The sequence below is a fragment of the Agelaius phoeniceus genome, chromosome 9 (genome assembly GCF_051311805.1).
Source record: "Agelaius phoeniceus isolate bAgePho1 chromosome 9, bAgePho1.hap1, whole genome shotgun sequence".
Taxonomy (NCBI): Eukaryota; Metazoa; Chordata; class Aves; order Passeriformes; family Icteridae; genus Agelaius; species Agelaius phoeniceus.
Genome location: NC_135273.1, coordinates 5,563,667 through 5,634,637, shown reverse-complemented (window position 1 = coordinate 5,634,637; position 70,971 = coordinate 5,563,667). Strand labels below are relative to the sequence as shown.

Sequence of the window (70,971 nt, the reverse complement as noted above, 5' to 3'; positions counted from 1 at the left end):
CATGACCACGATAAACATTAAAATACAATAAACAATTTGAAGTTCAGATTACATTAGGAATTCCCTATATGGTTCTTGTATTTACAGAAGGAAAGAGGGAAGGAGCCTTCTTTCATACTTAATTCCATCATTCTAACTTAAATCCAGCATTTTTTCCTCTTTGCCCCTGTGGTGGTTTTTGAGTCAAGGGGTTTTGAGTCTGCAAATGAAACCATAATGGCTGATCATATTTAAATGTAGATCTTATGTCTGTGTTTGCTTCTTCATGCATCAGACTCTTGCAGTGATCCACCTCGTAATTACATGGCAATGACTGAAAATCAGTAATTTCTCATCAACTATTTGCATCTGTGTCAGAAATAAGTCACAGTAAGAACATAAATCAGTTGGGCCACAGTGTCACGATAAAAGCAAGGGGCTTAAAAGAAGTGAAATAGAGTCAGAATACAACAGTCTTTCCTCAGATTAATTAACACAAAGTGCACAGCAGGAAACAAGCTACTCCTCTGACACGAATCAGCTTTTTTGAAGGCAACTTAAGTATTCTAGGAATACATGCATATGTTGAGTACACTGCTGTAACGTGTGTGTTTAGAACACTGCTATAACTGCACCTACGGCTCAATCATGCCAATTCTTTCCAGGAAATAACTGAAAACAAATATATGCAATGTTAATCAAGAACAATCCCAAAACAAGCCCCTTTCTGCATCAAAGCTAAAATCAGAGTGGTGCAGAGCAGGACCCAACTCTTCCAGGACTGCACGAAAATCTGCGACCATCTCCAGCATCACTTCTCCTGCACCAGCGCTTCTAGAGGAGCAGTGATGGGCACTGTCAAAAGCTCCAAGAAGTCTCCAGAGTAAACCTTTAGGATGTTCTGGATCTCCTGCTGAGCCTTGCTCTCCATTCCCCTGTGGCTGTGCTGCTGTGCTGGGCTGCAGGGCTGCTCTCCCTCCTGGCCCAGCACCCGCACGGCGCCGCAGCCGCTCCTGCGCCGCCACACCCTGGGCTCCAGCAAGGGGCTCTGGCTCCTCTCTGCAGAGCCCCTGGGTTTCCTGCTGCACCTCTTGCTCTCGTAGCTCCCCAGCTCCATCAGCCTCTCGTTGAAGTACTCCTGCAGGGGCTTGTCCTGGAAGCCAGGGCTGGTGGGCTGGTGGCCTCTCAAGCAGCCTCCAGAGCAGCTCCCCAGGCAATGGGGTAAGGAGCCCCTCCTTGGGAAGTCACTGAGCCTCTTCCCTCTTTCCAGGTCCTGGAAAACTTGGTTGAAGGCAGGATTTCCCAAATAACTTTTTGGTAACTTTTTTAAAGGGGGGGGAGGTGGGGGGGGGGGGGGGAAGGCAGGGTTGGGGGCAAAAAGAAGAAGGAAATCTGAGTTAGGATATGCTGGCTTAAATAGAAATAGGATCGAAGGTATAAGGTTGCATACAATAAACAGCTGTTGGGATGTTTGAGATTCTTAATCCAAATTGCCTGAAGACCAAGCAGTTTGGTACCAATCCCTCTCTGGAACAGAGGTCCAGGGGGCTGAGGTTAATGCTGAGCATTTTTACCTCCAGCTGACTGGGACACAATTTGTGTTGTCTCTGTGAAAATCTAACTCTTTTAATTTCTCACTTGTCTGTATTAACAGAACTTTAGGTTTATCTTTTTCAAATCCCATTAGCTTGTAGCTGCTGTTTCCCAAGGCAAAACTTGATCCTACTTCAAAGAGATTCATTTCCCCCCACCTTCTTTAATCCCAGGTAACTGCTGAACTCAGTGTACTTTTACAAAATTGCATTTTTCACATTCAATATACATTCATTTCTACATCCTATAACTATGAACTATTCAATATACATTCATTTCTACATCTTAAAACTGTGAAGTTTATTATTATTATTATTTTCATCATCATCATCAATATGCATATTTTTTTCTCCTCTTTTCCCATTGCAGTATGCCTCTCTCCTTTACAACCAGCCAAATCAGTACTCAAATTATTTAAATAGTAAAGAAAAACCTGGCCCAGCCCCCATTGATACACTTGGGCATCTTTAAGGTTGATTTCAGGGGAACATCCATGTGATAAGACCTTTTATTGACTGGGAGATAAAATTTTGGCAGAAGCTCACCATGTAAAAGATTGCCTTTCCACAGTTTAATGTCCTCTGGGTTTTCAAAGTCCCTGCTCTGTCCCTTCCCACCTTTCTCCCAGGTACTCCAAGACACCCTGGCCTGTCTCAAGCTACCAGGAGCAACAGCTGGTTTCTGTACAGCAAGTTAGGCCAGACCATGGCCTTTTTCTCTGAAAACCTCAGCAGTTTGGCTTGAGAGAAGAACTGTTTTATATTATATTACTGTTTCTGATCAATAAAAAGAAAGACTACACTGTATGTGGATGACAGCCACAGCGGGGTCGTGGAACATTTTGCAATCATTTATTACTCCTGACAATGCCTTTGGTATTAAAAAAAAAAAAAAAAAAGCCATCACTCATGCAGTTTCTGACAATCTCTAATTAAGTCTAGATCCTCACTAAGGGTCCAGCCACAAATCTGGTTTGAGAGCCCAGCAATGTCTCAGTGGGGCACTCCATCATCAGCCCCTGGCACGCTGCCTGCTCCTAATGAATGAGCAACATTGAGCTCAAATGAGAAATAGTGGGTTGGACATGCCATGTAAACTGAAAAGCATTCGAGTTTTTGATCTCCCATCACACTTCACTCTGGAGGGGACCCAGCAAATGTGATGTCCCTGCCTGGAGTGGTTGTACTTTTGGAATAAGTTAGGTAATTGGACACTTAAACCTGACCAAAGCAGTCTTCCTAACTCAAACTTTTTAAAATGGTTTAAAAAACAAAATCAACCTAAAAATAATAATCAGCTTTTAAAATGTAGCAGAATAAAAGCCTTTCAATTTTAAGTTTTTCTACACCCAACCACAGCTCAGACTTTATTATCATATCAAACATCAGCTTCCCAGAACATAAGGGAACTATTCATCCAGCAGAAGAATAGGTAGCAGTCACTGTATATTGCAAAGAGAGTTTTGGCATGCAAACCTTGACATCCTGGAAGCCTGGATATTCTGGGATGATGGGCAGGGCACACTTGCTGACTCTGTCTGACCACTGTTGTTTCACAGTCCTACGAGAGCACCTGCAGCTCCTGGAGAGGGGGCTTTGCCCCAGCTCAGGTGGATTTTCAGCAATGCCAAGCACTCTGCAGTGTTTTATGTAGCAGGTTCTCAGGCAAAGGGTCGAGGCAGGGCCCTCCATTTCAGCAGGATGCAGAGGAGTTTGGAAGCTGTGTGTATTCCAGAGGAACTCTCACTCCCAGGAGTTTGGAAGCTGTGTGTATTCCAGAGGAACTCTCTCTCCCAGGAGTTTGGAAGCTGTGTGTATTCCAGAGGAACTCTCACTCCCAGGAGTTTGGAAGCTGTGTGTATTCCAGAGGAACTCTCTCTCCCAGGAGTCTGGAAGCTGTGTGTATTCCAGAGGAACTCTCTCTCCCAGGAGTTTGGAAGCTGTGTGTATTTCAGAATAACTCTCTCTCCCAGGAGTTTGGAAGCTGTGTGTATTCCAGAGGAACTCTCTCTCCCAGCTCTCCTCTACTGCATACCCTGGTGCCAGGGTACAGCCTGTGGTGCTGAGTGCCAGCACAAACAGATCCCAGCAGGAGATGCCTGTGCTGAGCTCTGGGACCCTCAAACCATTAATGCTGCTTTTATGCCCTGAAAGGTCCCCACAGAAGGTGGGCAGATGTGAAGCAAGAACGCAGAGGGCTCAGGTGAGAGGGAATTTGCAGGGATGACAGTGTCCCATGTCATCTCAGCCAGGCTGCTGTGGCTGCTGACGTGGCAGCAATTAGGGAGGATCAGCAGCCAGGGCAGGAGTCATCACTCAGCCTATTTGGAGCAGGCAGATCACTGCCCTTGTGACTGACAGGGATTCCTGACACCAAAACCTTCAGGGCTTTAGCTCAGCAAGGTGAAAGGTGAGTTAAGTTAACACAATGAACAAACAGTGTAGGAAGCTGCAATAAAAAATTCCTCCCGAGAATTCCCGTGCCTCTTGGCTTCCTCAGTGTGGTTGGAGATGGGCTCCAGCCCTGGAGAACCAAGGAAACCCAAACTGCCTCACTGTGTGTGTCAGCAGAGGGATGCTCTGCCTTCAGACAGCCCAGCACCAGGGCAAGTTTGGCAAGAGATGATGGAAACAGCAGGATTCCTTTCAGCCAGAGCTGAGCAAATGCTCCCAGCAAGAAGCCATGGCTGCCCTGAACAGCCCAGAGCCCACACATTGCAGGGGAAGGGCAGCCAGGGAGCAGCTCCACAGCTTGGACTGGGAGATACCTTGGTGGGATCATCTGCTGGGGTGTATGTGGCTGCCACAGGTGGCACAGCAGGAGCTCTGGCAGCACAGGGCTCCTCTTTGTCCCCAGTGACAGGGGACACCTCCAGCCACTGCTCCCTGGGGCCGCTGCATGCAGAGCTTTGGCACTGGGGGATGAATTGTCCCTTCTCCATTACACATCATGGAGTAATTGCTGTGCACACTGGTGCTTGTGGAAGGAATACAGAGGGCATTTGCATTCCCCTCACCCTCCAAGGCTTCTCATTTATTCAAGGTATTCATAAATGTTTGCCCACTCTGAATGCATTCATGCAAATACTTGCAGGTGCCCTGGATGAGCCAGAGATCCTTATCAATCCAGGGTCTCCACCAACACTTGCATGCACGTTTTCAGAGCCCTGACTGTGAGCTAAAGAGCTTTGGGTGTGATCCATGAGGCCATCAGCTGGATTCAGGTCAGTGCTTTAGGCTCTCTGGCAGATGACAGCAGGGCAGCACCCTCAACCCCCCCTGGCTGGTGGAGCAGCATGTCAGGGGTGGGACAGGAAACATTCCCACCCAGCCCTCCTCTGTCCACTGTAACACTCCTTCTTTTACCTGCTCTGTCATTTTTTCATTTGAGGGTAAAACAATTCTCAGGCAGAGAACAAATCTCTCCCTGTGAGTGGCCCTTGCAGCCGCCCCCCAGCAGCCCTCACAGAGCAGGGTCTGTGTCCACAGCTCTGTGTGAGCCTCACACAAATTCAAATGTGAGGCTGGCAGTAGCAATTTGCATGCAGAGATGCCACAATGCTCACAAAGTAATGGAGCTGTGAGTCATCCCTGCTGCTGCAGCCCTGATGGTTTGCAGTGCTGTTGTGTACATAATGGTACCTTCACATAGAAATATAATGTGGCCTTGCTAGGAGTACCTGAGAAAAAATTTTAAATCATTAAAAAGATTTCCTGGAAAGGAATTTTCCCCAAAAAGGCTTTCCTTGTCCCATTTGGCAGAGGAAAAAAATTAATTTTTTTACTAATCGTCCTTCCAAAATTTTTCAGATACACCCTGGGCCACAGTTGTTTTGTGTGGTGTTTGTGAAGTCCCCAGGATGAGGTGAGAGATGAGAATTTGACTCCATGTTCTCAGAAGGTTGATATATTATATCATATCATATCATATCATATCATATCATAATCATATTATGCTATACTAAAACTATACTAAAGAAAGAGAAAGGATACATCAGAAGGCTTAGCAAGAAGTGATAATGAAAGCCTGTGACTGACTTCTCAGAGTCTGACACAGCTGGACCATGATTGGTCATTAATTAAAAATAATTCACATGGAACCAATCAAACATTCACCTGTTGGTCAACAATGTCCAAGCCCCATTCCAAAGCAGCAAACACTGGAGCAGCAATCAGATAATTATTGTTTTCATTCCTCTCTGAGGCTTCTCAGCTTCCCAGGAGAAAATCCTGGGCAAAGAGGATTTTTCAGAAAATATCATGGTGACAGTTGTGGGGATATGTTCCAGGCAAACCTGGATCAGTAAGTCCCTGCAGACAAGCAGGGGCTGGGTTTTGTCTGTGAGTGTTCAGAGCAGGTCACTGCCCCCAGGTACAAATGTGCTGCCCAGAAAAGGTACCCGGACTGTCCGTAACTCTTTGTCTCTATTGTCTCACATTGTCCTAGTTCAATTTGTCCAAATTATTATTACTCTAATTGCATTACTATTTTTATAACCATTTTATTGCTATTAAACTTTTAAAATTTTAAAAACAAGTGATTGGCATTTTTCACAAAGATTGTTTATTTTCTTTTATCTAACACATTCTTTCTCTGACCTGCTGAGATCTGCCCAGCAGGTTGGTTCGTGGCACACTTAGGGTAGTGTTAGTCTTTTATACTAAGATCTACGTGTACTTTATTTACAATAATTTTCCAATAACTATGTCGGACAGTCTGTCTCTACTCTAAAGCAATCCCAAAGTGCCACCATCCCAGCAGAAGGTGGAGGACAGGAGCAAGCCGAAGGACAGAGACAGAGCCATGTGCACTGCAGAGCTGCCTTGCCCTGCCCAGGGGACAGAAAGCAGCAGCAGCAGCAGGAGGAGCCCAGCTGGTTCCGCTGAGTTCTTCTGTCCCCAGGTCAGGAGCCCGCGGTGCTGCCCACGCTGTGCCGGCCCAAAGCGGAGCTGTGTGAAACAGCTGCTGCTGCTGCCCACGTAAAGAGTTCCCTCTTTCCATTCAAACCTGCAGCCTCAAACCTCTCCTTATCAAACCCTGCTGGCCCCCAAAGCGTTTCCCGGTTCGAGTGAGACACCAGCAGCTTTTCGCCTGTAATTGCGGATGGCGCTCCATGGATGTGCGAGCGCTGCGCGGGATGGGTGAATTCCAGGAGCTGGGGAAAACAGCCCCGCATTCCTGCTTTAACGGGAGGGTCTGGTTCTGCTCCCGCAGCCTGAAACTGGAGCTTTGCTCTTTGCCGTGCTCCTTCCTATGCCGTGGTCTCGGGTTTTGTGTTGCTGGAATGGCTCCTGAGGTATTAAAGTGTCTTTTTTCCCAGCGACCGAAGAAGAAGATGAGATTCCTCAGCTCTGGTTTTCGAGGTGTGAAAAATGTGTATTTTATGATTGGCTTTTTGCAAATATTCAGTGCCCACAGAGCAGGGTCCCCTCCAGCCAGCAAATCCTGGTGTAAAGCCTTTAAACTTTGTGTGTGATGTAGAGCCTTTATGTGTGATGTAAAGCCTTTATGTGTGATGTAAAGCCTTTTAAAAAAGGAGTTCTTGTGCAACTGGGGTAAGTGCTGGCTTGTAACACCTGAGAACAGAGGCAGTCCCAAATCCCTGACAAGGCAGAGCCAGGCAGGGGAGCCCAGCAGAGCTGAAGTTCCTCTGGCCCAGAGGTCCAGAAGGGAAAGATGAGCATGGACACACCAGCCCCACTGCTCCTGACCACGGGAGCAAAGTGTGTCCTGAAAAGAGAAGCAAGGAGCTGTTCCTGGCACAGAGCAGGGCTCTGGTCCCTGCTCCAGGGATTGGGAGCAGAAGCAGAATTGCAAAAAGCTGAGTCAAAATTTTCTGTTCTGATGTTACTCAGTTCCTCATTTAGAAAAGGCCTTGGTCTGGCCCTAAAAAGAAGGCTGGGCTCAATGATTGCCTGTGCATCCCAAGTTCCCCCAAATCTACAGGTGTGACTTCATGTTACCTGCAATTATCTCCCCCCCAGTTCCCAAGAAGAGCTGGGGGGGTATAGGAATGTGCTTTTTGTTGATGGAGTGACAAAACTATCCTTTGTCCCCTCAAAAAGGAAAGAAGCCTGGAAGTTTTCTCCTTGACAAAGTGAAAAAGCCATCTCAGATGCCTCAGGGACTTCACCTTAAACTTAGGGACAGCTAACTGGACAGAAGCCAAAAGGTCCTGCTTGGGCAATTCACTAGAAAAAGAAGTGAACAAAGAAACTGATTGCTTTTGGGAGGTGTTTTAATAGGAGCAAGAACTTCTTACACTTGGCTCAGCTTTTCTCTGTTTGTTATTTTGCCTTTTAATTGAACCTTTTTGTTTCCAACACTGCAACAGAAGCTATCTTACTGATTTGATGCCTCCAATGGTAGCTGAGTTATCTTGGGTATGTTACAGACTTTTAAGAGCTTATGAGACCTTAGATAAATATTCACCTCATGGGTGAATCTATCCCCCATTTTACTTTGCAATCAGAAACCCCTGATCTCACTCACACTCTTCTGACCTCAGACCAAGTTCCATGCATCTCTTTTCCTTTTTTAGACAGTTAATGCTCTTACAGGGAGAGACAGATGGCACCCATTTGCAGATGTCAAACACTTGCCTCACATGGCACGTTCACTGTTGGATTCCACCAGAGGCTCGTGGCTCAGATACTGAGATTTCAGTCATAATCACCAGCTTGAAACGTGAAGCAAACGCTCCCTGACCAGGTCTGGCCACAGTTACATCACTCACTGCTTCTGATTCTTTTTTAAATCATTTGTAGGTTGGAGTACAGCAGGGGGATTAAATGCCTGGAGTGCAGGAAGAAGAATATTGGAAGTGGGTGCTAAAGAAGAGATGGAGAAAGAATAAAAAATTGTCACTGCTGCACTCGTGGGAGGGAAAGGGCAGAGCTGCAGGACAGGACCCACATTTCTCAGTACATGTGAAGCTGATTTGGGAGCAGTGCCACGGGTGTTTGTGATGAATATTCTGATTCACACTTGGCTCTCCTTCCATGCAAACTTCCCCAGGTGAGCAGTGGAGCAGGCAGGTGTGACCCTCTTGGCACAGAACAAAGCAGCTGTGAAGCTGTGAAGTTCCCTCAGAACTCAGCTCTCAGGGCTTCTGTTTTTTTGTTTCTTTTCCTGTTTTTGTGCCCAGGTTTCTGAGCTCCCTGGCGAGTGGCTGGAAGCACAGGGAATGTGCTGCTCCCTCTGGGAGGGCAGTGGTGGCTCCTTGTGTCTGCTCACAGCTGCTCCCTGTCAGCAGTGAATGCACCTGGACCTGCTCAGCCCTGGGGCAGCTCTGGGGCACTTTGCCAACATTGCCCATCCCCAAGGGAAGTGCTCTGTTAGGTACTAAAGCAGCCTCCTCACTCTGAATTCTGGAAACTAAAGGGCAGCACAATTGTGACCGTGTTCACAGGGGTCCGAGGATGAGGGGAGAGATGAGGATCTGACTCCATGTTTCAGAAGGTTTGATTTATTATTTTATGATATATATTACATTAAAACTATACTAAAAGAATAGAAGAAAGGATTTCATCAGAAGGCTGGCTAAGAATAGAAAAAGAAAGAATGATAACAAAAGCTTGTGTCTCAGACAGAGAGTCTGAGCCAGCTGGACTGTGATTGGGCATTAATTAGAAACAACCACATGAGCCCAATCCCAGATGCCCCTGTTGCATTCCACAGCAGCAGATAACCATTGGGTACATTTTGTTCCTGAGGCCTCTCAGCTTCTCAGGAGGAAAAATCCTAAGGAAAGGTTTTTTCAGAAAATATCATGGCTACACACAAGCACAGTGCTGACACTGCCACGTGTTTTGGACACATTAAACCAGTGTGGTTATTCCAAAGTGCCTCACCTGCCCACCTTCATCCCATGGCAGCTTCCAAAGCACAGGGAGCCACTAGCAAATGCACAGCCGAGCATCCAGGGTGCAGGAAAAATACCACAAAAGTCAAATTAAGTATCATACACAAGGTGGCTGCTGGTCAGGAACAGAAATGGTCTGAATCCCTCCACAGATACATTCATTTTGTCTGTGTTCAGTACCTGAGCTGTGCTGCTGACCATGCAGGGGAGCCTGGAGCACAGGGACAGCAAGGGAGCCCCCCATGCTCACCTGGTACTCAGCAGGCTCAGGATCCCACATTTCTGTCCCTCTGCCCCCAGTAGGTACAGGGGGGACATGGGGTCCTCCTGAGCTGCAAAAAGCCTGAGATAGCACAAGGGAATCTCCAGTAATCAGTGTTTGCACCCCCATGATATCAGCTCTTCTCAGTGCTACCAAAAATGTCACAGGCAGAGAATCAGGGTCATGAGCACGATTGGAAAGTCCAGGTAATTTTCACTGGGACTGCTGCCTTGGTGGCCACAAAAAATGTCATATCTGGGTCTACCATAACTCTCCTCCCAAGGAAGGAATGGGTTTGGTTTGGTTTCTCTGAGAGTTATCTGGCCCTGGCACAGCTTGCTCAGAGAAGCTGTGGCTGCCCCATCCCTGCAAGTGTCCAAGGCAAGGCTGGACAGGGTTTGGAGCAACCAGGGACAGTGGAAGGTGTCCCTAAACCCCAAATAAAACACTGAGATCCTTAATCCCCAAATAACATACAGAGACCACAAAACCCTAAATAAAATACAGAGATCCCCTAAGCCCCAAATAACATACACAGACCCCAAAACCCCAAATAAAACACTGAGATCCCCTAAGCCCCAAATAACATACACAGACCACAAAACCCTAAATAAAACACTGAGATTTCCTAATCTCCAAAAAACACACAGGGACCCCTAAATCCTAAATAAAACACCGAGATCCCCTAAGCCCTAAATAACACTCAGGGACCCCAAAATGCCCAAAAACGCCCCAAAATCCGCCGCACCCCGCGCGGCCCCAGCGCGCCCTCTGCCGGTGCTTCGGGGCCCTGCACGGGCCGGGGGCCCCGGGGCTGCCGTGGGGATTTGGGGGTCCCGGGGCAGTGATGGAGATTTGGGAGTCCTGGAGCTGCCATGGGGATTTGGGGGTCCAGGGATTGCCATGGGGATTTGGGGGTCCTGGAGCCGCGATGGGGATTTAGGGGTCCAGGGATTGCCATGGGGGTTTGGGGGCCCTGGGGTTCTCTCGGCCACAATGGGTGTTTGAGGGTCCTGCTGCCACAATGGGGATTTGGGGTCCTGGGGGTGCCGTGGAGATTTTGGGGTCTCTGCTCTGCCGTGTCCCCCTTGCACAGAGCTCACTGGGAATGGAGGTTTTCCCCCCTCCCAGGGAAGAATCCCTTCCCAATTTCCCATCCAGCCCTGCCCTCTGGCAGTGGGAACCATTCCCTGTGTCCTGTCCCTCCAGCCCTTGTCCAAAGTCCCTCTCCAGCTCTCCTGGAGCCCCTTTAGGGGCTGAAAGAGGCTCTGAGGTCCCTCTGGAGTCTCCTCTTCTGGACTGACACCCCAACCCTCCCATCCTTTCCTCACTGCCAGCCCTGACCACCCTCAAGCCTCCTCTGGCCCAACAGGTCCCTGTCCTCCCTGTGCTGAGGCCACCAGGGCTCCATCCTGCAGCAAGGAGAACATTTAGCAAAATGTCCCCTCTGGCCCCAGCTGCAGGTTTAGGTGCTGTTTAAGCCTCTGAAAATCCCAGCATTAATGTCATGGTGGAGGTTGAATCTCTGGCTTCTGTCAGTCCAAACAGGCATCAGAGACAGGTCCCCAAAAAGCAAATCTATTAAATGGTGTTAATTCAATGAACCTGCAGCAGATACAAAAGCTGTCACCTGATTAAATCACGTTTAAATTAGTGCTGTTATCTGTGGAAATAAAAGATGGGGCAGTTATCTGTGGAAATAAAAGATGCAGCCTTGGTGGAACACACGTTTGCAAATCCTCCCAAGCCAAGGGAGCCAGGGCAGAGCCAACCTGTGGCACCTGCAGGCTCCCAGGAAGGATTCACTGCAAGGCACAGCCAGAGCTGCTCCTGCCACAGCCCCATCCACACCAGCACAGCTGCAGCAAACTGAAACCTCAGCTTCTGGTCTTGTTGGCAAAGAATATAACCAAAAAATACCCCCAGGCAAAACCCTTCCCTTTGTTCTTAAAGCACCAGAACTGTGTAGCACAGCCCAGTGTCAGGGGGGAAAAAATCATGGAACAGGTTACATGGAAAACAGTGATGCTCACCACACTGTGAGCTTGATTTTCCTTTTCTCAGCTCAGTAACAGTGACTTCTCTTTCCTATCACTGTCTTTTTTCCCATGCTGAAAATTGGTGGTTTTTATAAGGTATTTAGGAGGGTTTGTGGTCTAGAGGTACAACCACTCCTACCCACTGTATTTACAAGCTTTCAAGGGGAATATGACAAGGGAGAAAAAAGTAATAATCCTGGTGTAGGTTATGCCTGTGCAAAAGGGAAGGGTGAAGGAGCAGGGTGGAGGCCACAAAGACCAAAGAGAGGGTGGGAGGGATGTCTGCACATCCTCTGGGAAGTGGGTGCTCCGTTCTGCTGTGCTCCAGATGCTCATAAATCTCCCGCCCTGGTGAGGCAAGACGTGCCTTGAAGCAAAATGCTGCTCAATAGAAGATTGCTGCCACATAAATAACATTAAAATTGCCAGGACATCCCCATATCATGATTCTGGAGATCTTAGTTCCCAGCTGCACCCACCCAGAGGCAAATTAGGAATCAACAGTGAGGTAAATAATGGTTTTCAGGTTATAGCTACAGCTCCCCTGGGACCAAAACTGGAACTTGGCTGAATGCAGACTTTTACTTTGTCTGTGTCACTTTAGTTACTACTATGCCTTTCTCAATTTTATTTAGCACACCATGAATACCTTTTAAAACTGATAAATATAAAAATATAAACTGATTTCCCCCCTCCTTTTTCTGTGCAGTTTGAGAGCCCTGTTGGGACATCAGTTACATACACAAGGACAGCTGACCCTTAGCACTGAAACCTTGAACAGAATCTACCTTTGGCAGTTCCCAGCCCTGCAGCTTTCCCTTTCCCTCTCACTCCCACCCCTCTGGGGGTCAGCTGCATCCTTGGGCATCCCTCTTTGAAAATGCTGAGCCCTGAAAAAGGCTCAGCACTTCCCAGTTCTGTTTCCCTAACTTGTAGCCTCTCTTTTTCAAAAATGAAAGAAGAAGAAAAAAAAAAGACTGATTCAGATTTTGGCAGCTCTCCTCTCACAGAAGAATATTCCACGCCTGCACACGAAAGGGAATTTTTAGTCAACCAGAAGAAAGAATCAAAATAAAAAACGCAAACAATTACCCCCAAAAAATTGCCACACTCAGTAGTTTTTGTGACTGCTGCTACTGGCTCAGAGAGAGGCTGGTTCCTTGCCTAATCTTGAGCTCAGAAAAAGACAGATCATCTTTAAGTTTGCAGTGTTGTTGGCCCAGCTACAGAGGATAGGATTTCCCTCAAGCCTTTGCTCAGTGATGACTCCAAAAACAACAACTCGCCCCGAGGCTGGAAATTCTGCTTCAGAGGGATTTTGTTCGTGTTCCGTAAATGATACACAAATTTTCATCTGAGTGGATGGAAAATGTTTGAAAGCTGCAGAAGGCAGGGAATGAGAGCAGTCCCGAGATGGAAATAATTTCCTTAATTCCTTGCAGCGCTGCTGTCACTTCCAGCCATCTGTTAGCTGGGAAGTCTCTGATAATCCAGGGAGCAGCCTGGGCAATGGAACCTCCTGAAAGCAGAGATCACAAAGAGTTCACTTATTGCTCTACAGTAGGAAAGGAAGTGGGTGGGGGAAAGGAATGAAAGGATGAAACACGCAGCTCGTACCCTCCTGGCTCCAGGATAAAAGATTTGCTTTAAAGAAAACCCTGGTAATTTCATACTCCCTTAAGGAGAAATGGTGTCCAAGATGTGGAGTGAGCAGCAGTCAGAGGCAGGGTTCTGTGAGCCCAATTATCTTCATTATGGGGTTAGATTGTCATTTTAATCCCTCAGGTCTGGGGATTTTCCCAGCAGCCTGGTCAGGATGTTGAGAACAGCTTTTAGCAGTGGCTGCCTGAACACTGCAAGAAAAGCAGCAGAGATGGGTTTCCCACCCATCCAGGGAATGACTTGCCCCAAAACTCTGCCCCTGACAGGTTCTCAGTCTCAGTGATATCTGTAGCAGTGTTGCCTTTTGTCCTTCTTGTTTTGGGGTTTCATGTTGTTTGGTGTCTCTTTACAGACTAAGAGGGGCATGAGCTTCTCTCTGCTCTTGGCTGTCAGATCCAGCTCTGTGGCACCTCAGGTATGCCTAAAGGATATGTTTGGGTTGAGTGTAGTGCAGGGGTGTAAAAAATGTCTAAACCTAATATTCAAACCTTGGAAAAATGATGAAATCTGTAAATACAGAACAGGAAGTAAGAAAAATTTATGTTCAGATGTTCCTCTGGACTGCAGCTTGGGAAAGGACCTGAAAGGTTTCAATTTGTTGCCAAGTCAGTGGGGTTTTTGGTAACTCTGGGGGAGCCTCAGTGCTGCCATTGTTAACCTAAGTTGGTCAAACATTTCAAGTTCCTATCTCATCTTAGTCATGACATGGAAAAACACTTGAAATCTCTCTAATCAAATGGTTCACCAGCTGAGATAGGCCTGATGAAAACCACATTTGCTAATGCTGATAGAGCTTGAGCTCAGCTCCTGCCAGCTGAAGTGCAGCCTGGCACTTGGACATGTCACCCTTGGATGTGTCACCCTTGGGTGTGTCACCCTTGGATGTGTCACCCTTGGACGTGTCACCCTGTCCAGGGCACACTGACCACCACAATCCCCCATGGATGCCTTGGGGAAAATGTGCCCTGAGGGGCTGCCATGCTCCAGCAAGGGGACAAACTGGCAGTTTCTGCTTGAAATTTGTATGGCAAAGAAAACAGGAGCCTCGTGTCTGGCATCATCCCCCTGACAGCAGTGGTGGTGCCTGCCTGAGGCACAGAGCAGTGCAAAATCCCCATCCCCAGCCCTGAGCCCACAGCTCTGCTCTTCCCAGCCAGCCTTTCCTGCTGGTTTGCAGAGCTCTGTGCCAGGTGAAACAAGAGCCTGAGAGTACACAGGGCTCAGGCAGGTGCAGGGTTCAATTTTGGGCACATCACCTCTGGAAAGGTTGGAGTGATGTCTCAGGTTTGGCTTTTCTATTTTTCCCATTCTGTGCTGCTTTAGTGTGTGGATCTGGGCTTCACATCAGGGGATGCTGAGCTCTGTGCACAGAGCAGGGAGACAAAACAATTCCTGCTCCAGCTGGGCACCAAGGACAAATGATCCAAATCTCAGCCCAAGAGCACAAATCATGGGCTGGAGAGAGAAAAACAAGCAGGGTGGGACTGCAGGGGCTAAAGCTGGAATGGGACAATTAAATCCAAGATGCAAATGGAGCAGAACTGATAAAAGTGAGAGACCCTGTGACCAGTTGTGCATTTTGGGACCATTTTGGTTCATCTTGTCTGGGCTCTTGTGCTGCCCAAGGCGGATCCATGGAGACCTTTTAACAAATCCCTACTTTATTCTTTAGCTCAGTTCAGCCTCTGTTCTAGGGCAGCCTTCTCAAGGCATAGAGTGTGGCAGGAACAGGGGTAAGAGCTGTCAGCATCCTGGTCACTGCTTCCTGCAGGAAATGTCCTGACTTTGGGGGCTCAGCTGGGCACTGCACACAGCAGGGGTGAAGGTTTGTGTCACAAAGCATGTTATCAGAGTGTTATCTGCTCTACCATGCCAACTTTCAAAGCAATTTTAATCTTAGTGCACGGGGATCCCCCCAAGTTTTGATCAGAGCAGCATCAGCTGACGGCAGAGCCACTTCAGCAGAGTTTTGCTGTCTCTGAGCTGCATTTCCTGCGGACAGAAAGGGCACCAAGTGCGCTGCATTTGAGGAACAAGCAGCTTGAGACCTTCCCCTGCTGGGAGTCGCTTTCCAAGCCCCGAATCCCTGCGAGTTGTTCAGCCGAGAGCCAGGAGAGGGTGCTGCTAATGTTGGCAATGCTCCCGTTCCTCCTGCCAGGAGCCGCTTTCCCTGCCTCTTCCCAAGCCCCTCGGAAGGGGAATGGGGCACTTTTGAACTCCTGGCTGCCGTGGATTTGGGCAGGATCGGTGAGGACAGAAGAGCCCTGATGAGAAGCATCTTTCCCTTAATTACAGCCAGACGGGAGCCATGGGAACCGCGGCTGCAGCTGCGTGGCAGCACAGCAAAGTCCCAGAAATCCTCGGGATCAAGGATGGGATAAAGGATGGGATCAAGGATGGGATCAAGGATGCCCCACAGCTCACTTTGCACCACGGCTTTGCCAAGAGCCCTGGGACATGAGCTGTGCTGGATGCAAACAAGAGGAACTGCCTCTGGCACGGGGAAATCATCGCTGTCATGTAAACAGGGCTTCTGGTTTGTCAGGGGGGACATTGGGCCAAAAAATGCATCCCTTTGTAGGGCTTGCTGCCCTGCTTTAGGATGAAAAGAGTTATAAACAATTTATAAAAGGGAGTTTATACCACTTTTCATCTTTGGATCAGTCACACAGTTATACAGGACCTCTCTGCATCACCGACATAAATAGTTTTTAGCCCACTTAAAATGTCTGAATTGTCAGTAAAAAACCAAGCACATTCCAAACCGCTATCCAGACAGGAACACTAAAATCTTTTTCTCTCCCCCCCACTCTGATTTTTCAAACTCTCTTTCTCCACACCAGTGCAATGAAAGAAACGCAGCAGGAACAAAAGAAATGGAGATGGAGCAGGCACAAGAAGCATCTTCCCTTGTCCACCTTCCCCTGACTCACTGCAATTTGTTCAGAGCCCAGGCAGAAGTGAGCTCCTTCTTCCAAGAAAAAAACCCCACACACGAGGGCAGAGTGTAAACTGTGAGAGCTGAACATGGGAACATCATGGGACATGAAGCCATCTCAACCCAAACTCTGCTCAGAACATAAAACACCTGTCAGCACGTAGATTTGGTGTATTTGTAGAATATTTTTTATTTTTTTTTAGCTGAGAAACACAAAATAGGGTAGAGTTTAAGGCATGCAATCAGGCATGAAACTTCTCTTGCTTGTTTTGTGCGCTCATACCTTCAGTGTAAGTTCTATGAGAGGGAGTAGATCCTATCTTTAATCTCTACATGAAGCAACTCTGAGCACCCACTTACAGCCTGAGGTTGGATGCAATATTTACAGTTCCTGGAATAAGGATTTACTCCCAGGGAAACAGTTCTTTTTCTGTCTGTGGGATTTGTTCTGTGCCACGTGGAGCAAGGTTGTAGTAATACCAATTTTCCCCACATATACACAAATTGCAATTACAGACATCTGCTTGCATGGGTTTAATTTGATTGCCCTTTTAGTGAAAAATACAGATAATCTAATGAATAGGAAAAACATCTTTGCTTTCTGCACATTGCAAGTCTATTCGTGGGTGTTGTAGAGAAATCAAACAAACCCAGGCACCACAACAAGAATGGTGCAATCAACTTTTTACCTCTGAGGTAAAAGAGCAACTCAAAGATGAAGAATTTTCTGGGTTAAGGTACCTTAGGTTAGAAACATAATAGGTATTGAAATAAACATGATAGGATTTAGAGATGCTGCTAAAAGATCCATTTCCATTTCAGTAGCTTTCATCCTGGGGTAGTGTAAAGCACCTTTGTGTCTACTCCTGTGGGGCATTTGCTCTGAGCAAGCAAAGACAGAACCTGAAAGGGAACATATTGCCAAGGAAATGTTGTTCATAAGCAGCTACAAACTTATTGTCTCTCTTTAACACCCCACCTTTGTTCAGAAGGCTCCTGGTTTTGTTTTCTATTATTACCCTTTTAAAACATGACAGTCAAAGACTCTCCTGCCTTGCTCATGCATTTTTAAAATCAATATGATTAAAAATGAATCTACTGTGCATCCATGTGATGAATGTGGTAAGAGCTCGTTCTGCATCTTTCCCATGAACGTCCCCATGCTGAATTTTTCAGTATCACTAAGATTAATACAGCAAACACTGGGAGAATACAAATCCCTAGTCCTAAACTGGTTGAGCTGCCCACTCCCAAGGGCTTCAATGCTATCAGAAGTTCTGTCCTCTGCTGTGGCAGGCATTAGGAGTTCTGTTTTTACAGTGGATTTTCAAAAGAGGCAATCCTGAGATTACAAATAGTTGGCAAGTCCAGAACTGGATGGTCCCATTTCCAAGGCCCCAGCAGAGGGGAAAAAAAATAAAATCATGCACATGTTTAGTTCATTCTTATTCAGTAAAACATTGAAATACAGCTTAAGCATGAGGTCAAATACCACTGAAAGTGCCTGAAGTAATGAGACTTCACCATTAAATCTTTCAAGAGCATAAAAAGAACATTAACTCAGTGCATAAGAATTACACCTTACAACATGCATATTATGGAGGCACTGACCTCTTCTTTTGATTTCCTAAAAATGAACAGGGCACGAAGCTCTAGGGGAAGAATCAGAACTTCCATCCCCACTTTTAACTAGGGAAAAGCCCATGGAAACAATTTTCTTTACACAATACCTGCAAGAGTGGCTCAGAGTTAAAAGAAATACTCAAGTCTACCAAGTGAATCTGCATTCTCAAAAATTACAAACTAGACTTAGATTTTTAAACATTGATTGTGACAGCAATGTATGAAACATATCTGGCCTTTCTGACAAAAAAAAAAATAAGTACAAAATGTTCAAAAGCCAACTGTGCATTTAGATTAGCCAGCACATAAACAAAAGTTCAAGACAAGCAGTGCAAAAAATGGAAGAGTAAATAATGAGAGAGTGGGAAACAGCCAGACTACAGCTGAGAAGCTTGTAAATAGAGCAAGTAGCTAATACACTTTCCCAGCTTAAACTGCAATTTAGTAACAACTGCAGTGAATTAATAAAAAAATACATGAACACACGAAAACCTCTATGCCAAAATGTGCTTTGCAGTGCTGACACATTCCCAGGACAGCATGGAATGTTCATTGGGAATGGGAATTGGTCTTTTTCCACCAACCTTTGATTGCACAGGGCAGAAATAAACTCCCCTTGCTCTTGAGCTTGATCTGAGTGGGTGAACCCCAAACCCAACTCCCTGTTCCACTGCAGCTCTCCAAAATCACAATTAGGAAACCCTGAAATATTTGAGTGGGGCAAAAAAAGTTCTGCAGGGTGATTTTAGCAGGAAAAAAAAAAAAAAAAGTAAAACAAAAGCAGATTTGGTGTGTTGGTCCTTGGCCAAAGCACTGCTGGTGCCCAGAGCAGGACTGGTCAGGAGACCTGGGAGAGACCAGATGCTTCCTGATAGCAGCACCTGATGTCACACTGGTATGAGGGACAAAGCCAGGCTTTGCTGAGACCAGTGTGCCCTGAGAGGGAGATTTACTCATTTGCTGTCACATTTCCTAATGGCAGTTAGGAGCTCTTCAGAGATTCTGCCTCTTTTAGAGCCCTTGTGCCCAAGGGAGTAGAGGTTACCCCATCCTCTGAAGAAGGTGATTGTCTACAGCAAAAAAAAAAAAAGGGGAAATTTAGGAGATACAAAAATGAAAATCATGACTGGGGAAGTGTTTTGATTCAGCAATAAAGGCAAAGCAAAACAGACATCACCCTGAAAGAACAAAGTCACACAGGAAGGGATTGGATTCTACTGAGCTTAACCCTGAAAGATGCTGTCCCTTTATGATTAAATTTGCTGTGAATGACTCACCCACAAACTAATGTGAAATGTTCTCCTCAGCTGCTTCTCCCAGCAGTTCAGGATGTAAAAGCTAGTCCCAAATAAAAATTACAAGGCAAAAAATAAAAACCCAACCACGCTATCTCCCGTTTCTCATCACCAAGATGCCTCACAAAGGAAAATAAAAGACTTTAAAGCATTTTAACTTGTGAAGTATGAAAGGCAATTCATGCTAGGGAGGAATACCTCAGCCTTTTAGCTGGGGAACAGTCCTTCCATGGGTGCCTGGTTAATAGCTATCATGCAAAAACAATTAGTCATTCAAGCAATTAAGAAGGTAAGTATCTCCTAAAAAGGTTCTGAGCTAAATGCAACTGCTATGAACCTAGACTGTTCCTGAGTGTAATTTCCTTATTGTATGGCCTCTCCTGAGGAGATCCATTGTGTCTCATGTGTTGTAAATTCTGGATGCTCTTTTAGCTGCAGTCTGAGCCTCTGGGGAGTTCTCCTCTTGCTCCTCACTCTTCTTCTGGTTTAGGAAGATGTCTGACTTCAGGAAGCGGCTGTAGCTGTCATACTTCATGAGGTTGAATATCTGGGAAGAGAGGGGAAAGAATACACAGCAAATGAGCTCAGTAAAATGAGATTTTCAATGAGAAGGATGCTTTAATTCCAATGTACTGTCTGCACAATGTTCTGTCTGTACTAGAGCATTACATTTAAAAAAAAATACACTTGCAGCTCTCCAAGGGGCAGCCTGTAGCAAACAATGCTGGTTCCATGGTCACTGCCTGGCTGTAACATCCACATTAGTTTAAAAATCAAAGTACACTTTTCACAATAGCCAACTTTGCACACCTGACACTGAAGGTGAGAGGTGCCATGCCTGGGGCAGGGAGGAGATGCTCAGATCCCCCTGCAGGTGTCTGGAAGGCACTCAGAGGGACAAAGCAGAGCTCTGAAGAAGGAGAGAGGGGTGCCCTCTGTGCACCTTTCTGCTGCAGTGACTCCTGAGTGCTGCAGAGTAACTCATGCAGAGCACTGGATAACTAAGGGAAGCCTCTGAGTAATTTACACAAACACTGAAACAGCTGGTTTAGCCAATATTCCTTAAACCTTCACCAATCTTCCCACCCTTGTTAGACAAAATGCCAAGAGTGGTCTCAGGCCAGATGAGAAATGTTGCAGGAACCTGCCACAAAGAGCTGACCTGGTACAGATGTGCTTTGCCAGTTAAAATGTGGGTTTAAATTGCTGGTGGATTAAATTTGTGTAAACACAATTTTCACCAGGCCAAGAGCTTCTCACAGCCAGCATGGAAACACAAAGTCAGCCTCAAGTACAGCTTTTCACTCCCAGGGCTTGAGTTCAGGCTCATCCCTCAGCATCACTTCTGCTCTTCTATTTATACCCAATATCCTGCAGACAAAAAAACCAAACCTACAACTCTTTTGGAGTTTTCTGAAAACAAAAGGGATGGGAGAGGAGCCTAGAATCTGTTCAGGTGTCAAGGTCAGGACTATATTTTGCTTGGTGTTGAAACAGAGGGGAAGGGAAAAAAGTAAACTTCAAAACTGTAATTGAGGCAAAACCAAAGCCAGCCTCACCCTCAGTCTATTATTTCACTGGTGGAGCCTCTCTGAGTCATGGTTCAGGACAGATTTTTTTTATTTTTTTTGATACTCAGAATAACTGAATTTCCAAGACAAATTCCTGGGTTCTCACCTGCAGATGTGGCTACTCCATGTGTGGATAACTCAGCTTTACCTTTACAGGCCTCACTTCTAACTGATAGTACAATCAGCTAACACAACTCTTTGCTAGGAGTAAAAAAAACAATCTCAAAATGCTTTTTCATTTCACATCCTCAAGGAACCTGGACAGATGCAGGCAAACACCTAAAATCTGACTGTTCTTGTCCGTGCATTTGCTGAAATAGCTCCCTTACAAGTAAATTACTAACCAGTAATTTACTGGATTTTACTAACCAGTGTTTGTTTACATATTTAAATATTTAAGCTATTGTCTAAAACTGTGGAAATATTATTCTTTAAGATACATATTGGAATGTGAAAAAAATCCCAAAACACCCACTCTGTGTAGAGCCTGATCTTCAGGGTCTGAACTCTTCCTGAGTTAAGCAAAGTCAAATTATGCCTCCTGGCACTGGCTAACTACAATATAATTAAATTTATCCAACCAGCTCAAGGGGAAAAAAAAATAAGAACTTAGATCCCTCTTGTTCCTGGTATCACTTGAAGCATCTCCCAGAGAGAAAGAGCATTGAAGGTGAAGATCTTCTGCAGTTCTGGCCAGCCAAATACACAGAGCAGAGTTCACAATCATGTGCCAAAGCAGAACCCTCTTTTCCCCCTCCCTGCCTTTGTGGAGCAGGAACATTTACCCCACAGGCATCCTGGAGCACGTGGGTTCCTGTGAGCCACTCTCACCCCACTCCATCCAGCACAAACAAATGGCCCGGGGGCACCCCATGGGCAGCAGCCAACCCCAGCAGTGTCCCCAGTTAAACCAGGAGCTCTCTGGGGGCAGCAGCACACCCCAGCAGTGTCCCCAGTTAAACCAGGAGCAGCAGCACACCCCAGCAGCGTCCCCAGTTAAACCAGGAGCTCTCTGGGGGCAGCAGCCAACCCCAGCAGTGTCCCCAGTTAAACCAGGAGCTCTCTGCAGAATGAAGCTCCTGTTACCAGCACTGCTGTACCCCAGGCTGTGGCCTTCCAGCTCTGCCTTTTTCTCCTCCAGACCCACAGTGCCAGCAGTGCTCAACTCCTGCTCTTCAGAGAGCAAATTACACCACTCCCATAACTTTATAAGGATTGAAAACTGGAGAAGACCATAACTCTTCTGAGCCATTATCTAACAGCAATAAACAGTAGCTTCAAGCACTGGAAACTTGCAATGACCCATAAATGCTCTGCATGTGTTTTTAAAAGCTCACAGATTTTCTTCCCACACTGGAGGGATTCCTCTATCACTAGCCCAGTATGTTTCCAGTTCAGGTATTACTGATCCTTGGCTCTCCATGTGCATGTCATTTATAAAATAGCAAATATTTTAACTCCAGCACTCTCTCCAACTCCACTCACCCTGAACTGTAGTGCTTAGATCTACCAGAACATGTCCTTCCCTTTACCCAGGTCAGAACTTTTTCCATTAAAAACTCTTTTTCTTCACATTGAAATAGGATTTCAGGTATTTCCACTGCTAATGTCTTGGAATCTGCCTGAAAAACAGCAGAACCTTTGCTCCTCAGACCCCTCCAAGTGCCCTAGCCAGGGTATTCAACACCTGATTGAAATGGGCTGAAAACACTGTTTAAATCACTGAGCTGTTTCTCCACAAAAGGAAAGAGCCAAATGGAAAATACAGGTAGTCCTGAGGATGGTACAGGAATTAAAAATAGTACTGCAAGTGCTGGAAAGCTGCAGATAAGAATGACTCACTTCATAACTTATGCTTTGAAATCAGCTGAATATCAAGAAAATTTACCACCTAAAGACATGCCTGCAAAATTTTTAATTTCTACCAGACCTCCCAGGTTCTTTAGAGAAAGGCAAAGCAGAAACCAATTCCTCCAAGTCTTGCATGTTGCACAAAGAGGAGGGTTTTCAGAAAACTGGGCTACATTCATATCAAGATAAATACCAAAGCAAAGTAAAATGAAGAAATTTGAGCTCTCAAGGAAACCAGGGGCAACTACAGAAACAAACATCAGCAATGACTCAGAGCAAGTGAATACACAGGAAAACAAAGGCACTGAGCTAGTCAGGGTGATTCTCAAGCTACCCACGCAGGAACCCTGGAGAAAACTCCAGCCAGTTATCCAGGAAAGCCCTGAGCTGGAATTAGAATGATTTTATTGAGTCTCTTAATTAATTGGTCGTAGTGAGATGGGGCCAAGAACCTGGAATATCTCAGAGCAGCTGCATTAATATCCCCAACCTGACAACCCAGCTCTGTGCTTACCTGTTCAATCATGGCTAGAAAGCAGAGCTCACTAAAACCAGACAAAAATGAATGAAACTGTGTTACTGAAATAAATAACTGTACCTGGTCCTGGAGCTTCTGGAACATGAGAGGGTGAGGAGTCTCCAGGATGGTCTCGCTCAGACGGGACTGCCCTTCAACATTGACCTGGGAGGAAGCTTTGCTGGACAGGAAAGTCATGTAAATCTCTTTAGCTTTTTCCTGCATCTGCAAAAGGACATTTATTTAAAGAGTTATTTGCTGTGGGAATGTTCTCTGCATCAGGTTTATCTCACTTGTGTTATGCTCATTTGTACTGGAAGAGGAACACCCCTGCAGGCCAAAAGCTACACTGGGATCAGTGAAAGCTGCCAGAATTCAGCAGGTTGGGATGCTTGAATCTCAGCAGCCACTGTAAAACTGCTCAGCATCATCAGCTACACCTTGTCTTTGCTTTTGAGACAAATGGTTTTCCTAACAGGTCATCAGTATGGGCAAGAAACCCAGAGGCAGAAAAACCAGGAACTGGCTACAAGGGAAAATAGAGTGAGGAAAACAAATTAAGAAAACACCAACAGCTTGGCTAATTGGCAAAGATAAGACTCTCAATAGCCTCTGAGAGTTGATAAATAAGGGCCTGACCTGCCTAAAGCTGTTTGCTGGCATTTGCCCTATTTCAGAGCTCTTCCCTTGTCTAACCAGTAACAGCAACAACATCTTGACCGCACCAGCATCTTCAAAGCAGTGAGTGGCCACAATCCCCTGAAGTTCAAGGAAAGGCCCCTTAACAGATGGTTGGATGAGAGGAAGCCAGAGAGGGAGAAGAGAACCAAACCAGGCAAGAGCCCAGCCCCTGCTGCAATGTGAATTCTGCATGCTGAGAGCCAGCAGCAGCAGCTGCTCTGGGCCATCTGAGCCCTGGGCACTCACCAGGGTCCCCAGGGTACCCCTGATGAGCAACCACAGCTCCACAGCAGCTAAAGGGATGTGCCTTTGATGGGGATGGGGCTTGAAGAAGGAAGCATTTAAATCCTGCCCATGAAGGAGTCTCAGAATTACTTCCATGTTTTACAGCTGAGGCACATTTACACTCAGGGGTAATTAGAAGAAAAGCTGCATGTGCTTGAGCATTCAGGAGGCCTAAAGAGTTGGGGCTCTCTCACTGCTGAAGGGGACACCCATGCTCTAGAATTCCTTTTTAAAACTCTTTATTCATCTGGTGGGTAGAACATTACGTGTCAAGTGTACTAGGTCACAATAAACTGCTTTTAACAGTTTCCAACTTGTTTCAGCTCAGGGAGGACTGGGTCAGCCACTTCTGTTCTAAACGACCAATTAAGGGATCCAAGGTGTGGCTGCTACAAGTGGCAAAGTTAATGTCCTAATGAGGGCACAGCAAAGGGGCCTCCAGCTATTATTGCATGAGCAATTGTATTGCCAGTCCCACACAAATTACTTCTGAACCTGCTGTCCAAGCTCAACAGTATTGAGAGAGGGGCAAAGGACTGAGAAAAAAATTACCCTCCTGCTGAGTCAATGGAAAATCAGCAGGAGAAAAGGAAAGGAGAGGGAAAGCAGCACAAGCACCAAAGGAAAAGCTGCAGTCAGAAGTTCTCTGCTCTGCTTGAACTGCCAGGATGTTCTTTGCTGCTGGCTAATCAAGGCAGATGTAGCTCCTTGCCCAAGGCCACAGGGGCAAGCTGGGCACTACAGAGAAAGAGCAGAGGGAGGCTTGAGAGGGAACACAAAACTAGAAGTAACTGTGAGGAAGTTTAAAGAGCATGGAGAGGAACAACAGGACTGTGTGGGAGGCTGCTCAAACAGGGAGGCTCTTTGGATTTTGTGAGGAAGAATAACAAAGAAAGGAAGTGAAAGAGCTGTGGCAGGGAGAGGAGGCCATTGCAGAGACACAGAGGACCTGGCTTTACAGCAGTGGGGAAATTTGGAAATGCTCAGCTGAAGGTTACAGGTTCTGCTGCAAATAGAACTGCTCTGTGCTTCAGCAGCACAGCAGCTGATTAACTACAGCTTATAATTTGCTTTAAAAAGAAAGAACAGTTAAAGCTGGCAGTGTGCTCATACACCCCCCAAATGTCACTCAGGCAGAGCCAGGTTCAGGTGGAGGAGGCAGAGATTGTCCCTGTTCACTCGGTGACATTCTCTGCTCTGCAGCAGCCTGAAACTGCAGCCTCAGCTCAGGGGACTCTGGAACTGGAGCAACTCTCAAACTGGGCTCTTGTTCACAGGTGGTTATTAAAGGATTGCTGGCAGTCCCCAGTTCCATCTGTGTGCTCTCCCCAGTGTCCCTGCCAGATTCCCATTTGGAGCATGAAGCTCTGCCTAGAGCACCCCCCTCGCTATTTCCAGTGCATCCAATATTCCTCCCCACTTCCTTTCCTGAGGTCAAGCTCAGCTCCCAAGCATGTGTGGCTCCCAAACGAGGTGAAGGGAGCCCCAGATGCTCACCAGACCAGGCTCCAGCACTCTGCAGCTGTGCAGCATCACCCAGCCCTGCTAAACCCTTGCTGCATTCCACATGGGAAGCAACAGGAGAAACCCCTGAATGTACAGGACTTTGTTCTGGAATCATTCACTACACAGAACTTCAACATGGACATTTTGGTGGGTTTTAGCAATAGCTGAAAATATTCCCTGTTGTTGGAAGCATTTATTACAATCTGTAATTTATTTTTGAAGCTGGGCTGCAAGAGGAGAAACATTTAAACCCTGGGAAGCAGCACGACTGACATGTTGTTTATTTCATTAACAGTCACAAATGCAACAACATATGACTAACTCAAACAAAATATTTAAAGTTAAATTTTATTCCCTTATCCTCACCACTCCCATTTCAGTAATTAAATTCATGCCCTAACACAAGGGTGGCAGCAGAACTCACTGCTATGAGTGGACTTTTGCTTTCTCAAGCTTCACCAAACATTAAATCTGTATTTTAACTACAATTTTAAAGGAATATCCCTTTTTTTTTTTTTTTTGAGTTACAGAGATGTGTCCTGAGCTGAGGGGGAACTTTGTACCTTCCTGTTAGAAAAAGGGGAGCAGAACCCACCTTAAACCTGCCTAGAGCAGCAATGGACTCTGCAGCTGCCAAAGATCTCCCCTGCTCCCTGACTCATCCCCTCTGATGGAGCAGCAGCCTGTACAAACCCAGACACTGCCCAGGCTGGCACAGAAAGGATAACAAGAAATATCCCTGGCACAAGGCATGCTTAACCCACTGCTCATGTGCTGACCTTTGGAAAAGCTTAGACTGACCAAGCAGAACCCCAGGCCAGAGCTCTCACCTCCAGTGATGAAAAGTTTATCTCAACCTTTAAAAATAGGGGGGGAAATCCCATTCATAGAATCATGGAATGGTTTGGGTTTGAAATAACTTTAAAGTAATTTTGAAATAAAGTAAGTTTGAAATTACTTTTTGAAATTACTCAGTTACTTCCAGCCTCCTGCAGGGACAGGGGACATCCCCAACTAGATCAGATTGCTCAGAGCCCCATCCAGCCTAGCACTGAACATTTCCAAGGATGGGGCACTGATCACCCCTCTGGGAAACCAGTTCCAGTGTGTCACCATCCTCACATTAAAGAATTTCCTCCTTGTACCTCATCTAAACTTGCCCTATGTCAGTTTGAAGCCATTCCCCTGTCCTGTCACTCCATTCCTGTGTCCAAAGTCCCACTCCAGCTCTCCTCAAGCCCCTTTAGGCCCTGGAAAGTCTCCCTGGAGCCTCCTCTTGCCCACCCCCAGCTGTCCCAGGCTGGCTCCAGAGCAGAGGAGCAGAGCTGCTTCAGCCCTTGGAGCATCTCCTGGCCTCCCCTGGACTGCCTCCAGTCTGGGTTCAATTGATATCAGCTTCATCTGACCAGGAGCCTCAGTGCCTGCGAGCTCATCTCTGTGGGAAAACAGTTTTAAGGCGAAGTGAGCTGCAAAACAACTCAAAGACTGTTTTAGAATGCTGTGTGCACAATGGAGAGATGAAAAGGGACTTCTGCAAGAGTCACTTCCAGAAGAAAAATCCACGCTTCATGCTACCATAAACACTGGAAAGATTTCTATTTTTAGAGCTTTTCTTAGCTTTGTAAATTATCTAAACAAAGCCAACCATAAGCAGTAGCTACAAAAATTTACTGTAAGTCTGTGTCACTCTAAAGCACATTTATTCAGGCTTTAGTTATAATAATTTGGGCAACCCCAGACTCCAGGCTGACCACACTATGGAATGACTGGTACTGGATAATTAACCTAAATAGAACCTAGTTAAATCCCTGTCCATTCATTTGGCAAGTCATTGAAGGATTCACCAAGTTCCTATCCCTGTACATCACTTTAACATTTTCTCTACTGGCATCCTAAATTAGCAATCCTAAATCAGCTAGAAATATGGAAATTATTTAGCAAGGGAAAATATGATTATTATCCCACTGAAAGCGTGGGACCTTACAGAAAAGTTGACTGACTGGTTGTTCTTTCCTCAAGACTTTCTGTATTCCTGGACCTTAATGAGAGAGGGAAGCAGCTGAATACACAAAATTGGAATTACTAAATGTCACAAAGTTCACAGACAAATTAAACATTTTCCTCTTCTTGCAAAAAAATAGTTTTGTTGTATTTTTATGGATTTATCAACACCCAAAAAAATACTCACAGCTAAACCCAGCAAAATTGTTTTGAGGGGAATTTTCTTTCAGTGCAAAACACAGGATATTTACAGAAAGTAGACTCCCCTACCCAAAATACATTGTTTGAAAAGACAGGGAAATTTTTTGTTGTTGAAAATCTGCTGGGAAACTGTTTAAGCTGACAATATTTGACTGACCTTAAGAGAGGAATCTGCAGTCTGGACACAGCCCTCTTACACCTGCACTTCTTAGCACCTCTCCTAGCCCATCTCTCCTATCTGATTCCTGTTCCTGGGCATTCCTGATGTTCCTCCAAGCACATCCAATCCCACAGCACACTCCTGGGAAAGCTGCAGCCCAGGGCTGGGACAGGAGCACTCTGTGCTGGGCTCCCATCTGCCTGGATGGGACAGAGAGGGGTGGGGATGGTGCTGCATCCAGCTGGGGCCAGGCACCAGGGGTGTCCCTCAGGGCTCTGTGCTGGGGCCAGCTCTGTTCAATATCTTTATTGGTGACATGGATGGGGGGATTGAGTCTCTCATCAGTAAATTTCATGAATAAAAGAAATAAAATAAATGAATTTCATTAGGAACTTTGAAGATGACACTGAGCTGGGAGCTGTGTCCATCTGTTGGAAGGCAGGAGGGCTCTGCAGGGAGCCCTGGAAGGGTTGGATGGATGGGCAGAGTCCAACAGGATGAAGTTTGATAAATCCAAGGGCCCAGTCCTGCCAGTTTTGGCCACAATAACCCCTGCAGTGCTCTGGGCTGGGATGGTGTGGCTGGACAGTGCCCAGGCACAAAGGGACCTGGGGCTCTGATGGACAGACAGATGGACAGGAGCCAGCAGTGCCCTGGGGCCAAGGAGGCCAAAGGCTCTGGCCTGGGTCAGGAATGGTGTGGCCAGAGGAGCAGGGAGGTCACTGTGCCCTGCCCTGGGCACTGCTGGGGGCACACCTGGAGTGCTGAGCCCAGCCCTGGGCCCTCAGCCTGGGAAGGACCCTGGGACACTGAGCACATCCAGAGGGGCTGGGAACACAAACCCTGTGAGGAGCCCTGAGGGAGCTGGGGGTGCTCAGCCTGCAGGAAAGGAGACTCAGGGCTGCCCTCATCACTCTCACAGCTCCTGAAAGGTGCCTGTGCTCAGCTGGGGCTGGGCTCTGTCTCCAGCAGCACTGGCACAACCAGAGCACTCAGCCTCAAGGGAAATACAGGCTGGATAGCAGGAAAAAGTTTTTCACAGAAAGGGTGATAAAGCTCTGGAATGGCTGCCCAGGGAGGTGCTGGAGTCCCCATCCCTGGGTGTGTTTGACAAAGCCTGGATGTGGCACTGGGTGCCAGGGTTGAGTTGAGCTGTTGGGGCTGGGTTGGACTCCATGGTGTTGAAGGCCTTTTCCAGCCCAGTCATTTCTGTGATTCACTTGGAAGAGGTCTAAGGGCATTTTCCCACTCTCACCTCTTCATGGTGCCAAATGTGCCCTTTGGCAACAAGAGCTACACTCAGGTAAAAAAGCATAAAAGTGGGATTTCAAAAAAAAAAGAGCTTTAGGAGTCTGACTCTCAAGGACAAAGATACTCGGAGTTTTGATACTCTTTAATTTCACACTCACAGAATGAGCTCTTAAAGAGCAGAAAAATTTGAAATTTCTCAAGAAAACAACAAAACAAACAAAAAAAGCGGCACAAAAAACATTTTGAGAAACGAGCAAACAAAACATGGTACATATTTTAGGCCTGACTCTATGGGCTTCAAAGTCTAAATGTGAAAGTGGATCCTGTGCTCCTGGTGGATCTAAATGTAAGCCAGGATCCAAGCAGTGGGAAAAAAACTTACTGAAGGTGCCTGGTTGAAAAATTTTCCAATAGAATAATTCCTACTAGAAAGGTAGAGCTGTCATCAAAATGAAAAGACTCTGCAGATATACACCAATTTGGATAAATATTTAAGTAAAAAAGTTTAAACAGACCCCTTATGTTTTGTAACTTGCAATTTGATAAGGCAAAATGTTTCATTTTGGTGCTGTAAAATATTTTTGTTGGGGCCATTTGTTATTTTTATGTTGCACTAAGATAGCACACTGGTGTAAATTTCCAGCTAATAGCTGCTGTGCTCGAAAAAAGTTCTCAATGAAATATCTTTATATTTGCAAACAAGATGATGCAACATTACTGAATTAATACAACTTTTGCTACTCCCTAGAAACTACAAAAAGTTCAGTTTTCAAAACATGGGAAACTTGACAATTTCAGCAATTTGTTTTGATTTGAAATAGAAATGGCTTTGTTTCCAAAAAATTCCACCAGGATGATTTTATGCAATTCCTTCAAATATATTTATTTGCATTCATGCAAAGCACATTATGCAACAGAGATGTTTTAGCTCCAGCTCTGCTAAGTAAACTTTGTTGACAAGCAGAATTTATTTAGGAAACATACCTGCTTTTTTCCCTGTGTTTTCTTAAATTCTTCACATGCTAACCAGAACAAAACGTTTTCTTCACTAAATTCTTTCTTTAAAAATTCCTAGGAAAGAGAAAAAACAAAACCACAAAGGTCAGGATCCAATTTCTCAGCTGTTTTTCCCTGTTAGCACCAGAAGCTGCCTACAATTAACTTTACCATGGGTTTGCCCAGCCCAGTGTGACAGAAGCATTTGTGCATCTGCAGGGCTGCTATGGAACACTGTGATATTCTGCTCTTTGAAAGCACATTCCAGGAGGAGGATGGGCTCCATCTAATCTCAGACCATATCAGTAACTAACAGGAACAGCTTCTTCAGCCTCCCTTAAATAACTCGAGCACTTTTACAGCCACTGCTCAAAGGGAAATCCAAAAAGAGATTAATTCATTCCCAGGTGAGTAAAATGAACCATTTTAATGAGAGTCACAAATCACTTGGGATTCTCATGCAGCACATTTCTGACTCTTGTAATGAGTAAAATCTCTACAAATAACAGTATTTCTAAAGGGGATCATCAGTGGCAATAAATTCACTTAAACAAACTGAAGCAGAGGATGTAGCTGTGCTCACTGTGCTGTTTAAACACAGCACATTCCTCCAAAAGTGAGGGAGGGGAGAAAATGTACATTAAATTTATTTATGAAATATAATGACTGAAACTTTTATAGCTCTGAGATCATCAGTTTTCTCTTTCAAGTGTTAGAAAATAGAGACTAAGTAATACCAGGAATTAAACGGCACCAAGATTACTTTTTTTTAAGAATTTAAAATCAGGATTTTGTTATTCTTGTTTACCTCACTTTTTCAAACCAGTCTGGCAGGAAACCATTTTATCCCAGTGCGTTTTATCAGTACAGTATGGCAAAAGCACTTTGAAGTAGGCAGTTCCTATTCTTACATCTAACATGGCAAGAAGGCCTTGAAACACCAACTCACCACCCTCACCTAATTAAACTTCAAGCCATTTTGAGCTGCACCAGCCCACACTTTGTAGTAAACTGAAAGGGAATATTTTCAGTAGAGCTGCTAAACACAGAGCAAGAGCCACAGAGTCATCAGATTGCTCCTGGGAACCCATGGCTTAAGGACAACGGGTGAGAAGTGAGAGCCCAGGATCTCAGTGACCAATAATGCCTGGCAGGAGGCATCAGTGGCCCAGGGACTGCAGTTTATCCAACTTGTTAATCCTTGCAAGAGAGGACAGGTCCCATTAGGAGGGTGCAGCCAAAAGCCTTGCCAGTGCCTTTTGAGCCCAGGCTGCAGTGGCAGGGGGCAAAAGGAGGCACCTCAGAAGCTCTGCCAGGGGCACAGCTCCAGCTCTAGAGGGATGTGTGCCTCTGCTCACAGCGCTGGCACAGCTGCACCCCTTCATGCTGAGGCTCACTCTGCTTTAAACCCTGAATTTTGCTTTATCCATATTTAATATATCGACCCTAAAGCGTTTGACTCCCTCCGGGTCCTCGAGGAGGTTCTCCAGTGACGTGGCCCATTTCGAGGTTCCCTTCAAGGCTTGGTGGCTGCTGCTTGGGTGGCCCTCACCATCATTTATCTCTGGAAAAAAAAATAAAATGGACAAAACAGCATCTTCTTTAGAAAAAGGCAAGTATCAGCCACATGGATGTCTCCCCCATTTCCCCCTGCACTCCTGATTTCAGCTGCTCTCTTTAAAGGAGACACATTTTAAAAAAACACATAAAACTGAAAATGAACACACACACACACATGCAGACACTTGAATTCTAGTAAGGAGGCAAAGATTCCTTACAGCCACATAATTCATGAGCATGCAAGGAGGCACTGTCACTGCTTTAGAGGGGCCCAGGCACCTCCTGCCTGGGGAGCACAATGACCACACCAATGTCCATATTTTGCTCTGGCACTGTCAACAATGTTGGCTTCTCTAAAGGAACTTCTGGCCAGTCACACATGTGAAATTTATTTTTAATAAGAGAATCATCACTGGGAGTTGGATGCTCGGTAAAAGCAGAGACAAAGAAAAATAATGGTTTGTTCAGCAGGAGAACCAGTCCAAGATATTAATCCAGCCCAATGGGAGGAAAGACACCCAGCAGAAGAGCATCACTCCAGCTGAGTCAGCCTGGTTTTGGGCAAGAGGGTGATTTTACTGTTTCCAAGCCCTGCAATTCTCCTTTTATAAGGTGTACTGGACTGTGCCCACACCTGATCTGCCTGCCAGCCTTCTCACAGACAAGAAATATGGAATAAAATTCCTATTTTCTCTATCCCAGGAACAAGTGCATTTCATTCGAGGCTGGCAATGGCAAAAAACCCTTCAGAAAACCCATTACTTGGAAAAACTCCAGGAATGCTATTGCTCATCTGAAAAACTCTAACACAGGCATAAAGTGCTCAGCCTCCTCTCCTCACACACAAAATGCCCTGGGAACACAGGAGGGAAGTCAGAAGGATAAGAGCTGCACTTCAGGTCACTGTGCACTGGAGAGATGCACAAAACTCTTACTGCAACCAGTAGAGCTTCTATTTATAACCCCTTCATTTCTCCCTACCAACTTACTGGAAATCTGGATCTGGATCTGCTTAAGCTCTGCTTTTAAAAACACTTCTTTCACCATGAAACTAATCCTCACTAAGTATCTCAAAAAACTCTCCATGCAGAAATACACAAATATATCTTTTTGTATTTAAATACACACTAGCAGATGCCCTTTCCAGCTGGTAATTGGAAATAAAACCGAGGTTAAAGCCCTACAGAATATTGGCATGACAGCAGAGGCTCCTGAGCTTTGCTTGGTAGGGACCTGTGGAGTCTGCTTGTTTCACCAACTGCTCTAAATGAATGAACATCTCTTCTGCCTTGATAGGGAGGCGATTTTGTTTTAAAAACTCTGTTAGCTTAAAGATCAGGAGCCAGAGCCTAAGGATTGTCTCCAAACCACAGCTGCAGCCTCCCCATGTGACAGGAGCACAGCGAGCTAACACCGCCTCAGTTTGGCCCCCTTCGTGCAAAAGGATGTGGTTCTTGATTAGCACTTGAAAAATTTGTTTTAGAAACCTGACTCAAAGTATTTGGGCATGTAATCTCAGTAAAATCTGTGAGATTTGAGTGGGAATGGCCGAGTGTGCTGCAGCAGAGCACAAAGCCCTGTGAGGAGCTGGGATGTGCTGTTGTGTTCACACTCACCTGGGAGAGGGAAGGCAGCCCTGGGTGTGCAGCTGCTGGTGGTTGCAGAGCCAGGCCATTCCCCCTCTGAGCTAAACCACACAACAGAAAAGGGCAACTTTGATTTCCAGTGTTTCTTTTCCAGCCAAATCTGAAGTGGACACTAATGGTTACTTAGAAAAGCAGGTGTTTCAATGAGCCAATGCAGACCCAGGCTGTTGAAAACCTAAAAAAAAATTCTGGTGGGCAAAGGCCAGAATAAGTCCTTCCAGAAACTGAGGATAACTCAATCTCCTTTTCTTCTGCAGCTTTGACTGATCTCCCATTTTACTGCTGGCCATTCTCTAGCCTCCCTGATCATCATTTTCCCCACTTTCCTCTCACTTCCAGCCCACCCAGCACAGCCCAACCCTACCCCTCCATTCATGTTCTCTCCTCCTTGTCAGCCTCCAAACCCTACTCCCTCTACTCCCCTTTTCCCTGTATTTTCCTCCTACAGCCTTAACTTCAAAATCAGAATTTGGTTCTGAAGGGAGAACCTACATGAGTGTCCTGGTGTCCATTCTGCTGAGCCATGTACAGAACACTGTCACCCAGTTTATTTCCTCACTTAACCAGCTCCCCACAACCCAAAAAATACTGTGGTACAGAGACAAGGGTTGTCTGTCCATTGCAACCCTTCCATTTACCCCTTGCCTCATTTATTCCATTTATCCCTGGCCTCATTGATGTCCCCAGAGCAAAGGCTGAGGGGTGTCTCAGGTGCTGGGAAGCTCTGGGTGCCACCAGAGGTGCAATCCCAGCTCAGCCCAGCCTACAGCTCCCAGCACTGCCCACCCAAGGCTGGGGTCACCAGGCTGAGCCCCATTAATCCCCATGTCCAGCGTTCCTCTGCAGCCGCCACAAAACATCAACATTCCCCTTCAACACAAACATAAATAGGCTGCACACGACAGTAGGAAACACCCTGAAATTTTATGAGGCTATTAAAGCTGCTGGGTATTTTTATTAGATCCCATTAAATATGCCATCACCAGCATTTATTCTAATACAAAAGTGACCTGACATCCCTTCAGTCAGGATCATAACTTCCCGCTCCACATGCTGGTTTCATGCAGCAGATTTAATATGCGATTTTCAGATTTTTTTAAAGACAGGAAAGAGGTTTTTCCCAAAAATGACCCCAGAAGCTGATCCCCAAATCTATCTCTATTAGTAAATTACCTTAAAAATGATACTTTCACTGAAGTGCAAATTAATGAGTCTGAAAAAATTCATTTGAGGAGGAAATACAGCAGTGTAGTTACATGAATGATCCTTCTGACACCTATTTATCTCTGATATTTATAAAAAGACAACTTTCTCCTGTTAAAATCATCTGCTGACAAAGTTCAGTAATATAGCCTTGGAAACAGCAAGTTTGATCCCATTGAATAACAAGAACCCAAATGTACATACATTTGAATGATCATTTAAATGAGGAAGGCAGACATTTGCTGTTACTAAAAACTGGGAGATAATTTTGTGCATCACAAAGGGCACTACAAAATGGCAGTTCTCCCACCAATATTTCTGTCAAAGCAACACACAGAATACGCATCAGATGATAAATAAACCAACTACATTTCTTACATTACAGTTCATTTATTACATTATCACACGCTAATTAAATTTCAGAGCAGAGCCTGCTGCCTTTTGCATGGGTTAGGAAGCAAGAGGCAGAGAAAGGCGGCAAGGCACGCACAGCAGAGAGGCACACACACAGTTGTAAGAGTTTCTGCTGAAGCAAACTTTCCACTGAGTTGGAAATGTGCTTCAGAGCCACCACGGCTCGCACGGCGTGCGGGGAGCAGCCAGATGCTCCTACCAACGCAGCAAATGATTGAGTGCTTCTTTTAACAGCACCACTCTTCAGAGCACTCCATGCTCAGGCAGTTGCATTATCTGGAGCATTATTTTAGAGGGAAAGCTCGCAGAAGCTGCCTTCCCATCGCACAATGGCACTGCAGCAGCGGGCTGCAGATAAAGGTTCTTTGTGTGCGGCACAACGGTAAGTGCAGCGCTAAGAATGCCATAATTATCAGCTGAAGAGTGCTATCAAAAAATGCCAAATATTTGCATCCTCCAAACACGAACTTGGACTAAAATCCCAGGAGGTATCAACACAATACATACAACTTTGCAGGTCAGAACTCACAGTCCTGGCCCTTGTTTCTGACAAGCACCAAGAGCAAAGACCTGCGGGAACCCATCAAACGGAGCGATTCAGACACGGCTAATTGAGTTAGCCACGCTGATCATCCAGCACTGCCCACTGCAGCCCTTCCCCAGGCTGCTGCCACTCTCCAGCTGTTGATACCGTGGCCTTTGTGGCCCCATATCGAGCAGCACAGACCCACAGATCCTTCACAGAGTCCTGCTGATCACATCCCTTCCCAGCCGCCTGTTCTGCCCATCTCCTGCCCACACACCCCTTCTGCACGCCCCCTAACAAACAGCAGCCACACAAACACTCACAATGACAAAAGCACCATGCAAGCAGCACATTCCTCACTCCACATTTAAGCATGGATGTACAACAGGAAAAGCTGCTTCCATCTCTTTTTGAAGAACTTCTGACCAGTCCTCCCCTCATCCACCTGGATCATAAATCTGCAAGCCATGAGCCTTTATTATTACTTTAAAAGCACCCTGAATACCTTGTCTTGTCCTACAGTCACCAGAATGCCTACCCAGCAACAATCACCAGTCTGGAATTAATAAATCCAAGGTATGAAGCAGTGGGAAACTTCATTAGCAAGCAGCTGAAAAGGGAAAATTCCCTTACTTTCCATGTATCCAAGCATCAGCGGATGAATCCTCGCACAACAGTTTTTTCCTAGCAGCAGCTGAATTTTAGACCTTTTTGCTACAGCAGAGCTGTCCTCTCACGCGTGGGGTGTTCAGAGCACGAGCTTCAACATCCTCTTTTGACTGTCTCTAGCAACAGATGGCTACTGGATTCCACTTTTAACTATAAGGAAGGAAACTAAAGGGACGTTCCTCTTTTGTAGCATCTCTGGAAGTGTTCACCAGACATACAGCCTTTAAAATACCCCCTCCCCACCTCCCCCCCCCCCCAAAAAAAAAAAAACCCGACCCAAAAAAACCCAGAAAACCCAAACAACTCTAGACAAAGATCTCATTTGGCTTTTCTTAGAAAGATTGCAACTTCTTCCTGCACACCATAAAACACAGCGTTATTTTCTAGGATTTGGAGATTGCAACTGTTGCCCCAAATGTCCCAGCAGTGACAGATGTCAGACATCACCCCTCGGAATCGACAGGCTCGGAGCATCGGGGATACAAAGCACCCAACCGCGTCACAGCGCCTGTCTACAGAGGGATCCGCGCTGTCCTACATTATTACCGCCTGGAAATCCCCATTCCAGCTCGAACCCTCCACAGGCAAACTCCTCAAAGTCAATTTGGAGTTGGAACAAGCACGCTCTGATGTCCCGGGCTGTAGCCTCGGCCCCGGTAACAGCGGCAGTTCCGACTGAGGCTCGGCTGCGGCGGCACAAGCCCGGCCGAGCCCAGTTCCCCTTCCGCGCTGCTCCGCGGGAAGCGCCCCGGCCGCGCATCCCCCGCGGCCCCGCGGCCTCGCTGAGGGCAGAGCGGCCGCCGAGCAGCCCCGGCCGCGGCCCCGAGCTCCGGCGGGGCCCAGGGACCGCCGTGAGCCCCGCGCTTCACCCGGCCCGGAGCGCAGCGCAGCCCGGCCCGGCGCTGCCCCGGCGGGAGCGGCCGCGGGCTCGCCCGGGGGTCGCTGCCCCGTCCCCGTTACCTGAGGGCGGCCGCTTCCTGCTGAGCCGGCTCACGGCCCGGTTGAACATCCCGGGCGCCGCTCGGCCCCGCTGCCGAGCCCGAGGGCGGCCGCGCTGCCCCGCCCCGGGCCGCCCCGCCCCGCCCGGGGAGCGGCGCCAGCCCCGCACCTGCCCGGCCCCGCCGAGCCCGCGGAGCCCGGGGACCTCCCGTGCAACGTGGCAGCGCCGGGGATTCGCCCCCTCCTCAGCCTCCCCCTGCCCTGCCCGAGCCACGCCGCCCCGCTCCCACAGCGCTGATGTGATCGCCGTACGCCCGCACCCTGCTCATCCAACCCGCCTCTAACTGTGCCCGGCTCCAGGCTCCTGCTCCTCGACCAGAACTGCTCCTGTCATCGTGCTCGGGGACACGGGACAGCAGCGCCCCTGCCCTCGCCCGGCTTTAGCCACCAGCCACCCTCCTGTCCTTGCTTTAGCCACCTTGGAGCAGGTGCAAGAAGCAAAAACACTTCCCCAAGATGGGCACCTCGATGAAATTGTGTCCTGTCTTTCCAGAACAGACACACCAAGCTTTTTGTGTTGGAGTGACTCCTTTGCTCGTCCAACACTTCAAAGGACAATTATTTCTGAACAGAAAAGCGCAATTACAATAATAACAAACATACTTTCACTTTCAGAAATAATGTTTTTACCAACATACTTGTTCAAAAATCCAGCATGTGAGAAGTTTGTGCAATTCTGACAAAGCTGCGAGCCATCAAACAGACAATTACCTCAGCAAAACAGTAGTGGGAGGCAATGGGAGCGCTTAAATCCCACTGGAAATATCACCAATACACAAAAAAATCACAGAAACCACTGCTAGCAGACAAGTCAACAGTTGTTTTATTTCCACCTCAGCCAAATCCCATCCTGAACGCACAGTAACACATTGCTAAGAAGCTCCGTTCACAGAGGGAACTTGGATGGGCTCCCCATCTCACTGAAAATTATGGATATTTTCCACTTATATGCACAAGGCCAAGATCTCATTCCTGGGAACTGGTGACACCAGAAGACTGAACACAAGAATCAATTGCATCTGTGCTTCCAAAATAAACAACAGCACAATACCTTCCAGCTGAAGGGATTTGGCCTGCACCCTCTGGACCTCTGCCTTCAGCACCGGGGCCAAAGGCTGTGTTAGCTGGTAAAGACTTCTTGGCTTTTGGGGTGGATTAAAAAAATATGAAAGTTTGCTGTTCTGCTGAGGGAACTGCTCAGCAGCTGCACGTGGTGTTTCCAGGCAGATGTGTGAGACAGGCACAACATTTGGGACACCAGTGGAAATTCCATGCAAGCATCAGAAGAGCAGGGTGTAACACCCTGGCAGCAGCAGGGCCTGGGAGCCACAGCTGGGAGAGGGCAAGCACGTGGAGAAGCACATGGGAAAGGAGCAGGGGAAAAGGGGGGAGAAGACAGCTTGGACATGCACTTCCCAAAGCTTTTTATAGTCATATCCACTAGTGCCAGGTATTCCAGGCAGACATTCACACTGAAGCAGTACAGACATCACCAGGTTTTATTTTTCTTTCAGAATCAGGTCACAAAGCCCGAAGTTTCTATTTTAAGTCTTACGAACTCATACTCCTAGGACAACCACATCATCTTTGAGCCGGTGTATTGACAAGAAGTTACCAGATTAGCTTTAAGACTTAACATCAAGGATTTGGGGCTGAGGGAGTACATAAGAACTGTGAGAAAGTTTGGAGGTCAGATTGTGCTCATGGTGCCTCCTACAGACCCAAGAGAGCCCAGCTCCTTGTGCATTCATATAACAGGACACCTGACCTAAAGATCTGTCACAAATTGACCTCAGGAATCCAAGGTCCCTTTCCCCACCTTGATACAAATGTTTCCAAGATTTGTTTCTGCCCCTTTTCCTTGAAAATACTGCTGTAGAGGCAGAATCCCAGGTGGGCACAGCAGTGCCTGCCCTCTCAGTGCCGTGTTCTGCTCTCTTGTTCAAGAGCCAGCGCTTCATGAGACAAAACATCTTCAGAAAATTTTCCTTCCAGGTGAATTCAGTGGAGGTTTTCAGGCACGGTTCATTTGCTGGTGTTTTTTGCATCTTTTTCCAGGAATAAGCTGCAATACCCATATATAGCAAATTATGACTTAATTCAAACTGTGCCAGTGTCCATATGCCACATCTCTACATTTTTACATTGATTTTTAGACCTTTTTTTACCAGCTTTTCCTTAATTTCACAAGGCAAAATTCCCCTTACAAATGAACCTACACGTTTCATAACCCCTGGCTGCAGGCCAGGCAATATAGAGAGGATGGTGTATTCTGAGTACCTACCACACCTAATGAACTGGGTGCCATTAAAACTGAAATCTCTTCAAATAGTCAAGTGCCCTTAAAAGTGCCCCTGAAAGCTTTTGTGAGCCTCCTCCTGCTCCATTCTGCATATGCATGACTTTTTAGCACACGGTGTGAGAGCAAGCCTTGGGCTGCTCATCAGCCCAAACCAGGGCAGCTTTTTGAATTTGGATAAAATTCAGCAAATTTCCCACTGACACCGTCAGGAACAGGTGTGAGTGTGTGTAGGGGGAAAGAGAATGTGCAAGACACCCAAAAAGGCAGACACACGCTTGATAATGTGATTTCAGACAAAGATGCTATTTTAAAATTTGACTTGTATTCTGAAGAGTAATTTTACTTAAATTTAAATAGCTGGATTTGAAAAGAAATGAAAGGAGTTGTGCTTAGCTGTTGCCATTGCAAAAATCTATTCTGGAACATGCTGAGCTATGAATAACACCACAGAAAATTCATAAAATGCACAGCTCATTTCAACACCAAATTGCAGTTGAAAGACTGAAAATTAATCAATAGACTATGAGAACCCCAACTCATGATTTAAAGCTGATTTCATTTACATCAACATAATGCAACTGATTTCAGTAGAGGTGGAACTTACTTATGTGATTATAAGAACTTAAAATTAGAAATGTTAACAAGGAGAGGAGGCCTTCAAAGTAGGAAACTCTCTTTTCTCTATAAAAAAATCCCAGCCCTTTAAAGCTGGATTTTAGCCTTCAAAAGGTTAAGAGTAGAAAATAAGACTAGATACTGCACTGCAAACTAAACACTGGCCAGAAAATGAGGCATTTTCATCAAGAATTAGTGCACAAAAATCATACACTGTTCAGAGAATCACAGGTTCAATAAAGGCACATTCAAACTACATCAGTGTTCATCTCAAGATCTTGACGTTCATGATAGGCTGGCAAACTTGAAAGCTTTTCCTTCCACATCAGCTAATGCTGACATGCAGAGAGTATCATGAACCTGCAGGGACTCATTTATGGGGTTTTACCTAAATGCTTCAGCACAGATGTTTTCAGTTTCACCACAAAGCAAGGAGGGACTGCCTGCTAGAACACAGCAGTTCTAGCTGGTTAACCTTGGTCCTTTCAGAGGAAGCAACAGGACTGGATGCTAAGATCTGGGGTGGTTTTTCACAGTTCAAAGCCAAGAATCACTTTTGAGTTTTATTAATTAAATCATCACACCATTTTTAGTTTCAAGCCAATGTTTGTAAGTCTTAGCTAAATGCAGTTACTGCCTGAAGATTCACAGATACCAGAGTGAAAGTGCAGATAATAAAAGATTTTAATCTTTTAGTAAGATACACACAGAGTAAATCTAAACATAACCTTCCTGCAAGGTACACAGCATAAAACAGCCTTGAAGAGAATTCTTGTAGAAAATTATATTCTATTTCAGGCTTGCCTAAATAAATCAGGGGAATTCATCCAGCACTCCTCACTTTGAACTCACAGAAAGCTCTGACTCACCCCTTTGCAATACTTTCTAGTAGAAGGAGGTTCACAGGGTCAACTTTTATCCCTAATCCTGTGGAACATTCCTCAGTGCCTCCAATCCAGCAGCTTTATGTGTGCCAAAATACAGACTGCAAAATTCTGGCAGCGAATTCAAACATGCAGAAACTGAATTACAGGCTGAGTAACTCCAGTAGTGCTCCCACCTTACATTACTTACACCTATATCTCTTCATAAATTGCACTCAGAAAAAAACAAGACCATGTGTTTCAAACCTTGAAATTTAGGTGTGACTGTGATTTTTTACAGTTTTATGCTCTTTGCATCTGTCACGGAAGAAAATGTTTCATTAGATTAGTAATAAATGTGTACTTAAGTTTGATAACAGCCTTACTACTAAACCACTCTTACTTGCTTTCTTCAACTCTGTTCTATAAAGAAGAAAGAATTGTATTTTCCTTTTATATTGCCTTTAAATATCAAAGGCAAATGCCATTTTTTTTACCTACAGGATTTAAACCCAGCTTTCAGAAAATAAAGCAGCACTATGAATTAAGTCTTGAGATGAAGAAATATGGTTTTCAATAAGCAATTTCACAGCAAGAAAAATCTTGATGTGGTAAAATATTAATATATTCAACTAGAAATGAAATAAATCATCATCAAAATCTTAAAAGCATTTTAAGGTCTTCTAGACTACACATAGATAGGACTGACTGGGGGGTGCAGTAAAGAAAACCCAACTTTTGTGAAATGTTCAGTCTGGCATGAACCTGAAGATAAGAGAAAAAAAGATACTTAGCACATGCTTTCAACACCCATCTATAAATACTAAAACAGGTATAGACAACAGAAATCAAAGATTTTTGCATTACGGGGGAATATTAAAAGTGATACCTGAGGTGTTTCTGCTAAGAACCAGATGCAAATGCAACAGACTTGTCTTCTGGTGCATGAAAAGCAAGAACAGCTCTGTTGACTAGAAACATAATTAAAGTGAGAAACACAGCAAAAAGGGGTGTGGAAAATGAGTGAAGCATGGCCCTGACAATAACTGAATCAGAACTCACAATTCAAGCATCCATAGGCATTTTCTACAGTGAAAATAACTACAAAGGAATCTCTGTTTCTACAGCCCCAGGAAACTGAGACCTACCTGGATCCCTCTAACAAGTGCCTTGCATCTTGTCTTCCTTTTATTCAGAAGCCACTGACAGGAGAGACCCCAGAAATACCTTTCAGTAAGGTTTTGCTGTAGAAGCATTTCAAGGAAACATCAAGTTCTAAGTCATGCAGCTTGTCAGACACTTGGCACTGTGACCTTGGAACATTAATTCAAAGTAAAATGTCACATACCTCCGCAAATTTCTATGCATACATCTTGTAGGACAGTTCCTGTGTTCTTCCACAAAAATCCACAGAACAAAAAGGTGCTGGAAGGAACTCTTTCAGAAGGCAATGTGAACACAGCATCACCCTGTGTATTGGCCTGAAGTCTTCAAAATGCAGCATACATTCAGCAATAGCTGCTGGTCCTCTGACCTCAGGTATTGAGCATTTCAAAATAATTCAGCAATACATGTTACACTTCTGGAACAAGATCTTGTTATAGGCATACCTCAAGTTTATATAGATTTATTCCCTTTTGAAAATATCCATTATAAGTGATTGGAGACATGTTACTGGACCTTCATACCCTTGTTCCATAGAATACAAAACTCCAAGTAGGAGGCAAGATTCACTTTGGAATAGTATCCTAGAAACATTCACATTTTATTTTTCTTAGTATGAAAAGAGCCACGTTTCTAGCTAATGTCACAAACACAAATTCCTCCTACAAAACCACAGCATGTACCTGTAAATGAAAAAAGCTCCAACTCACACCAAAATAGCAAGAGTTCAGAAAACATTGCACCTCAGCCTTCTCTGAGTATTTGCAAATATTCAGAAGAGATTTATTCTGTACAGAACACAAGCTCTGCAATTTACCAAAGAAAGGAGCAAGGCATAAATGTTTCCAGCCTTTGACTGTGCAACAAGATGTGGTGCAGCAGCTGTAGGATGGAACAGCAGCTTGAAGCAGTTGAGTCCAAGGTCTATTTGTGCAGACTCCTTGTGCTTTCTGGTGCAAGTAAAACTCAAGTAGAAATGGTTCTACAAAGGTATATTGCAAAATTAAATAGTCCTGTTAATAACTAAGAGGGTAATTTTCCCCCCAGTCAGTACCTGAGTTGGAAGATTTAGAATAAACAATAAATATTATCAATTAGTCTTTCCCATCACACTTGACAACCCAGCACAAAAGGAAACAAATCATTTGTGGAGTGAAAAAGATCTGCCCTATTGAAAGGAACAAAAAACCCATGAAGAGCATTTTTCATGGAACAGCAGCCCAGTAATAATTCCTCATTTATTAAAGTCAAAGAACTAGCTACTCAAATGGAGGACAGCAGCTTTTCATCATCCCCTGTGATATTTACACTTTTACAGAGTTGGCTCTAGTAAGTCAATTTCCATCCAGGAAATGTGAGCATTATCCAGTGTTTCATGTGGTAGACCTACAATTCTTATTCAGTTCTTATCCCTGTTCCAGAAGTTGTCAAGCATGGGAAGATGTTCAACAAGCAGCTGTGCATATCCGAAACTACTCCAGTTATAAAAACAAAAAGGTCAATATAGACACGCAACAGAATGCCAAGCTAAGAGGTCTACATTAAGCACAAGTCTACAAATTCAGATGCTTAAGACAATTTCCTCCTTTGTTTAGTCACCTTCAGTGTTCTGGGTTGGCTGTTTAATATGCACCTATTTTGTGAGGAACCAAAGAGGTTATGTGGTTTCTACTTTTGTAATTTTAAAGCCACGTTACATTAAGCAAGCAGATAAAGCAAGTTTGTGTCTGAAGGGTCACAACCCTCAGGGTACAGCTGCAGTGTCTGTGCAAACCTGAGGTGATTATAAATGTGTTTGACAGTCTGCCTTGGCACTGCTGCACCAGGCACACTGACTGGGCTGTACCACCTACTGTCACCATCTTCCTCCTCCTCCCTTCCACACCAGCAGCTGGGAAAGAGCTGCTGAGAATCTGGGATCTGTGAGAGCCAGGTTCATGCAAGGAATGGTAACTGAGCCACTGTTTCAGAAGGGAAACATTCAAACACCATCACCCATCAGTACAGAAAAGTCAGTTTACACTGAATTCCCTGACAAATCCATTAAGTGTTTTTCTTCTAAACAAAAAACAGTCTGTGCAACTCTATGTCTTATTGACAGCTTCAACACTAAGACAGAAGGCAAGGCCATGTTTCTTTCCACAGCATATCAAGAATACTTTAATAACCAGTAAGATTCAGATCAGCTTTAATCAAAGCATAGGGAGCTGTGTATTTAAGCAAGAATAACTTGTATTCAAATAATCATTACTGATGTCAAATTAATGTTCTGAGTCATTACCCTTGAAATGTCAGTGAGCAGAGCATGTCATTCACACATCCATGATCTACATCAGCACACAGCCTCAGAAGGACAACACAATCAGTGTTCACTTGTCAACATGAAGTCCTGTTTCTTTTTCAAGTAAAACATTCAGTAAACACTTCAGCATTTTCTTTGATTTGAAATTATGGTACAGCAGGATGGGATTTTATCCATGTAATACTGAAAAACACAACAACTTTTAAGGGTTTTTTTTAAACAATCAACTGGATTCATAGAAGTCAGCTGAAATGAAACACGACAAAGACCTTCCCAGAAGCTACTGCCTTGCAGTTGCCTTTTTATGAACAGAAACTTCATTACATAGTAAAATCCTTAAATTTATCAATGTGGGATAGGCACCACATGTGATCAGAACAAATGAATTCTCACTCAACTTTCAAGAGAACCTTCTTTTGCTCTTACAGCCGCAATCCAGATCCCAGATTATATCTAGATATGAAAATTCAAGCTGGAACAAGGCAGTTCTTCACAAACCCCATCCATTTTTTGGACATATACTGAACAAAAGATTGCCTGTATCTTGCAATGTAAGAACAGTGCAACAAAATCTTTTATTGCTGACCAGGAAACAGTTTCACGTGATTAAAACAAACACTTGTGCCCTTGTTCAAAAACAGTCAGATAATTAAGAAGTATCAGACACTAATCATGTCCATACAGTTTAAGTCTGCTTCCTTGTGTACAAACACAAGAAAAACAAATCACTATTTTTCTGCAAAACTAAGCCTTATTCACTGTGAGACTTTTTTGAGTGAAATGAAGGCAATGGTTCTGGTACAGTGAATCGCTTTTCATGAAGTTATTTAGTAAGAAGAAGGTTCTGCAGGAAGAGTATGTCTAAAAACTGTTAGCAAATATACACAAGGAGGCAGGATTGATGAGAAGCTACACGTAACCTTAAATTTACAGCCTTACTACTGCAACTCCGCAAAATACAAAATGATTTTGTAGGAAAAAATTTTAAATAAAACATCTTTTACATGGTTGCAAGTGCATAGTTTACAAGTTCAGCCTTGTCTGCCTGTTGTCAGTTTTACAGCAAAGAGGGACAATGCTTTGACAGATGACAAATACAGGATAAGCCCTTTATCATGTTCCATTTTTATTGAACATTTTCTGCAAATGCAGATTACAACCTTGGTTTAGGTTGCACGCATCAACTTAAGCCATAATAAATCAGTGTTTCTGAAATCCAAATTCTAGTGGTAAGGGTTAGGTAGTGGTCAATTTCTGTAGTTAAAAAGAAATTACAACAGTGTAAGTGTCACTCATAAAAGCAGTATGGTGCAAGAGGCTCTTTGGTGCCAAAAAATTGTCAGTGATGCATTTATGAATGCTATAGAGTAAAAAGCAATTTAATTTACAACTCCTCCTCGCAGTGCTAGAGAAACATTAAAGGACACTGGAGACCCCCACACCTTGAGCAGTCTGCGAAGAAATATCACCATTACAGAAAAGCTGTATAAAAATCAACGACAAAAGACTTAAATCAGAAGGTATAGCCTATCTTTCATCCTGAAATACAGGTCAGGTACGGCCCAGCTCTACAGCAGGCATATTAAATAATCAGATTTAAAGTGATCTACACATTGAGACCTGAAAGATCACTGCCTTAATCTCACACCCATTTATATGGGCATTTATGTGGCAATGTACTTGCATCATCTAAATCTTCAGTAGCGCCTAAAGAACAAACTGCCTCCACACCAGCATGCACCCAGAACAGCCATATGGCAAACACCTAGAAGGATGTAGAAACCCCAGATTTCAAGTGAAGTCTAAGAAATCCTAAAGGAACTCACAATTCGTATCTCTACTGACTCGTGACTTTTTAAACCAGCTGAGTGGAACAAAGCACAGACTTACTTGTGAGGTTTTCCCAAACTACAATGTATAGGCCGATCCTCGCGTAGATATACACATATGTACAAAATGTATAGAAAAACAAGAGTCCTGTAGGCAAAGGTTCCTATCTTGAGTGGAAAGACACTACAGATAGCATAAAGGAGAAAAGGAGATAAAGGGCCAATTCTGCCAGCACGAGCACTCGTGGTTCCACACCAACCTCAGTCATTATTGCATGCATTAGATGCCCAGAGTCACAAGCAGCTCTGGTGCAGCTGAGCCAACTGACGAAACTGCTCTTCCAGTACATCTCACTCTCAACCTGATCTAAAAGTCAAGGTACTACTTCACACATCAATAAAAGAGGAGGAAAGAAAACCCTCATGTGATTTGCTACAGCAACAAGTGTAGTTATTTGCACAACCTGGCTGGGTTTAACACAACTGCAAATCTCCATTTCAAAACAGACTACTCTACCTCGCAACACCTGCACGGCCAGAAACAGAGAAAATACACAGCTTCTCAGTCACTCACTTAGAACTACCATCTCTAAAAACCAAATGTTCTGTTTCTTGTAAAATGCAAGTTTGCTGCACTGAGCTACCACTGCAAATCCTACTCTTTTCCTTCCAACCGTGCCTGCCTCAGCATTCCAGATGACAGCTGAGGCATTTGCACCCTCTAGCTGTCACAGGGAGGACACATTACTTATATCTAACTTACATTCATTTTCAACTTCAAATTTATTGAGGCAGTTTATATCAATGTATCCATAAAATAATTCAGAAATAACCCAAGTATACCATTTAAACATCTTCATGATTTATCCATTTACACACTCAGTACACAAACAACCCAGCCTCTGTACAAGTTCATCACATGCAAACCATCCATAAAGACAAAAACTTTAATTAAAAATAAGTCACAACTCAGTGTACTGTTTCAACTGCATCTCCATTTACCAAATGGCACATTGAATATTCTCTAAAATAAGATGTTTTTAACAATCTTGTTAAAAAATTCTTGGGCAAAATATTTCTAGACTTAAAAAACATCAAGATTTTTCAAAACACTCAAGATACTATACAACTTATAATAACCTTGAAATAGGTTTACAAGGTTGTTAACCAAGGTATTTACATACCAAATAATGTAAAGCAAAAAATTTGTATTTCTAATGACAAAAAGGTGATGCATTAAAGATTTATGAAATTAAAATTAAGGCTCTTTGTTATAGTTCTTTATGTAACTTTACATAATAGCCAACTTTGGAAATGTCAGTCTTGCACATTCTTGTCAATCTACTGCATTTAAAGCAGTAGGGTATATTAAGTATTACTTTGAATAATTACATTGCTACTTCTATGTTTGAGCATGCTTTTGAAACACTGTAATTATGAAATATTTACAATGTGTAGCCTTCAAACTTTATGTAAAAGCCCAAGTATGACTGTCTGATTTGAATACAAACAACATACTTGTAAAAACACTTTTACTTCTCAAAATTAAATGTAAACTACTAGAGTTTTAACAAGCAAACCAGCTCTGAAAAGTTTCAACGTGTGCCTGAATGTGGACAGTAAAAGTTATGTGAAATTTCTCAGACAGTACTGTTTTTCATTTCAGACTGAACTGTTCATTGTATCAGCTGTTTTCTGTAAGCATGTAGAAAAATTAAATATTTTTTTAAAAAATTATTCCAAGACCTACATATACTTTGAACTATGTCCATAGGTTTCTTGAAAACTCAATACTGTCTTGCAGGTTGTAGTGATTGGTCCACAGTTTATTTCAGGATGTGTGTTCAACTAAAAGCAACTCCCTGTTTTTCAACGTCATTTCTCTTAAAAGCACAATGATATAAAACACTGAAGACAAAACAAAAAAAAAAAAAAAAAAGGAATGGTAACCTCAAGATCAAATTCATTAGCCATTTCTCCTACTATATCAAAATTTGTAGTCAGAATTGTCTTTATTGACTTTATTTTTAATTTTTGTACACAAAGAAAAACATGTTCATATCCATCATGAACAAAAACTTAAAAAGGCAGAACTAGAAGACATTTGTGTCCTTCACCAAAGCAAAGCTGTGCTAAAGGTTCCAAACATTTCCATTTTTAAAATAAATATTTTCTTTTTTTTTTTTTCATTGTCTACATTCCAGTCTTCAGAATGTCACTGGAAACTGCAGCCTATCATGAAATACACACTTTTAAACAGAGTCCCAGCTCACTGTGTTTGGTAGCTTGCCATACCATATCCAGCTTGGTTAGGTATTACAGGAGCACCTTGTCCCTGGGCAGGTTGAGCACCAAATCCACCCATCCAGGCAGCAGATGGAGATTGGCTTAAAAAGAAACAGGATGGTTAAAAACAGTGGGGAAAAGCAACTTAAAAAAATACATATAAAAACATACTTCCTACACAACTACTTGTATCAAAATAGAACAATTTCTTCTTCTTTTTAATGAGTAATTCAGGTTAAGCTCTACAACATGTGATTCCTGAAAATATCATGAGCTTTTTAAGAACAAAGGAGAAAAAAACCCCACAAACCTTGGGTACCAGTTGGATATGACATCTGCCTCCCAAGGCATGAACACACACAGGTGGCTGGAACTCAACATCAGTGATGCAAAAATGCAAGAAATACCCAATACCTCATGGGCATGAACACCAGTGATAGGTCTATCAGGGCTTAATATGTTTAATTGGCACCAGATAACGAAGAACTAGGCAAACAAGTTATTTCAAAATTATGTTAAAACAAAGAGTTCTTTTGAAGACTTCAATCTTCAAGAGATCCATTATTAAAAGCCCACACAAATTCTGAAACTGCACAAGTTCAAGGGTCTGTGTTCTTCTCTCCCTGTAGGCAAATATCCAGGCTCCTGGCTCAGACTCAACACCTCAATCCCAGAATAGATTTAGGTACCAGACAAGACCACCACCCAAAACTTTTCCCCACTGGGTAGTCTTTGTGCCTCTATCACACGTGAAATGTGCCACCAGGTACAAGTCTGAGTAACTCACCCCAGTATCTGCTCATGGCAAGCACTGAACATAAACTTTAAGCACACAGGAGTCCCCCTAAACCTTGAAACCTTGTGCAATCCTTGACCCAAATGAGCCTGAAACTTAAGCTACAGCATCCTTGGAATATTCTAAAAAAAATTAAATATAATTACTCACTCTACTCCAAAACCCTGTTGATTCCATGCTTGGCCATACATTCCATATGATGGTACTTGCCACCCATTAGCCATATATTGCCCATACTGTTGTGGGTTTCCATATACTTGGCTCCATTGTCCCCACTGACTGTAATCCACCTGCAGAAAGAATAATCCATTGTACTTCAGGTTCTAGAGATGGTTTATATTGCATTTGAGCTGCTGAAGGCAAAGTTTTGGCTATATCATTCAGAGAGCTAAAACAAGCAATAATGAGATCTGAAAAATAAGATGTCACTATGACTTAATTAGATCCTTGTACTGAAAAATTTATTTGTGTGTGCTTGAAACCCCAAAGACTATTTGGTTGGACAGCCACCTAATCTGCAGTTAGCAAAACAGCAAGAATTAAAATTACCTCAAAGTTTCTCCCTATCTTGGATCATATCCAGAAGACAGTAACAGATATTCCATCAAAATCACTAGCCCAATTTGATGAACTGGAACATAACTGAGACAGAACATGGAATTTCATAAGAACTCCACCACAAAATTTAGCCATTATAACTGGGAAGTCATTACAGGTATAAACACAATTGCTTTTGGAATACAAAGAAAAGGTTAGGTACAGTTACCTGTTGGAAATTTTTAGTCATATCAGGGGATTCTTTACCCCAATAACATTTAACAACATGTCCTTCAATTGTGGTTCCATTAACTGAAACAATAGCATGTGCTGCACTTTCATGGGTTGAAAACCTAAAAAATATAAAAAAACCCAATGTTATGTTTTACAGTACTTCCACCTGATTACTTAAAAAACAGTGACTCCATACATCCAGAGAAAAACATCTGCTTTCACAAACATTCATCTTCTCAGGTAAAAATGTTGGTGGCCCTTTTTACAAATTCCAAATTATTCTATGAATATATGGTGACAGCTTTTATTGTATCAGGACAAGTTAAATCAGGTGAAATTACAGAGAAATGAAGTGTTACTGCATGCACAGACCCAGAGATTTTGCTTTCTCTGTCCATACCTGACAAATGAGTAACCTTTTTCTGGAAACACCCTTATTTCCATTATCTGTCCAAACGGTGAAAAAGTCTGTCTCATAAGCTGATCTACAACATAAGATGTTGTTGAATTAGTAATCATCCTGGTGTTCAAAAAGTTTCAATAATAAAAAATAAGAGAGCACTTCATACCTGTTAGCCCTGAGGCAATTCCTCCACAGTACACAGTACAATTTTTTGGACTTGACTGATTTACTACATCTTCAAATCTCAACTGTTTTGTATTATCTATAAAGAGAAAAGGCTGGTTTTCAGCAGTGGGTTGACAGTAACCCAGACACTTACCTCGTACACAAGCATGAATTTCACATTTAACAAATACATTATTAACAAACACATTCAATATTTTATGACTATGCTGATACAACACACCAAAAAAATCTAATCAAGATCTGGAAGGCAGGCTAATATGTGATTTAAGTGACATGATTTTGGCTTTTGTTTAATTCCCCCACTGCACAGTGAAAAGACAGCAAACACAACACAGCATGACATGAAGCTCTTACTTTCTTGTGTACTTTTAGGGGCTGGTGGTTTTCTTGTTGCCCAGTTAGTTCTGATCTGGCGGCCTCCCAACCACTGGCCTCCCATGTGTACAATAGCATTTTCTGCATCCTGAAGAGATTAAAACAGAGATTGTAGAACTTCCAAACAAAAACCATGTACAAATCTACTCCCAAGACTTGGCTATCAGTTAATTCCACTGACAAAACCAGTAACAGTACTAAGAAGAGTATGAAATTCTGAACAATCATAGCAAGCAAACAAACATTAATTAACATGAAGGCAACTGGTTACAGAGAAGGCTCTCAGAAGTCCTTTGGTAAAAACTTCCTCCTACCCATTTTCTACACAGGATGGAGGCCAACTGCAATCATATATACACACTACCTGTATACATACATGTACATGTGACACACACATTTATACCATATACACATATACAAGCATCTGCATTAGAATGTTCAAAAGCTGCCCAAGAAAGTGGGAAGCTCACACAGATGGCAGAAGCAATCACTGAAATAAAATAACTATCACTAAATGTTTCTTTTGCTTCCTGCAGGTGTGCAACAGATGTTTTGTAAGTTCTCTACATGTTAAGGTCATTGTATGAACACACATGAGAATCCATGGCCCACTTTTTATCTTGAACATGCAACTGAAGACAATCTTTAAGTTCACAGTGCAAGCAGAAGCACTTGGTAAGCAAGGGTAAGTTTGCTAACAGCTGCAAGAAGCAATTTGTCTCCCATTACTTTGGAAGAAGACAGGTAGAGCAGACAATTAGTGCACATTTGAAATGCTTTTCCAAGGGCACAAAGCTTAAGGAAAAAAATGCCAAGCACAAGGGACAAAGAAAATGTGGACAAGTTAAAGGTGAGCTGCTCCCAACGAGAATTCTCTTCTCAAACTCAGGACCTTGATCTTTCTAGGTTTTAAATATATGGAGTACTCATTTTGAAAACACAGAAATACAAAAATGAAATTACAAAAGATGACCAATAAGAAAAGAAAAACTCAATCTAAATGATAAAACCAAACCCACTAGACAATGAAACCCCCCAACTGATTCAAGCAGCCTTGGCTCCTAAATCATGGTGAACACATACTGAACTGACAAGGAAAGGAAACACTCTCTGATGAATCTTGCTGCTATCCTGCTTGAGGACCACAGCTGAGATAAAAATGGAACAGTGCCCAGGCCAAAACTGGTCCAGTCCAATGCAGGAGTTCCATTTTCTCTTAACTGTGTTATGCATTAAGAGCTCAGGCTGGAAGTCTGGGAGCATATCCCACTTCCCCAAATCCAGCAGAATGATACATTCTGAAAAATGGGCCTTGAAGTACCAGCTCAGGACTGTCACACCACAACCCTACAGGTGCAGCTACTGTGGGAATGAACAACAATCAAGACATGAAATTTAGAGTACTTTTTGGTACTGTGTTTAGAATTCATCCATTCATTTTGTAGAATGAATAGTAATTTCAATTGGAGTTTTTATGGCTCAGTCTAAAAAGAATCCAGTAGCTTTAATTCCATGACTGTCACAGTTCCCCCCTGGTCACAGGAACCTAACAACTGTATGATAAAGGAAGAGGGGTACAGGGAAATAACAGCTATTTCTTTTTCTATTTCTTTTTCTATTTCTTTTTCTATTTCTTTTTCTATTTCTTTTTCTATTTCTTTTTCAGCTGGAACACAGAACAAAGAAAGTGCAACTAGAAAAACACACATAAATCAAGGCATTCAATTGCAGTATCTTATGGCATTGGCAAATCTGAAGAAATTAAAACTTGTTCTCTGATTAGGACAGCTCCAGAGATCTGACATTTAGGACTTCTGACCACACAAACAGGCTTTATATACCTAAAATCCTGAAACTGTGAGCTTGTCCTATGCAATATATTTAAGGAAAATGATTCACAGTTTCCCCACATTGTCCTAAACATACATCCAGCTCCCGTACATGTAAATTTGTTTCCCTGGGTGAAGTCTAATAAACAGCAAATACATAAACAGGCAAAACTAAAAATGGAAAATAGGGACTATTTTAAACCTGCACTGTGATTACTCACCAGTTTGTTATAAAAAGATACAAAACCATAGCCTTTTGACTTTCCAGTTGCCATATCTTTAACTACCCGTGCGTCCCTGTGAAAAGAAGCACAGCTATATGAGGGTAGTATTGATAACCTGCAAAATAAAAACTAAAAGGAACCACACACACTGTATTGTGAGCATAATTTTTTCTTATAAATTCAGTTAGCCCTAAAACTACAGTCATTCCTGAACTCTCCCTATTGCTTCTTTACCTGTTAGAAAAAAGCAGTAGGACAAAAAAAATAACATGTAATAAACATGCAACCTATGCACATAACCTATACTGGCTATAACTAGAATGTTCAAATTTGAAGTATAAGAGAAACAAAGTTTCCTTTTCTAATATTCTATTGGCTAGGGTCCTCTAAGGTTTACTGTTCTATAAATTACTGTAACAATTCTATCTAATTTACCATGCATTTTCTAAATAGTTAAATGTCTTCTGCCTAGTGATACAAAATATATGAAATATTAAAAAAATCGAAAAAGAGGAAAAAATAGGAATTAAAAGGCATACATGGCCTGTTAACAGATTTCTTTATTTTTCTTGGTCAATTCTCTACCATCATTTTGGAGTTTGGGTAGCTGTAAATTTTGAAAAATTGACATTTTCAGAAATTTAAGAAAGGAGAATAAAACTAACAACAATGCTAAGCACACCAGTACGAAAACAACAAATTTACACAGAAATTTTAGTGAGTAAGTTAAAATGATTGGAAATATAGAACTGCACTGAATAATAGAATGTTAAAATGTAAATACTAAAATATGTATATATAAATAATGTATAATAAGAATAAATAGAAATGAGAAAAAATCTACAACTGAGTTCCAGTGTGCACAGTTCCTTGCAGTTAGCCTTCAAGATCCTGTCCATTCTTATGAGCAATTCTGCAAAATAACCAGAATGCTATTACTTTTAATTGTGACTTGGACTTTAGAAAAACTGCAGGTCTCAGGTATAAATATAGATTGAGAAACAGAAACCTGAATTATTCTTTTTAAATTGATTTTTAAAACAGTACTACTTACCACATTAAGAGACAAAAAGCAAAGTAAACAAAACAGCAGAGGTAAGAAATAAGATTTATGATTCATTTAAAAATATGCGTACAGAACAAGAGAAAAATAAGAATTTTGTTCTTAGAAATATACTCCTGTAAAGTAGTACAAAAACGTTCATGTGCAACTTTGATTTTTATAAAGATAAACTGACAAAAGATTAACAGACTTTTTTTTGTAGCAATACTCTTTAGGACAAATATACTTTAGCACTCTCAAGGACTTTGTAATATTAAATATGTTCAATTAGAACACCAGGTGATTTAGGATCACCTGAATTGTCCAAGAGAAGTTTAAAGAAACATTCTCTTAACTGGCAGAAATGTGCACATATTGTAAAGCCACCATTCTTTCATTTCAGATATTATAATTGTAATTCATCCCATTCTCATCCAAAAAACCAGATTTCATTCTCATAAGTATTAGCTTTTTCAAAACATTCCCAAGTTATTAACTAGTTGCTTTATAGAATTATATTTCAATTGCCCAGTTTTCCACACTGCCTATGAAATGCAGCAAAAATGCACATAAAACACACCCAGGATACAATATATATAGTATGTCAAGTCACTACTCTGTACACATTCTCAACAGCAAAAAATCACACTTAGAGCAGTAATTAAATTTTAATAAAAGGTTGAAGGACATTAGCATATAAATTAGGTTAAAAGCACATTGCTTTCAGCAAACCAGAGCACAATTACATTACTGCATTTACATTGTGAAACACACTGAGAGATACAACCCCTCTTTACTACCCACCCACCCACCACAAGAAAATGAACAGCAGAAAAATGATCTCAATAGATAAGAAATAACATTTCAACTTAGAAAGACATTTTCACTATCACATTTTCTGACTGATATTGGAAATGTTTATGATGATACTTACGATATTTTACCAAAAGGAGCAAATGCTGACTTGATGTCTTCTGTTGTTATTTCTGGACTTAAATCCCCAACGAACACGTGGAAGTGATCTGAAAATAAATAATTTACTAATCAAATATTTAACTGCTATCTTAAGTTTCAACTCCTGAGAAAGTGATGCTCTGCACACAGCTCTGGGAACCAGGAACGCTCAGGATTCCATGTGAAGAGCAGCAGCAATTTAATCTGTCCACTCCGGTTTCCCCAGTTGTAAAGCAGAAACAGAAGAATTAGTTTGCAAAATTCTATCAAACACTAGATGGGAAGGAGAGAAGTTATGTTTAAATGCATTTATGATAAATTATTACCACTTTGTGAAGTATTTGTGCACAAGTGATACTGTGGCATTACATTACTTACTGGATGTATCTTTTTTCTGGCTACTTGGTGTTGTTGCCCAGTTTACTTTGACCTCCTGAAAACAAGTATAAGATTTAGTATAAATTCACAAAATTCTTACATTTTATAAGTTCATTCAAGGGTGGGTTACAACTCTCAATGTTTACAAATCATCATTTAATATAAAACACCATCATAAATAGAAGATCACAAATAATACATTTCCTAAACAAGACTTACTTTTTTATATCAATACTTTTAAAATATTATTCTATCAATATTTAATCTTGGTAAAACATCTTCAACCGTTTTATTAATATTTTCACACAAATCTATATTCATTAAATCTAAGATTACCATGTGAGCAACTTACCTTTCCCAAAATTTTTCTCCCATTCATAGCAGCTAATGCAGCAGCTGCATCTCTGTGTTCATAAAATTCCACAAAGCAATAAGGGTCATTGCTTGTATGCTGCAAAACAGAAAATCCAACAGAAGAGTTGACCCTTCTGCTATCGGGTTGCTGAGAAGAAAATCCAGGAAAATATATTACTTACAGCTAGAAACTTTCAGAATGATTTGCATCAGATTTATGAAATAGCCTTTGACATTACACTTAAATGCAAGAATTTTTGAGATGGATTTTTTTATTAAAGGTCTAGCAGTTTCTGAAGAATAGCTTGCTTTGAATGAGGACTGAAGTTTACTGAACTAAAAATAACTGAGCAGAAAAGTGATCTACAAACTGGATGGAAAGTGGGGGGAAAAGGGAAAGAATGGAAAGAAGAAAACACTGCCTCATGCATATACTCAAAGCTAGAAAGGTTTATTCCCCAGACACATTTTCACCAATTTTCTCTTGCCCTACTTAAGAAGTCTTTCCTTTTATTTGACTGAAAACCACCAGCAGGCAGCAACCTGGAACCTGCACAGTGTCAGTCTCAAGTGAAAAATGCCATAGCAAAGGACTGGGAAATAACCTTTTAAAAGAACTCAAAATAGTTTGACTGAGGGAAAAGGATACTAATCAATTGACTGTTAACTCTGTTAAACCTTGAGTACAACCTGTTTTTGTAGGATGGCCTAACAAATCACCTTTAAAAATACTCACTGGCAGAGGTCACTGAAGTAATAAATGTACCAGAGTATAAAGTGCAAAGAACAGAAGAGTTTTCTGAAAAGCTGATCAAGTGGAAAGGATGTTGAGAATGCCAACTTGAACACTGGATTTGATCTACCTCCAGGATGTAATGAGTACAAAAACGGTTACCAAAACATTTTCATTAACTATGCAGCATGTGCATGGACCAAAATGATAAAATATAATTCTAGAAACACTAATATTACCCTAAACAAGTTATTTCTCCCATGGAAAGGGAAGGGTCTAGCAGAGAGGAACTGCTCTGGCATCAGTATTCTCACTATCAACCTCCCCCAGTGCAGGTAGAACACAGCTGTAACACGAGCTAAGAGAAGCCTTTTCCAGCATTCTTATTTAACTTCTGACAACCCCTACACACTTACACTGATGAACAATTCTAATCCTTCCCCCTAAAGCTGGATTGTACAGCTTAAACATGGTTCTGTCTACTTGTGAAGCTGTGAAGATGCAACAGTTGAATGGATCACAAGGCCCTTGTACACCTAAAATGGTCTTGGAGTGTGAAGTCATCCTCCTGAACACTGTCACTACCTGGGGCCTCTAAAGGATGCACAATAAACAGATGAGAGAAAATGCACCTGAGATCATAAAGAAAGTTTCAGTCACAAAGTTCTCTACAAGCACACTCACCTCAGATGGCCCAAAAAAGAAAGCCTTAATTCACCCCTCCTCCCACACTACCTTGGGAAACCCATTTAAGGCTTCTTCAGGAAATTTGGTGGTTTATGCTTCAGCTGAAGTACAGCCTTACTTTTAGATTGTAGGGAGGTCTTCTTTAGCCCTGAGAACTTGTCTGAATATGAGAGGAATCTCTTTTGCAGACACTCAGATCCTTAGGTGTTAAAACTATCTACAAATACTGTGCCAGCAGCCTGAGTATTATATACTCCCAAAAGAAACACCTGAAATTTTTCAATACTTGATGTGTTCATGTCATATACTCTACAAAAGAAAAATAATGACTTGATACACCTAGCTAAAATGGAAAAATCACAGGTCTTTAAAAGGTGATGGTGGTACTAACAATGGTAAGAATGACCTAACCATGGCACAGTCCCCAGGACAGGTTTACCACACACTGTAGAAGGATGGACTCTGTGGCCAGGTCCTGTGACAGTCCAGAATCCAGTCTGCACTTCTGTGACAGCTTATTGGCAGCTGCTGAGGTCAGCCCAGTGCAGTCACCTCTGGGGCACTGAATACAGCTGCCAGCAGTTTTTGTTTATCTACTTGTTTCATGAAGATGTCTCACTTATGGAAAGATTGAAAACCACAAAGCCTCAACCAAGGTAAAAATGTTGGAATTTCCCACCTGATCCTCAAGAAACCAAAGTGCTGCTAACAGCTCTCACCCAGCCAAAGGTGGGAGCAGCAGCACCTTATGTCTGTAGAGCACATGATAATCAAAACTGTTTCTTCAGAGAAGAACTAACAACTGTGATCTGTCAAGCCTTCTGTTATTTTTCTCCAATAAACTTAAAGCAAATCCAGCAGAGAAAAGTGTCACATGGGAAATTATTAGTCCAGACAACGATGAGAGTGATTAAACAAGCAGCAAGTTGATGATAAGCTAAAAACAAAGAAACAAACAAGTTGTGTGACACATTGAAAGGAGAAGAAGCCCACAGGGGAGTTTCTGGTAGCATTCCTAAAGAAGTCTGGTCACAAGACCTGCCTTTTAATACTTTCATTAACAATCCTGACAACAAACTAATGCAACTGTCCTCAAGAAAGCTCTAATTACAAGTTAGTAAGAATCATAAGCTGTAGTAAAAAGTATGAAGAGTATACAGAAACCAGACATGAAGGACCAAAGCTTAAACCTGGCTGAACTCAGATTAGTTCCTGCCTGCTCAAAGCTTACCAGTTACAAATGTAGAAGGAAGGAAAAATACCAGGGAGAGAGAAGTTTTGTAGGATGTGTCAAAAAGCTCACAGAAATGGCTGCCAACCATAAAGGTATCAGAGTATTTACAATGGAGATAAGAAAACATTAATACTTACCAATACTCTGTGCAAAAGACTTTATCTGGAATACTATGGAAATTTTGTCACTTTGTTTCAAGGAAAAATTAATTTAAGAACAGACAGGTGCAGACAAGAACTATTTGTACTAGTACAGACAAGAGGTATTTGAAGTAGTGCAGAAAGAGCTGAGGAAGAGTCAAACTTATTTTGAAGGACTTCTTACTTTTCATCTATAGCAAAGAACCATTTATTCAAGAGGGACAAGAATTACTGAGGCTCATGTTCAAATAAAGTGAAAAATGTACAAATAGCCATGAATAACACTTGAAATAACAAGGTTTCTGATCAGCAGAACAACATGATTTGCAAAGAGGGGGTAACAATCTTTTAAATAAAGTGGAATCTCATCACCAGCTGACAAAAGCTAAGTCAGGGCTACAGGCAAAAGCACAGGATTGCACACACCAGGTCTCTCCTGCAAAGTTATCCCCAGAGCCAAACACAATGAACCCAAAGAAACCCACTGCCAGTAATGTCAAAAGAAGCCCTCAACTTCATTTGTTTTGGATAGCTTAAGGTAAAGTTCCATTACATTTGCTACCCCCCAGATGTGGAAGGCCTTACCTCTGTTATCATTTTACAGCTTTTGCATGGTCCAATCTGGCTGAATAACTGAAGTATGAGAACCTCAGTCACATCTCTGGAGAGGTTTCCTACATAGCTACACAAGGAAACAAAAAACCAAGATTTTAAACCAGAAATTGTCATCTTTTAAAATGTAATTATGGTTTTAAAAACTTAAACAACTATAAAGAATCTTCCTTTAAAACATCTCAAGTATTTTAAAGATTATATTTACTAATTATTTCATAGTTTTAATGCAGTACTCATGTGGTTTCTGAAATATAACATTGGCTACACAACTGAGAAGTGAAGCTCAATGCAGACAACACTGGACACCAAGACCTAGTGCCAATCATTTCCCTGGCACAGAGATGTCAAAAGCACAAGGAACATTGCTCAAGAATGTTGTGCAGAACAAGCAACCAACTGGGCAATGATATTTTAAGTTTCACTTCCCACTGAGTATCTCATCAAGAATACTTCTGAATTTGGTACAAACACACATCTCACTCCCATGAGCTCAGGAGCAGCTCTCGGACAAATTGTGCTGCCTTGCAAACAACCAACTCAACTTTGCTGTTTCCCTGAGCATTTGGAAAGGCAGCCCACTCACCAACAGACAAGGCAATTTATGCAGCATTCTGCCACAGGAATGCACTGTGCAGCAGCTATCTCGACAGCTCTCACCTTTGGAATACCCCCCAAAATTCTGGCAGTGTTATTTTAATATCTCCCAGACTTCTTTATTTTTGTTAGTTTGTAAATCTTGAGAAATAATTCCAAGTTTTGAAATACTTATCAAGTTTAGATAAGAGTCCTAGATTTACCAGGTCAATAATGGCTGAGAAAGTCTTGAATGCAAAACTAAATTCTTTACAACAATGTGACTAATTTGTAATCAAACTGTAAACAAAGCGATCAGTTAAGAGAAAGGCTTGTCACAGTAACAGATGTCACAGGCCATCAGCACAGGGACATTCATCACCTTTACAAACAAGCCTGTCAAGGCATAAAGAATTCAAGTGCAACCAATAAGATGAGCAGAACCTTCTGTGATTTAGAAGCTGAAAGTATTTACATTTTATTCCTTTTACTCTGGTCATTACAGAATGTCATAAAACTGCAAACTCAAGTCAGCCTGACCTGTTAACAGAGTGAACAGAAATGTGAACAAGCCCTTCTTACTGCTCACAGACAAATTTATTTTGAGTTAACTAAAGGTGTGCTCTGAAATTGCTCTGAGAGGCAACCCTTGAAAATTTTTCAAAGGCAAATCATGTTTGGCAGCTGGACTTTCATCCGGATCAGCAAAATCAAAACGGACACTGTTTGTTTTCATCAGGACACCACACACCGTTATCAACAGGTGTTTGTTTATGTTCTTCTTTCAGCAACTATGGGCCAATTCTGCACTTTCTCAGCAGGACTTCAAAGCTACAACATCCAGAGGGACTTTCTGAAGCACCACCTGAATAGAGAACATCCACTAAAATCCTTCAGGTACTCATTATTTTCTTATTAAATATGTATGAATTAACCCAAGTCATTGACAGAAGCCTGGATTGTTATGAAGCTTTTCAGTAGAGAAGTTAAAAACTGCAGAACTTTAAGAGCTCTTACAGGACAAACTGTCCATCTCACTGACTTTTCAGTTCTATCCTGAAAATTTAGTAGTTAAACATTTATCCATACTTTCTTTCTGAAATACTAACTAAATTTTTGTTAATCATTCACCAAGAATAAATTGTAAACCACTAATAGTTTTTAGTGGAAATATTAACCTTTGAAGATACTACTAAAATCAGATGGCAAATGTACATCCCAGTAGGAATTCCAACATAAAGGGTCAGTTTATTGTTAGTACTGGTTTCCTCTGTATGCTGTAGTATTTATTAATACTGAGCCTTCACAGCCCACTGATACAGTAACACTGATAGAAATTAACACATTATTTCTACTGCAAACCAGATACAGTAAGGAATACAATTAACACTAACAAGAAAAAACCAAGTATCATCCTTCTTCTGCATAATATTAACATGTATTTGAAAAACACAAGAAGTCTGAAAATCAAGCTGGAGAATTCCTCTTGGTCTGACAAAAAATTTAAAAAGAAAAAAAGACCAGGGAAAGCCATTGCTCAGCAATCTATTCAACTAAGGTAAGAAAAGTTACACTAATTGCTAGAATATTCCAGATATATTAAGTGGTTTTTTGATACCACCATGCCTTCAGCAAGATAGTTGTGAGAATGCTGCATCATAAACCTCAGCTATGAAACAAGCTGCCTTTTCATAAAAATCAGGACCACCTTGACTGCTAGATTCAGATGGGATGTGAAATCCTACTGGTCCATTAATTCCCTAAATGTTCCAAGACAAATGCTGCCTTGGTGCACAGTGTCACCATTAGTCAGAGGCATTCCCACCCTTCCCAAGCTGCTAAAACTCAAACTTCAGGAATGCACCCACTGAGAATACTGCACAGTAAAGGTTCATGCAGTAAGGACAACACTCAGCCCCAAATCTCTCAAACTAAATGTAAAATATGGAAATACAAATCTCTACAAATTTGAAACAATCTGCTAAAAAGTAAGACTTGATGGTTACTTCATGTCTTTAAGCAGGCTGCAGTAACATCACCTCCTTCAGTACAGTTAGAAACGACTTCAATAAAAACACACAAGCAAACATCTTTGGTGTCAATGTCTGAATGCTCCAGAACTAAAGAAATCAAGATATTCACCACATTAGGAGCAGACACCTTACCCTTCTGGAAACACAAAACGTGGCTGAGCTGATGCTAATCACCCACTACACATGGCCAGCCCATGCTCAGCTTTCCCCTCCTAGCTCCACTGACACCTGATCTAACACAACAGCAGCTTCTCTTCTACTTCAGGAAATCAAAATTATCACAGACACACCTCAAGAAACCAGAAGATTCCTAACATGCTATGTACTGCATTCCAGTCTTTTTGGACTGATACATTCTAGAGGATGCATTAGGCAAATTTTTTAAAAATGATGAAACCCAGCAAGGCAGAAGCACTTACTAAACTCTTATAGGTGGCTTTGGATGATGTGACAGGGCAGCAAAAGTTGTGGCTTTTTGCACACAGGCCATAGTGTTTGCTCCCTTCTGCAAGCCTGAAGCACTTAAACACCAATTAATAAGCAGCTACAAAAAAACCCCAACAAGCCATAGACAGACAGATGTCCTGACACACATTTTTATCTATTACACTTCTGAATGCTGCTGGCAACACAAAGAATAACAAACTACTTGAAATTCAGAGATGTTGTACAACTATCTAAGGAACACAACAGGCATAGATCAGTCCATAATGAGTTCTGGAACTCAACTCTTTGGCTTGAGCAGCAAAACTCTCTTTTTGAAGGTAAACAGGTTTGTATTGCATGCTAGACAGGGAGGTAAGAAAGGGAGATTCACAGCCACTACCTTTGAGGTATACAAAACTCCTTTACACTCTTATTTTGAGGAAAAATAGTAAATCTGATTTCTCACTCACACAGGCAACACACAAGAAATGGCAGTTTCCATATTTAAAAGGGCAAGTTATGATAAGCAATAAGGTAATTGATGTGGAAATTCTAGCAACTCTGCCTAGTGCTTGTGAGCTACTGGAAATAAAATGATACCAAGAATAATCCACTATGCAGCCTCCTCCAGGAGACAACATTCCTGTACAGAGCTGAATTGAAGGAAGTTCAGGAGAAGAGTCTGGGAGAAGCTTTCCTCCTGCACCTTATCCATACTCCAGCCTTGGAGTACAGCATGGCAAGGCTGATGAGATAGCAGCTGTAGGCATGCAGGGATTCAGAGCAGTCCTGAACACCTCCAAATCACACTGAACATTTCTAAAAACTTCAACAAGAATATACAACTTTGCAACTTTACTGGCTGCCTGCAAGAACTGATAACATTAGCAGCACATCAGGTTTCTGATAGTTTAGTTTTCACTTTAAAGTAAAAGCAGGACTTTGATACAGCCTGTGCAATCTAACAGTACTCACAGAGAACAGAGCTTGCAAGTGTTCTATTAAAACAAAAAACAACAACAACAAAAAAAATCAGAAGCTCACAGCTCATTTTAGGACCAGCTAAAAAATTACATGTGACAAATCATGCAGAAGGGCCCCCATTCCTGGAAAGTTTTTTGGCAGAAAATATCTAAGGTTATTCTTCACATTTCTATAAAGTTAAGAAATAAAAATGCAAACAGTGTCAGCATTCTATATTAAGCTTCAGAAAATATTCTGAATTCTTAGAGGTTTATGACTGACCTATCATGACTGGAATAAACATAACAGCCCTGTAAGTACTGCAAATTGGAACAATCCTTATTCTGAGCTGGTTAAGATGGACATAAATGTTGAGTGAACAGTGGTAAGGTATGTTTTGCTTTTTAGAAGTTAAAAAAATGGCTTGCAACTGTTAAATAAGAAAATTCCTTCCTAATTTACAGATTTTGGATCTCATTTATTCCTTGAGGAGTAAAAAACTAAGACATTCATAAAGTTCAGCTTACACTATGAAGCAAGTGCTTTTGCACATGGTGAAATAGTTATTGAAACAATTTGTTCTTCACTTTCTCTCCCCTCCTCCTCCCCAAATACACCAAACAATGAAAACTTAGAAGTTCAACTAACACTATTTTTATTTGTTCTTCTTGGGGGACAGTGAGTTTTATTATGACATCACAACCGCTCTATATGAAAAGCAGTGCTCAGGATAATAATCTTTAAAACACACCTTACTATTCTAAATTTAAAGAAATTTCAGATAAAAAGTAGGGACAAGAAGGTAAAATGGAAAAAATGCTACAGCAAAATTTTTGTCTTCCAAGCAAAAAGATAATTACAGGAAAGTAACCCTTTGTGATTGTGGTTACTACAGAACTACTAGGAAATTAATGTGCATGCTGTTTATTAGTTTAACAATGAAACAGTCACACGTGTGCAATGAACCATTTGGGGCAGCTGTGGAGATGCTAGTTCAGACATCTTAGCACAAATTTAATTTTTTCTTGTTAGTAACTAAGAGGGTTAAGTCAGGTCCTTGATGGATGTGATCCTGGGAAGGACCCATGGCCACTGTGGTACCCAAACTTGTTAGCACTAAAAGAACATCTTAAATACCTAGTGGGACTATAGCAGTTCTTAAAAAGAAAGAAAAAGAGCCAATAATGAAGAAAGGAGCCTTGAAAATAAAACTGAATAAAACACTGTGTGACTCTGCTCTTTTCCCTCCTCCTATTCTAAAACAACACTTGAACCTAGTTCTGCTCTGAGGGCCAGGCAAACTCAGATCATTTGGATAATCAACACAAAAAGCATTTCAGATCTGCTTACTTTAATTATGCACCTCAGGGAGCAAGGACTAAGTACGTATACTACACTATAAACGAGTTTAAAGAACTTTTGCAGACCTAGAAAGGAGAAAAAAACAAATTGCCTTGCTAAGCCTTAAATGCCAAGTCATCATTTTGGTAGCGAGAACAGAATTATGATACATTTTACTCTGTTTCAGTAGTTTCTTTAGGGTGGCTTTCAGTCCAGACTATCTCGGAGAGTTTTTCTGAAGGCTACTGTCCTGAAAGCTAAATAGACAAAGATTTCATTTGCACAGTCCTGAGCTGTGTTTTGTCATCTGGGCAGCCCGAGCATGAGCCTGCCTTTCTTCCAGGGACAGCCCGAACGCTGCACCGCTCCCAGAGCCCCAAACACGCTCTGGCAGCTGCTCTGCAAATCTGGGAACTGCTTAAAATCAGCAGCAGCACAAAATCCCTGCTCTCCAGTGCCCAACCACAAGTGCGAGCCTCCCTCCTTTAAGCCAACAGGACAAAGAAAATTCATCAAAACCACATCTGCAAAGCTAAAAAGAACCCAGCAGCAACCCCAAAACGCTCAAATTCGTATTTTCAAACAGAAAACGGATGACAGCCACCGAGGGACTAAAGAGCGCGGAGAGACACGGCCAGCACACAGTTATTTCTTTCTGCTGGGCCCGATACCCTGTTATTGAACCACAGCGTGACACGCTGGAGGGAAGAGCGATCCCTCCCGCTTTCCCGGCGCTCCCCATCCCACCCACCGCCGGCACAGCACAAAGAACTTTCCCAGCGCCGGCACCGCCGTGCAGGGGGGCCCGGGGGCGGCCTGTGCCCCCCGGGGAAGGCTTGGGACCCCCGCCTGCAGCTCCAAACGCGCGGGGACGGGCCCCGGAGGCTCCGGGGACGGCCCCCGTTACACGCCGGCTCCAGCCGCGGCTCGCCCGCGTTTTCCTTGGATCGCCGCGGCGCCGTCTCCGTGCGGGCCGCGCTCCGCTCCCGCTCCCCCTGCCCGGACCCCGCTGCCGGCCCTGCCGCACACGCTCTGTCCCGCTCGGCTCCCTCCGCTCCCCCGGCACCCCCCGAGGCCCCGGCCCCGCTCCCCGGGAGCGCACCCCTGCCCCCGCCCCGCTCCGCCCCGGGCCCGCTGCCCACCCCGCCGCCCCCTCCCCACTCACAGGGTCCTGGGCTGCCCGTCGTCTTCCATGATGGTGGGCGAGCGCCGCTCTCCGCAGCCGCGCCCGGGGGCAGCGCCGGAGGGGCTCGGCGGCGCACGGAGGCGAAGGGAAGGTGAGGAGGGTGCGGGCGGCCCCGGCTCCCCCCGCTCCGCGTCGCCCCCGCGCCAGGTCCCGCGGCCGCAGATCCCGAGCGGGAGAGGGAAGCGGCACCACAAAATGGCGGCCGCCACCAGACGCTCAGGAAGCCGCGCTCTGCGCAGGCGCCGCCCCGCGCGCTCCCGGACCCGCTTCTCCTTCCAGGCCCCGCGGGGCGCGATGGGGATCGTAGGCACGGCCGGGCACGGCGTGGCGGAGCCCCAAAGGCTACTGGGAGTTGTAGTTCGCCTGTCCGCGCATAGAGCGGCGCGACGCAGAGAGAGAACTACAGCTCCCGGCATGCCCAACAGCAGCGGCGCCGCGGGGGCGCGCCCGGGCCGCCGCGATTGGCCGCCGGCAGCCCGGGAAGATTCGCTTCGTCCCGATCCCGGTCCCGGCCCTCATCCCAGCTCCAGTCCCGGGCCCACCGAGCGGGACGAGGGTGCCAAGGCTGCGCTGGAGCGCGGTGTCACCGTGTGCGGGGGACAAACGCCGCGCCCCGCTGTGCCCCCAGGCTCATCCCGGCCATTCCGCATGGCTGCGCCGGTCAGGCCCACACCGGGACGGGTCACTGACAGCCCCGGGAGGAGGATGGCCCGGCTGTGAGGCCTTGGAGCGAGCTGCCCTGTGGTGTGGCAGGGGGGTTTTTTAAGGTCCCTTCCAGCCCAAAGCGCTCTGATCCCGTGATTCCTGTGAAAAATGCCAATCACTTGTTTTTAAAATTTTAAAAGTTTAATAGTAATAAAATGGTTAAAAAATTGTCATACAATTAGAGTAATAATAATTTGGACAATTTGGATTAGGACAATATGAGACAATAGAAACCAAGAGTTATGGACGTCCGGGTACCTTTTTCTGGGCAGCATAAGCCCGAAAAAGGACCCCCATTAACAAAGGATTAACCTTTAAAAGCAATAGCCTGTTGCATATTCATAGACTTCATACATGATGCATAAATTCCATTCAAACACAGGATTCTGTCTGGTCATCGTCAACTTCTTCCTCTCAATCCTAACAGTGCCTTCGAGGTGGGAAGAAGTTCGTTTCTTCTGATAAGAAGGCAATAAATTCTTTTTCCCTGAAAGATTCGGGTGTCCTGTGGCTGCTATCTTCCTGCAAGTCCTTTCTTTAAAAAAAAGTATCCTACATGGCATAGTTTCTATTTTAACACTATATTTATAGTGTTATAGTATAGTATATATATAATATATATACTATATTTATATTTGTTATAGTATAGTATATATATAATATAGTAACTATATTTAACACACTGCTTAAGAGAATTAATACAGCATTACTTTCTAACACAACACATATAATATTCATTTTAATATTTGCAAAAAGCCAATCATAAAATATGCATTTTTCACAATTCCCAGTAATTCTGATTTCATGTGCCACATACGTATGGGTGTACATGAGCACCAATCAGTTCACTGGGAAGATTAAGGGATGTGTGGTGTTTAGGGGACCCACCAAGAGAGCCAGGTTAGGAATTGTCAGTGGGAATTGGATCAGGATAGCTCTGCACAGGCAGAGGATGAGCATCCTCACATGCAGCTCTCACTCTGGAATAAATCACAGAATAATCACAGCAGAATAATCACAGCACTCTCCAAAAAAAAAATCCCTTTGTACACATATTGAATATTCAGGTACCCTTAAATAACCCCCCCTCTTCCAAAACAGTAATATCACAGAGAAAACTGCATATATAGTTATCAAACTCGATATTTTCGTGCCTGCTGCTCTCACAGTAGTGTTTTCCTCTCTTTAATTTAAACACACAAGACTTGCCAGGCACACATTTCTGGTAGAAGTTTTTGTAGCACATGGGTGCAGAGAGAGGTGGCTTAAATAACTCTTAAAAATGTATTAAACTCTTAAAAATGTATTAAAACCAAAGCAGTTTGGATATGTAAGGAATTAGTGGAGTACTCTAAGCATGGATTTTGAATAGCCAGAGAGCTGTAGGTAAGGAATCTCCATGTCCAAAGACTTTTTTTGTTGGTCTTACAGGCAGTAAATGCCAGGAATTCTCAGAGTGTTGTGACATTTCCAGTGCCTGCAGCTCCAGGATGTGATGCAGCAGGACTGGTGTGAGACAATGGAGTCGTGGCACCCAGTTCTGACCAGCATCAGGAAATGCAGCACTGCCTCAATAACCAAGTCCTTGGCAATGTGTTTTTGTCTAATGCAACAATAAAAAAAAAAAAAAAAGATAAACTAAAGTTTGTTTCAGTTTCAGAGATACTCAAGGTTCCTGCAAAAAGTGGGTATAAATATATAAATTGCTTTATAAAGGTAAAGCAATTATACACTGACTGAGTGTTCCCCAAATGTTTACTGAGGGTGAAGTTTTTCTGCTGGGTTTAGGATTTGAGTATTCAGAGTGTTGGATAGCACTGATCTCAGGAAAAATTTTCTTGGGGAAAAAAACCTCCACTGTGAAACTGTGTTTTCCCATTAACAACTGCTTATTTTTAGATTTGTTAATGGGGGGATCAGAGCCAGCCAACATGAGATTAGGAAAAGGCAAAACCTGCTTCTCCTTCTATGAGAGGGAGACCCATGTGGTGGATGAGGAAAGGCTGTGGGTGTGTCTGTCTGGGCTTTAGAAAAGAATTTTACAACATTTCCCACAGCATCTTCCCAAAGAAACTGGCTGTCCATGGCTTGGAGACCACCACTCTGGTGGGTAAAAATCTGGCTGGATAGCCCAGAGAGTTGCCCAGATTCTACAACAACATCACAGTTTTCACTGAGTATTGACTCCAGCACAGGAATTGTTTGGGACTTGCCTCTTGATTTATCTCTGTCAGAGCAGCTAATCTACTGGGAATTGTTAGCCTGCATACCTTATTCTTAATTCCAAGTCTGGCAGCTCTACTGTGGCAGTGAAATCTTGCAGAGATGGTTTGCTGACTGGTCTTCACCTCAGCTCTAAAATCAAAGTGCTTCTAATTTATTTTTTCTCCTACAGAACCCACATTTTACAGATTTATGAAGAAAATCAAGACACAAGAAAGGTATGAGTTTGTAATCATTACTTCAGCCTACTGTAGGCCCACCTGGGAGATAACACAAGCAAGATGGAATTAGGAATAGGGATGCCCTGGGAGGCAGAAGCCAGTGCTGCTCTGGCACTGCTGCTTCCCCAGAAGGGAGAAGGAGGGGATGGGGCAGGAGGGGAGGGGTCTGGGGTCTTAGAACATCTTTGAGGAGCTGTTCTCACCCAGCAGAGACACTGCAGGATGTGGGACAGTGAGCTCAGAGCCCTGATGGGAAGCAGGCAGTAAGAAACTAGACTTAAATACAATCTTTTCTTGCTCTTCATCATCTTCACTTCAATAGCAGGAAGGTTACTCTTGGTATCCAGCCTCTTTTAAATCTAATTACTTTGATTTTTTTTCTTTCTTTACAGATCTAATTATCCTTCTGAAGAACAGGAGGTGTGGTGAGACTTAAAATAACTCTTCAAATATGGACGATTTCAGATGTAAAACAAAACTACCTGGGACAAAATTTGGAGATCTCACAACTGCTACCCAGCCCTTGGTCAGACTGGCCAGATTCCTGTGAGCTAACTGGGAAGTAGCACAGAATTATGGAATGCAACCAGGAAAGGAGCCTGAACTTAAATCATGTCCTGAAAACATGCTTTCCATTCCTGATCTTGATTTCTTTTATTTATTTTATATATTTATTCTCCCCCCAAAACCTAATGCTTCATGTATTTAGTTTTACCTGACTTAGCTGGGAGGTTGACATATACAAGGAGACAGGGCTAATAGTCTGAGCTATTTAAATTTTGCAATAGAGATACAGCCAAAGCTCTTCCCTCACAGAAAACAGGTAGGAAACCAGACCTAGGACAGGATGGGAGCTGAACAAAGTAAACTAATTAAATAATAATTCATAAGCAAACAGAAAATTGATTGTCAATTAACTAAAACTTCTAAAAATGAGAAAACATGAAGAAGGATCAGTTTCCTGCATCAAAATACTCTTATTTTGATATCAATTACCTTTTGCTAAGAGGAGGAAATCTTACCTGTAGGTCAAAACCAGAAAAGTAATTTCTCTTTTTTCATAGTTCATCAAGCCCATCAACTCTTCCAAAAATCTGGTTGTAAAAATTGACAGCAACTAAAAAAAAAACAAAACAAAAACAAAAAAAAAACCACCAAGAAAAAGCAAATTTCATTACAGATTTATGTTTCAAGGGAACACCCTTTTTCTTAAAATTTCACCTAATTCCTCTGAGGTGAAAGTTTCTCATGTGGAAGTATAACTTAATCAGGAAGCATCTCAAGCCTTTACACATGGAAAGGTCATTCCACCAAAAATAAACATAAAGACGCTGCCAGTCTACTGGAAGTTTAGTTCAAATGCCATCCAGAATTTGTCATCTGTCAGCTTCCTTGTTTGCAGCAAGAAAAGATACATGTATTCTAAAATACAAGAAAACTTTCTGTTATGTCACACTGCTCCTATTTGATCATAGTCTAAACTCTGAAAAAGCTTTGGATGGGATCCCAGAGAGCCAACAGCAGAAAATGTGCCTGGCAAAATTAGGGAGTGAAATACACAGACAAACTGATGCAGTGTTGCTATCCTGAGGTTCACAAAAAGAAACTTTGAAGGCTAAACCACCTCTGTCTTAACTGGAGCTGCTTCAAAAAGCCAGAAGCTTCATAGCATCTTTATTTCTGTTGTGAAACTGAAGAAAAATATTCCAAGAGAACATGACTCCCTGGACATCTTAACAGGAGACATCTGCTTATCACAGTTATCCCAAAATTTGATTCTTGCAGCTCAAGAGTTTGTTATACCAAAATCTTGAAGCAGAGCTGTATAAGACATGCCTTTATTTGACTGCTCAGAACCAAAAGAGATGTTATTCCAAACCTATTTGTTTTTAAAATGTATTTCTGTGCATTATGCATACTTCATAA

General features: G+C 43.1%; 2 protein-coding genes across 6 annotated transcripts; both read right to left on the bottom strand.

Moving 5' to 3' along the window:
- Nucleotides 1-16,502: 16,502 nt before the first annotated feature.
- Nucleotides 16,503-37,432, bottom strand: RGS10 (regulator of G protein signaling 10). 2 transcript variants are annotated; one of them, XM_077182820.1, is made up of 6 exons: nucleotides 37,254-37,407; nucleotides 36,258-36,458; nucleotides 31,721-31,839; nucleotides 30,264-30,350; nucleotides 23,276-23,419; nucleotides 16,503-19,802 (listed from the first exon to the last, which is right to left on the bottom strand). In XM_077182820.1, exons 2-6 carry the CDS (start codon nucleotides 36,274-36,276, stop codon nucleotides 19,656-19,658), a joined length of 516 nt encoding a protein of 171 aa, XP_077038935.1. In that variant the 5' UTR covers nucleotides 36,277-36,458; nucleotides 37,254-37,407; the 3' UTR covers nucleotides 16,503-19,655. The 2 variants fall into 2 exon arrangements, with proteins under 2 accessions (XP_077038935.1, XP_054493679.1); XM_054637704.2 differs by lacking the exon at nucleotides 36,258-36,458 and having other exon boundaries at nucleotides 37,254-37,432.
- A 7,662-nt stretch (nucleotides 37,433-45,094) lies between these two features.
- TIAL1 (TIA1 cytotoxic granule associated RNA binding protein like 1) lies at nucleotides 45,095-66,132 on the bottom strand. 4 transcript variants are annotated; one of them, XM_054636895.2, is made up of 12 exons: nucleotides 65,876-66,127; nucleotides 59,345-59,441; nucleotides 55,964-56,113; nucleotides 55,612-55,666; nucleotides 55,214-55,301; nucleotides 53,235-53,310; nucleotides 51,164-51,272; nucleotides 50,790-50,885; nucleotides 50,621-50,705; nucleotides 50,216-50,339; nucleotides 49,600-49,739; nucleotides 45,095-48,754 (listed from the first exon to the last, which is right to left on the bottom strand). In XM_054636895.2, the coding sequence occupies exons 1-12, from the start codon at nucleotides 65,902-65,904 to the stop codon at nucleotides 48,637-48,639; spliced, it is 1,167 nt and encodes a 388-aa protein (XP_054492870.1). In that variant the 5' UTR covers nucleotides 65,905-66,127; the 3' UTR covers nucleotides 45,095-48,636. The 4 variants fall into 4 exon arrangements, with proteins under 4 accessions (XP_054492870.1, XP_054492872.1, XP_054492877.1 ...); XM_054636897.2 differs by having other exon boundaries at nucleotides 55,964-56,062; nucleotides 65,876-66,126; XM_077182819.1 differs by lacking the exon at nucleotides 45,095-48,754 and adding an exon at nucleotides 49,999-50,091 and having other exon boundaries at nucleotides 49,604-49,739; nucleotides 65,876-66,132.
- Nucleotides 66,133-70,971: the final 4,839 nt, after the last annotated feature.

Excerpts from the sequence above, each read along its gene's own strand:
- TIAL1 (XM_054636895.2), bottom strand. The coding sequence starts at position 65,904 with ATGGAAGACGACGGGCAGCCCAGGACCCT. Across the intron at positions 56,114-59,344 it reads GCTGTAAAATGATAACAGAG|CAACCCGATAGCAGAAGGGT; the intron begins GTAAGGCCTTCC and ends TTTTCTTCTCAG. Across the intron at positions 51,273-53,234 it reads TATCTTTTTATAACAAACTG|GATGCAGAAAATGCTATTGT; the intron begins GTGAGTAATCAC and ends TAATCTCTTCAG.
- RGS10 (XM_054637704.2), bottom strand. The coding sequence starts at position 37,302 with ATGTTCAACCGGGCCGTGAGCCGGCTCAGCAGGAAGCGGCCGCCCTCA. Across the intron at positions 31,840-37,253 it reads CAGGAAGCGGCCGCCCTCAG|AGATAAATGATGGTGAGGGC; the intron begins GTAACGGGGACG and ends TTTTTTTTCCAG. Across the intron at positions 23,420-30,263 it reads AAACACAGGGAAAAAAGCAG|ATGCAGGAAAAAGCTAAAGA; the intron begins GTATGTTTCCTA and ends GTCCTTTTGCAG.